The 50,811-nt window shown below is 44.5% G+C and overlaps 1 protein-coding gene across 2 annotated transcripts; it reads right to left on the bottom strand.

Moving 5' to 3' along the window:
- Positions 1-498: 498 nt before the first annotated feature.
- On the bottom strand, positions 499-41,709 carry Kl (klotho). Of its 2 annotated transcripts, NM_013823.2 has the most exons (5): positions 40,775-41,709; positions 13,196-13,706; positions 11,545-11,813; positions 4,822-5,923; positions 499-2,799 (listed from the first exon to the last, which is right to left on the bottom strand). In NM_013823.2, the coding sequence occupies exons 1-5, from the start codon at positions 41,597-41,599 to the stop codon at positions 2,462-2,464; spliced, it is 3,045 nt and encodes a 1,014-aa protein (NP_038851.2). In that variant the 5' UTR covers positions 41,600-41,709; the 3' UTR covers positions 499-2,461. The 2 variants fall into 2 exon arrangements, with proteins under 2 accessions (NP_038851.2, XP_006504980.1); XM_006504917.1 differs by lacking the exons at positions 499-2,799; positions 4,822-5,923 and adding an exon at positions 8,873-9,344 and having other exon boundaries at positions 40,775-41,667.
- Positions 41,710-50,811: the final 9,102 nt, after the last annotated feature.

Below are 50,811 nucleotides of genomic sequence, written 5' to 3'. Positions count from 1 at the left end.
GCCTCTTCTGTCTAGCCAATGGCTGGAGGTCTCTGAAGTTCTACTGAACATGAAGTTCCCATGATGCTCATTGAGCTGGTGGGCTTCCCGGTGTCTGGTTCTTCTCTTCCTAGCATTTTGCCATTCTCGTACTGTTCTCTTTGGCTTTTTGTCTGTGTTGTTCTCTCGTGTCTCTCAGCTCCTGTGGCCATCTGAACGGCCCTATTGCTCTGGTCACCTTAGCAAATGTGAGAATACTTTGCTACTTAAAAAACAGAGTCTATAGCCCTGGCTGGCCTTGACCTCCCAGTTATACCCCTGTCTCAGCCTTCCATGTACTAGATTATAAGTTCAAACTACCATCCCTACTATTAAAAAAAAATCACTACCAATCCACAGACACATAATTATGGTAGAAGGTAAAGATGCACAAAGATTGGTTATAATGCTTTCTCAAGAAACAGAATTACTTTTCTTTACATTCCCGGAGTAAGAAGAGTAAATGATTCAGCAAGAAAGTTATTTCTAAATGATATTTATTATTGAACTAATTAATGGGAAATTGGACCAACAAATAAAACAGTTTTGAGCTGTTCTGGCAATATTCTCCATAACTATTAAAGTTTTGCTCTTGAAGACTAATGACAGAAAAATTACTTCAGTAAAAATGAATAAGAGTTTGAGGCTAGCCTGGTCTGCAAAGTGAGTTCCAGGACAGCCAGGGCTATACAGAGAAACCCTATCTCAAAAAACCAAAACAAAACAAAACAAAACAAAAAACAAAAACAAAAAAACCCAAGAAGATGTATGCCTACGTATCACATGATCTCAGTATACAAAACACAACACATAGGAACTGTCAGCAGCATCTCTGTATTATATTATAATTTTTTCTTTACATATAGTTTTTGTTTCTTAAATTTTTTACAATTAATATATATTACTCTGCGATCAAGAAAAATAGACATAAAATAAACTATTGATTCTATAGCATTTGATTTCAATAATAAGTCCAGATGTATAAAGAATACCACAGCAAAAGCTGATCATTCACCAGGAAAACCATACCACATTGCAAGATGAAGAATAACAGGGTGATGAGCTATGTGCTGTGACCCTGTGGCAGCAAGGGTAGCCATGCCTGCTATGACGGATTTATCTTGCCTGATCTGGTATCAGGGTTATCAATAAGACCACTCAGGTGTAGCACAGAGACTTCTCCCGTGAGAGTCAGTAAGACTTAGGGTATTAGGTGTAGAAGAAGACCTAATTAGCCTTTCTAGAAGTCAGTAGCATGGTGTAAGAGCTCAAAGAGGGGCTACGTCAAAGCCTCTTCACAGAAGCACACGGTAGATCTCGGCGGCCGCAAGGACAGGTTCCCAGTGTGCTCACACTGTGATTGCTGCCGGATCGACTAAGAAAGTTGAACATCATGGCATCCAAGCACTGACAGCATATTCTGAAGAGGCATTCTTTACAGTTTGACTGAGAGCTCCTCCTTCTTCCTGTGGGAAAGGTCATTGCATTCATTCCAAGGTCTGGTCAAAGATAAAAGGATGTTCAATCAAATCACTCAGTTTCCGCTTCCGAAGAGGCCAACAGCTCATGGCTCATCTTTATTTTTTGTGAATATTTATCAAAAGAATCTTCAACATGGGCTGGTTAAGAGCATGACAGCTCCTCCGGAGGTCATGAGTTCAAATCCCAGAAACCACATGGTGGCTCACAACCTTCGGTAATGAGAAACAAATAAAGAATCTTTGGGCTGGAGCAAGCTGGGTGGAGCGAGGTGGGGCAGAGCAAGAGGGAAAGGGGAAGGGGGCTGGGGAAGAATCTCCAACAAGCAGGCTCTGAAAGGAAAGTTGGTAAGAGAAAGCCCTCAAGGATCTGGGGTTTAGGGCACACCTCAAAAACATTCACAAGAATACAAATGTCCATAATGTGCTTTCTAAGTATATTTGTAAATTGACATTAGCAGCATTTGGTAGGAATAGTGCTTCTTAATGGGCTGCTCTGGACTCAGGGCTCTTGGCCACCTTTACTGGATATTTTTCTACTTCACCTTGTAAAACTGGATCAGGTAAAGTCCAGGTGTTAAGATGGTAATTGAGAGAGTGTTACTCCCCAACAGGAGTGAATTTAAAAATGGCCATGGATAAACAAGTCCCTAAAGTTGTTCTTTAAACTTCTGTCTGCTTGGCACTGTTATCCCTACCGTATTCTATGCCTTCCATTCCGGGGCACTGTAGAAACTGTGGTGAGTATAATTCCGTAATTGCCACCAAAGAGAGCAGATTCAGATACCATTCACCCTGCAATATTTTATTCTCACCAATTCCTGTTTAAAACCTCTACCACCCATGACAAAAAGGGTTTTCTAGAATCGAAATGTGTGGAATGCGGCTCACAACACAGAGAGGTGCAAACGGCTGACGGCGTGTACATCTTGATCCCAAAGCGAATGGCCAGGCAGACGTTCACATTACTTATAACTTCTCTGGCCTTTCTTGGAGTAGTGAAAAATGAGAGCAAGAGAAATAATAAAAGTAAAAACAAGAAACGAGATGAAGACCAGCAAAGACTTCCGGGTTTGAAAAAATCCACATTCGGTGCACACAGTGTATTCTTCTGGACAAAACCTTCCCAGTGTTCCAGAACCCAGGAAGCCATTGCTGTCAATAATTTTCCTGTAATGTTTCATAGATGGTTTGGGCTCAAACTGATTCGCAGCATATCGATAAAAGCCAGACTTGGGAGCTGAGCGATCACTAAGTGAATACGCAAAGTAGCCACAAAGGTTGATGTCGTCCAACACGTAGGCTAGAGAAAAGAAAAGGGCAGGAGAGGGTTGACTGTATACTTTATACACAACTCAGCCTTTTTACACAGCCTTGGCAGATAATGAAAAGCCTGGATACCGTTCAACAATACTTGAGACTCATCAGATTTCACCGGGAAAGATTTCACACCAGAACAAATAGGCAAATGCACAACACACACAGTTAAAATGGCTGTGGGGGCAGCTGCACCATTCACAACAAGTATGAGATGTCAATAGATCAAAGGATAACAAAACTGGACATAAAGAAAGGCACATGTACATGCTGGAATTTTGTTGAAGTGAAGAGTGAAAGGATGCCATTTGCAGGAAAATGGATCCAACTGAGACTCAAGACAAGGATTGTACATTTTCTCTTACGGCTCATATTTACACACACACATGTGAATATTACATGTGTGTGTGCTCGAGTGTGTGCTCACAAGGACATGAAATCAGTAATTATAGAATTATGAGTGCTGAGGAAGAGATCTAAATTGAGGAGATTTGAGAACAAGAGAGGATAAGGTTGAGAAAGGGACAAATGAGAAATGTCCTTATACATACATGCACACATACACACATATACACGTACACACTTATATACATACATATACACATACATACACACATACACATATATACACATACATACATATACACACATGCACATATACATACACATATATACGCACACATACATATACACATATATACACATACATATACACACATACACATATACACATATACACACACCACATACACACATATTCACACATACACATATGAGGCAAGAGGTGTTCTGGTACTCTGGATACTCTGTATGGTGTCCTTACAATAAATCTATCTGTGCCTTCCTTTATTATTTTTCCACTGACTTAGGTACAGAAGTTCCATCCTGTGATCATTGTCCCAGACATGATAGGGATGTAAACATGAAGTCTGGCTACTTAAACAGGACCTGCACAGTAACACCATCAGCTGACATGCCAACACCAGTGGGAGAAACCTCACATAGCCACACTTCTAAATGAAGAGCAACAGACAATCAGGAGCAGCTGAGAGAGAATCAGTCTTATCACGGTGTTAAGCTCCCTGATAGGTCATCCAGTTCCAAGTGGTACATACATGTACATACCAGCAACATAAAATGGACTTGATAGGGTGTGTGTGTATGGTATTTATGTGTGTGGTATGTATGTGTGTGTGGTATGTCTGTGTGGATGTGTGTGGTGTATATGTGCGTGTGTGGTATGTGTGGTGTGGTGTGTGTGGTATGTGTTTGTGGATGTGTGTGATGTATGTGTATGAGTGTGGTATGTGTGGTATGAGTGTGGGGGGTGTGTGTATGTGGTGTGTGTGTGTGTAACAATCATAAACAAAGGAGAAGTCAGAATTTGAGGGGGAATTGGGGGCACAGAGGAGTTAGGAAGGGAAGGAAGGGGGAACATAATACAAACACAGTACTCGTGCATGAAATTCTCAAGAAAACTAAATGATTAACAAAGTGTAAATGTGACAAGAAAACCTAGGATAACCTGTGAGGAGGGAGGCCTATCAAGAGATAGAGAGGGGGACAAGGGAGGGCAGAGGCAGAAATGAATGAAAGCAATCTACAATGAGATCTCCACACACCTGAACAAAATCTCATAAGGAAGGAACTAGGTTATTCTGTATGCGCACAAAAACAATTTTTAAAAGTAGGAAGAAAAAAATGATAAAAGCTAAAAAGAAAGGAAGGAAGGAAGGAAGGAAGGAAGGAAGGAAGGAAGAAAGGAAGGGAAGATCTGGGGTCCTTTGAAGCAGAAGAGGCTAGGCTTTGACAGATTCAGGACAGTGCTAAGGACTATGGGCTCCACCCCCTCCCCCTCCTCCTACCCCTCCCCCTTCCCGAGCATGCTTCTTCACCATAGGGAAGATCGCTGACTTTAGTTCTACTTCAGGATGGGCAGTGGCTTCCTCTCCATCAAGAACGATACACGCTCTGATGTATTTCCGGGATTGAGGGGGCGGGGTCTCACCTTTCAGAGCCTCATTCACATAATTCTTAATATAATAGATCCTCAGTGAGTCTTGCTCGGCGTGGGGGTCATCATCGATTCCATTGGCTGTCACATACATCGGGAGGTCTCCGTACTTGAACCTTAGCCAGTTGAGCACTTTGCGCAGCCCCCAAGGCACCACTGCCACCTGACTGGGAGAGTTGAGCCATGTGATGTCAGTCATCTCCTGTACCTCCAAGTAATCGTTGTATTTCATCGGATCCTCCTTTTCCCAGTCTACCAGAATGGTGGTGTAATGACTCACCGCCAGGAAGTCAAAGGAACCCCGGACTAGCTTTTTTTCATCTTCGGTGAAATAGGGCAAAAGAAAATTGTTTTTTTGGTTCAGCCAGTCCCTCATCACACGTGGATAATCTCCGGAACCAAAAATAGGCTCTGCCAGCCAGCCTATATCAAATTCCAAAACTCTCTCGGCCACTTCTTTGTCATTTTGAGAGAAAGGGCAGGCCGGTTCTATCCAGTCAGCCTGCAAGGCGATGGATATTTTGCCTTTCTGAGCCGCCCTAAACTTGTCATCGTACAGATGCCAAGCCAAGGCATGGGCTCTCAGGAGGTGGTGCCCGGCACGATAGGTCATGTTCCGTGTGTTTGGCTCGTTCATGGTGATCCAGAGATTGACCCAGTGACCCAACTCTTTAAAACACAGGTTTGCGTAGTCTGCAAACGCCAGAGCAGTGTGCGGGTTCTCCCAGGCCCCATGTTTTGCAAGGGCATGTGGCAGGCCTTGGTGCGGGGCTGCTGGCTGCCACAGGGCCACCACTGGAGTGATGTTGGCGTGCACCAGCTCGCTGATCATGCAGCGGTAGAAGTGCAGAACCGTGTGGTTCACTTGGGTCTGGTTACCCAGAGGCAAGATCAGGGCCCAGTCCAGGGAGAAGCGAAAGTGGGTGACCCGCATTTCTCGAAGTAAGGTTATCTGAGGCCGGATGGCAGAGAAATCAACACAGTAAGGTTTTCTCTTCTTGGCTACAACCCCGTCTACTTTAATAAGCCTCTTACTGTGATGCACATCCCACAGATAGACATTCGGGTCAGTAAACTGAGAGAGAGTAGTGTCCACCTACAAAGAACAGAGCAACTGTTAGCTATCTGGGCGGACCCAAAAAAGTGCAGACATAACTTCAACAACTCCAGCAAGCAAGAGGTGCACAACTGAATTCTTAAACTGCTGTTCACAAGAAAGAAAACATTCCCCTTACAAAACAAAACAAAACAAAACAAAACAAAACAAAACAAACGTGTGCGGTGGCTGTAGAGGCCAGAAGAGGGCGTTAGATCCTCTGGAACTGGAATTACAGACAGTTCTGAGCCGTCATGTGGGTGCTGGGAATCAAACCAGGATTCTCTGTAAAAGCAGTCAGTGCTTTTTAACCACCGAGTCATGTCTCCAGCCCTAAGACTGCTTTGAAGCAAACAAAAACAATTTTTTTTTAAATAAGAAGTGAAGAAAATTTACTCATGAGTAGTCTGAGGTCAGAAAACAAAGTAACACAAAGTGTTACTTAACTGTGCTTGTTAAAATTATTACTGAGGCCTGTTTTGGTTGTCAAATCTGTGTAACTGTTGCCTTTTGTCGGCTTGAGAGATGATGAAAAATCTTAGATAACACAGCTGGGCTATGGTGGCACACAGCTTTAATCTCAGCACTCTGGAGTCAGAGGCAGAGTTCAAGGCCAGCCCGGTCTACAGAGTGAGTTCTAGGATAGCCAGAGCTACACAGAGTAACCCTGTCCCAAAAAACCAAACAACCAAACCCAAACCACCACCACCAAAAACAACCAAATCCCAAACAACCAAAAAACAAAACTTTGATAATGTAACCTGATGATTTAAATGTATGCAAAAAGACAGTGCCATCATCAACCCTTGGAGGCAGGGGCTGAGGAGAGGACCCTGGGGGGGGGGGGCAAGGGCGGGGTGAGGGCGGGACTTTTAAAGCGTGTTTTAGGGTTTGACTCTTCTCAGCCATGAATATGTAAGCCTCCAAAATGAAAAAAAAAAAAAAAAAAAAAAAAACAGTCTCTAGGAAATGTAGGCCAAGTGTGCAAGCAGCATCAGGAAATTTTATGGCTTGCACAGAAAGGGACAGCCCACCTCACAGTGGCAAGCTAAGCTGGGTTTCACTCTGAAATAGTCATGTGAGAACAGGTACCTTCACCTAACCCGCCCTGTTCTTGATTCTCTGGCCCAGGTTTTGTCAGGTGTAAGCGTGCTGTTCTCCAAGGGGCAGAGTGAGCCTGTGTTCGCAAAGGAGAGCAATAAAAATAATAAATAAAAAAGGGTCTGAGGGAAACTACTTTCTGGAGACCGCTGGCTCACCCACACACGTTTCCGATGCTGAGGGAATTTGTCAGAATCCCCTTCCACTGCCAAGCGCCCACAAGTGCTTCACACTCTCAGCTTTGCAAGAAAAATACTCACCTGTGTAGTCTTTTAAGGTTCAAGTCTTCAGAGCCAGAGGCAACATTTTTGGATTATTTTTATTCAACTCTGAATGTACTAAATTCACAACTTCTCTACCAGAACCATCCCAGAATAACAGTTTCTATTGAGTCTAACTACAAACAAGTATGAAAGACCATGTAAAGTTGCAGATGGTAGGGTCAGTTCTCCAAACTAGGAAAAATGTAGAAATGAGTGTGCAGGCAAAAGTTCCTCTAACTTATTTATAGCAGCTTGCTGCCTTAGGTTTCACTAAAAAGTAAAAATAGGTCTGAGGGAGGTTGAGCACAAAACATATATTCAATTTGTTATTGATAAAAGTCTCTCCTCACAGCAGTGGACAACCATGATGCTCTATGTTGTATGTAACCTGCTTCATTTTGGTCAACTAACAGCACCAGTAGCTATGAGCAAGCAAACTCAGGAGCTGGGACACTGGGTTTGAGCAAAGTGACCCCTCCCCCATGTGGATGTGCCCAGCTACAAACTTCTAACAGGTGGTGTGTAGCTAGGGAGATACACACACACACACATACACACACATGTATACACATACACACATATACATACACCCATACACACACATACATTGTTTTGTTTTGGTTTTTGTTTTTCAAGACAGGGTTTCTCTGTGTAGCCCTGGCTGTCTTGAAACTCACTCTGCAGACCAGGCTGGCCTCAAACTCACAAAGATCCACCTGCCTCTGCCTCCTGAGTGCTGGGACTAAAGGTGTGCACCACCATCACCTGGCTTAGGGGGATATTTTTAATTATTTGGGTGAAATATATGACCCAACTCTTGAGTATGGAGCACTAACCAGGAGGGAAAAGAGAAACTTTAGGTTTTTTTTTTTTTAAATCACTTCTTAAAGTTTCTTGGTGCAGTGAACAGTGGTTTCATAGAAACTCACAACTCAGGGACCATCTAAGGACAGGAAGGTTGTCAGAGCAGAGGTTGGGGAGTACCAGAGATAGAACCTCTGTACTCATGAACTCACAGCATCTGGGGTTGTCTACACAGAAGCAAGCCAGTCAGCATGATAACATAAAAGGAGGAGAGAGAAAGAGGGGGCGAGAGAAGAGAGAGAAAGAGAGGGCGAGAGAAGAGAGAGAAAGAGAGAGAGGAAGGAAGGAAGGAAGGAAGGAAGGAAGGAAGGAAGAAAGAAAGAAAGAAAGAAAGAAAGAAAGAAAGAAAGAAAGAAAGAAAGAAAGAAAGAAAGAAAGAAAGAAGGAGGGAAGGAGGGAAGGAGGAAAGAGAAAGAGGGAGAGAAAGAAAATAGGGTTCTTGAGCACCTGCTCAAGATAATGGCTTTTAGGGCAGGGAGAGTGAATTTTCCTTAAGGATGTAGGTCTTCGTAGGTGGACCAAATTCCAGAGGATGGTCCCCCACCAGGATTGCATGGGCAATACAAATCACAGTAAATGTCCATATGAAGAAGGTGGGGGACAATGTGAAGTTTGGGGTTTGGGAAGATGTGAATGGATCTGGAAGAAGTTAGGGGGATAATAGAAGGAAGTAAATATGACCCAAATTCACTATAGAATCCCCCAAGAACTAATACAAATATTCGTTAAAAAAAATCACTTCTTGAGACACTAACGTAACATAATGTTGTAGACGTGCTGAGCCCTGCTTGTCACAAAGACACCCAGCTCACACTGAGAGAACAAATTAGGCGTTCTGATGCTGTCAGCCAGGGGGTTGTCTTGAGAGGAGCTCTGATGACCTAGAGGAAAGCCAGCAGCACAGGCAGACAGAAGTAAACCCTAACTATAGCCTGTTCCCACCCGGGAGCTTCCAGAGCGTTTACAACCACAGCAGGGTTGAGATATGGGATTTTGGGATTTGGGTTGGGATCACAGAGGATGCAGAGGGCCTTGAACATGTAGCAGGTCAGACACCCTGAGTAGATGATCTCAACAATGTAGACAGAGAGAGGGACTGGGGCCATTGCATCGCTGATGTCGGATGAGATCCTGACACAGCCTTAAGAGTTGGATGGTGTGACTCAGTAACAGTGACTAGCAGGTACAAGGTCCTGCAAAATGAAGAGATAACAAAATCAAAAACAAAACAAGACTTCTCCTCCCCCCACCCTCACATTTCCTATTCACTGCCATGATTTTGATTCTGATTGGGGTTGCCCTTCTCTTTCAAGAACATCGACCAAAACCCTGGCACTTCACGCTGTGAAGACACAAATCATCCTTAGGGAGCAGGGTGGGAGGAAGATGGCCTTCCCACACAGCCCTGTCTCGCTGTACAGATGCGAGTCTGAGTACTGACTGTACACGAAGTCACTTGGCAGACTCCAGCTGCTATGCCAGACAATGTGTGTGAGCCTCCAGTGCAGGGATGTGGCCAGCAGGAAACTCTCAAGAGGTAAAGAAATACAACAAAGACCAGGAGCTATCTAATCTACTCCTGGCCCCAAAAAAGGTAAGGAGGGAGGGGATGTGGGACACATTTATCTTCTTCCTCCTCCTTTGACATCTCCATTTCTGCCACATTAGAGCCTACCTAAACTTCACTGTAGACTCTGACGAATTAGGATAGGACAATCCAGATAGCCTTGTTCTGAGAGAGAAGTGGGGAGATGGAGCAGGAAAATAACCTCACACTGAGCAGGATGGTGCTGATGTTAGCTGATTGGCTAACATCCTGTCAGTTCTAGCAAACCTGAGAAAATCAGAGCCAAGGCTGATTTGGGCTCATGACTTTGGATGCTCCGGCAAACAATCAATGGGCCTCACTGTTTAGGGGACTGTGGTAAGTTGGCACACCAGAGTCGGGGGCACAGAGTATGACAAACTGCTTGTTTCATGATAAAATGAGAGAAAAAGGAAGAGAAAGGGGTTGAGGTCCCACTACTCTCTTTTAGGACATGCCCTTTGTGATCTAAAGACCTCTTCCAGTAGACCCCAGCACCCCACTGTTCAACTAGCTGTCAATAGCACCAAGCTGGAAAACAACACCATGAAGCCCTATGGTGCCATCCCAGGCCTCAATAGAGCTCCACTCAACATTGCTCAGCTGTCTTTTGAAGGTAAGGAGAGGACTTAAGTCCAAAATCACCTCTAGATTGAGCTACATAGTCTAAGAGCCAAAAGGACATCTTACATCAACAGGGGCAGAAATACATCAAGGATAGGCGATGTACTTCAAAACAAAACAAAGCATTTCGATATCTACAGGAACCAAAATTCCATTCCAATAAGAAGCCTCCCCTTGGACCTAAGCATTTTTCCGAATATTTCTTTTGAAGCTACAACTTGTAGCCCCTCCTTCTGGACTACAACAGTAGTTCTCAACCTGTGGGTCACGGCCCTTTGAGGGTCAAACAACCCTTTCACAGGATTGCTTAAGACCATCAGAAAACACAGATATTTACATTACAATACATAGCCGTGGCAAACTTACAATTATGAGGTAGCAACAAAAATAATCATATGGTTTGGTGTCACTACAACATGAGGACCCGTATTAAAGGGCGGTGGCATTAGGAAGGTTGAGAACCACTGAGCCAGACTCCAACATGCTAAACCTTGAGATCTGACTACAGATACTGAACTTTGGTCTTCCTCACAAAGGGAACCCAGCAACCCACATGGGGTTTCATACACAACTGGCAGTCAGCAAGTGCTTACATAAAGTATTTGGTCAAACCACAAGAAACAAGTCACTTTAACACTGGGGAAACTAAAAATAAAATGGTTTTGAGGACTTCCTACACAGTTTTGATGCTCAGTAAATACTAACTGATCATTTTTGGAATGCCTTGGTGCTATCAATAAATCATTGAATCAATGGTTTGCTTTCTTGAGATTTTTTTTCTATGAGCCTGGAGTGGGGCATTTACAGTGAGGAGAAATCTGCTAAATGCTCCAGACATTCTCAGCAACTTCCCTGAGATGCTCCGGACTTCTGTGTTGAATCTTATTTATGAAAAACTTAACTTCCTGAGCAGGGACCCCAGCCGTAACACCAAAGGGAAGTGCCTTATCTTTGTATTGTCTTAACAGAGCTTACATATTCATGGTTTGAATCTGTTTCCCTTTGGACCTAATGGAGAGCACAAGATGTAGATTGAAAGATGTTTGAAGACTGAAGCGTTCAGGACTATGTAGTTCATAAGCTCACTAGGGAACCCTGTTTGGCTCAACGTCCCAACACTGTGCCTTGGCCAGAGCTTAGTGAGGAAGCAAGAGGCCGACACTGGGTTTTGTCAAAGGACTTACTTGAACGTAGTTGTCAACAACTCCCCAAGCAAAGTCACAGGGAAATGTCCCTTCAAGGGGCTGGTTTTCAGGTAAAGGAGGAAAGCCATTGTCCTCTATCAGCTTTTGGTAGAACAAGGCCGAAGACTTTGGCAACAGCTCCTTGTCCTGACTCAGAAAGTCAACGTAGAAGAGTCCTCGCCGGATGCTGTAGCCCCTATGCCACTCGAAACCGTCCATGAGCGACCACGCGGTGTACCCAATGACGTCGACCCCATCCAGTCTGATTGCTGCAGAGGGAAGAGAGGACAAGAGTGGTGTCATCCCCTCACTGGGCTTTGTGTGACTCAAGCAGAGAGGGGTTTTTCCACTTAAAGAAGCAAGGCAAGAGTCTAGAGAGATGGCTCAATGGTTAAAAGCACTTGCCGGTCTTCTAGAGGATCCAGGTTTGGCTCCCAGCACCCACATGGTGGCTCACAACTGTAATTCCAGTGCAAGGGATCCAATGCCCTCTTCTGGCCTCTGTGGGCATTGCATGCTCGTGATGAACATACACATGCAGTCAAAAATTCTCATACATAAAATAAAAATAAATAAAATCTCAAAAAATATTAAAAGACAGAAGTCAGGTGGAATGCTTCTTATTTGGTAAACACTTTTTTTCTAGTTCACAAAAGGCTCTCATCAAATCTAGATGACTCCCCCAGACAATGTCTTCATAGATAGTTTTACCTTCACAGTGGAGTTTCTTATTCCCAGAGGTGCTAGGGTGGCTTGTTGTTCCTAACCTGGCCACTAAACACTGTGACTCGTGTCTTGTTTTTTCTTGTGCTGTCGATGGGACCAAAGGCCTTGGGGTGCCAGTACACTACATCTGACCCACTTTCATAGCCTTTAAAGCTCAGTTTATCCAGGTCATATGAATACTCCTCTTGCTTTAAAAAAACATTTTGTTGTTGAAAGAGGGAGCTAGTGGTAGTTATAAATAATCAACATACATTGTATAAATGAATGGAAATTTCAATGAATAAAAAAATTAAAGAAAAACATGCTATTCAGCTAAAACAAATGGGCTAGAAATATATAGAGAGCTACATAGTCTGAGACTTTTAAATCTGTGTTGTATAATCTAACAATGTAGATGAGCGACTGCGAGTCCAATTGTTTTAAATATTAATCTTGTTTTATTGTCTTATCAGCAAATTATCAAAGTTCCTTTTAAGGTACTTGGAAAATTAAGCTTCTGAAGGGCCCAAATGAGAGCAGTGTTACATAAATACATTCTCCCTACTGCTCAAATTATTTACATATTGACAAAAATTATATATGCACATTTTACAGATAGTCTTAAAAGGTATATGTGTTATGGTATGTGTGTGTGTGTGTGTGTGTGTGTGTGTGATTTGTATGATATGTGTGGTGTATGTTACATGTGATATGTGTGTGGTGTGTGATGTGTGTGTATGGTATGTGTGTGACATGTGCATATATGATATGCATATGTGTATGATGTGTGTGTATGATACAGTGTGTGTGGTGTATGATGTGTGTGTGGTATGTGGTATGTGTTGTATGTATGGGGTGTATTGTGGAGGGTGTATGTGGTGTGTGTTGGGGGGAGTGTGCATGTGTGAATTTTGGCAAAACAATGGGATTTTTCTTGAAAGCCTACCTTTTAAGGTTTCCATTATGAACTTCTTGAGATAATACATATATTTGGCATCATCCCTTTTGGTGGTTCCCGAGACAAACCAGCCATTTTCCACAATAAATATTGGAGGGTGGTTATATTCCAGATCTATCCAAGACAGAAGCTGCCTCAGGTTGGGAGACTCCAATTGGCGGAACTTCATGTTAGGGTCCAATAGCTGAAAGCTCAAGGTTGGTCCGAAGGAGAGAGCAAAAAAGTCAGCAGTTCCTCTGATGAGCCTCTTCTCAGATTCAGTAAAATCAGGCAGAAGAGACGAGAGGTTGTTCTTCATACTCTCTGGGTAGTCGCCATCAATAAATATGGGTTTGGCAAACCAGCCTAGCACAAAGTCAAGAGACTTCTGGCATTCTCTGATATTATAGTCAGTCATTCTTCGAGGATTGATCCAATGGGAGCTTAAGGCGATAGACACCCGGCCTCCCTGTGTGGGGCGGAAAGAGGTGTTGTAGAGATGCCAGACTTTGGCATGAGCCTACAGAGAAAACAAAAAACAAAAAACAAAAAACAAACATGAATTTCTCCCAGAGTATGAGGAAGCATGCAATATTTACTGGATTCCCCACTCCACTGATGCCTGATTACCATCTGACCTAACACAGTGACTAGTCCACAATACAGCAATCAGCTAAAGCCAATAAGTTATTTCAAGGAAGGCCACCCTGCAGAGAGCTGCCACCATGATCTGAGAAGATTTCCAGTGTGTTTTAGCAGCCAGTGGAAAAAATGTAAAATCATTGTATTGAGTGGATAGTTACGATTCACATTGGAAAAATTAATAAACTAAGAATTTGTTATAATACTTACTGTTAAGTTATCTTTGGATTATGTACTTTTTAATTTGTGGGCTTGAGAAAAAAAAAAAAGAAAGAAAGAAAGAAAGAACCAATCTCCCATCTGTGGCTGTACGAGGAATTTCCAAATAGGATTATGTGTTTTGTCCTAAGAGACTAGGAGTTTCCAAATAGAATCCAGTTGTTGGAGTCAAACTGATTATTTCTCATGTGTCTGTCATCCCCAAAATTCTAACACATGCTTTTACAACTTTTGTCTTCCCTGTGAATCAGCCCAAGACATTGAAAGATGAACCTTAGTATCTTGGCCCACCATCCTGGGCGCTGAGACATTGCTGGCTTCTTAAAAGTGCAAGGGACAAGCCAGGAACAAGACATAACTAAATACAGCTGTGAGGACATGGGTTGCTAATACTGGGCCAGGAGTCCCTTGTAAAGCCGCTCTACATAGCCAACTCTGTGCTTCCAGAAACCCCAGCTGACCCCTGCCTGTTCATCTATTTCTCTTTCACTTAACAAACATTGAAGAGAATCTGGGTTTTATTTCCTCATTACCTTTGAACTCCTTGATTAATTCTTCATATTGTCCTACAAATACAAGGGCTATCTGTTAGTTTTTTATTCCCCAAACACACATTTGGAAAACTCTGCTCCCATTTGCTGCTTGATTCCATGTAGTTTCCAGAATGACTGATCCAATTTTCCTCTCACTGTGTGAGCCAGAGGATCTTCCGCTCACTATGCCAAATATCCTTTTTATTTTCCTCAAATATTCTTCTGGTTTGTCTCAGCTCAGGCATCCAAGAATGGTCTCCTCACCCATCCTCCAAGTTCAGCAAACCGTTCAATGAAGTAAATTTGTTTGTCTCTCATGTTGACTTTTTAAAACAATATGCCTCATTTCGGCAAGTGCAGTAATATTTCATAATCTGTAGCAGCTGTCTACAAGCTGAGAAAAAATAAAACTAAACCAGGTCTGCCTGGGCTGTAGAGTGAGGCCTGTCTCCAAACCTTTACAGAGGGAAAGAGGGAGGGGAGAGAGGGAAGAAAGCAACATTGAAGATATAGCTCAGTAGTCAAACGCTCACTAGCTCATGAAAGGACCTAGGTTTAATCTGGGAAACAAACAAACAAAAGGCATTAAAGAAAAAAAAAAAAAAAACTACCCTTTTGTGCAAACAATACAGACTGATCTAAAAGTTATCATCTACAGCAAGGACACAAAGGACCCTCACATAGCTGAGGGGACTTGCTACATCCACTCTAGTAGTGACACACGTGACAGGACTAGAAACCTGGATGAAGTCCTGAGGCGAAAAGTTCACGTAAACTTAGTCTCCTGGAACTGTGGCATCCCATAGCACGTATGCTCCAAACTTGTCCTTGAGAATGGATCTGTGTGCTTCCTTTCAGTATTGTTTTGTTATAGCTGCCTCCAAGCAATGACTTGCCAAATACCTAAGCAAAATCGAACTTTGCTTCCTGGCCTTCATCAATGCCCTAGGTAGTCCTTGAGCTGACCCTGGGCTTGGAATTCAGCAAGAATGTTGCCTATTCAGTGACATTCAGAATTGCCTCTCGTATTGTAAGAGAAATAGTGAAAGAAATTAGGATTTACTATCTACTACATAGAGTTAGAAATCTCAGGGCAAGCTTAGCAACATAAGTTTAGAATTCTTATTATAGTTATGTATGCGAGACTACATTACTTATTAGAAAAGTCCCCCCACACTATCACTTAGAATAAAAGTCAAGTCGCTCCCATATACAGGAATTTACAATGGTTTAGGAAGTAGATCAGGCTGTGGTTTTAGAGTATTGCATTATTCATGAGAAGGTTAGCTAGAGCGGAACTCCCTAATTAGAGCCATGACTTGGGTGTGAAAGCCCTTGCCCTGGGAGTGTAAAGACCTCACACCTGACTTCTAAGAATATAGCTGACTTTAGATAGAGTTGACTTTGTCTCAGTTGTTTTATTGCTCAGTTCCTGCCAGTCTTTGTGTTTGCATTCCTCTGTTTTGTGTAAGAGTCATTAAGCATCCGATAACCTCATTGTACCTTGCCAATGTGTCACCTAACTTTCCTATTTTCTTCTGTATAAAAAGTTTGATGCTCGAGCCAGGCGTGGTGGTGCATGCCTTTAATCCCAGCACTCAGGAGGCAGAGGCAGGCAGCTTTCTGAGTTCGAGGCCAGCCCGGTCTATAAAGTGAGTTCCAGGACAGCCAGGGCTATACAGAGAAACACTGTCTCAAAAAACAAACAAACAAAAACAAAAGTTTGATGCTCGATTTGACATTAAATTTAGATACAGCACACTCTCTTGTGTCGTGTCTGTTTGTCACCCCCTTTTCATCGCCAATTCCATTGCCCACTGAGGGGGGGGGGCCCGACTGAGGCGGGTCCGCAGCAGGGACTCCATTTGTAAGCCTCTACATTAGTATCTAATGACAAGAAGCAGGACGGTGGTGCCTGTGGAGAGGGAGGGCCGGTGAGGAGTTACAGGAAGATTTATATGGCAGTGGGCCGGTCCTCTACCTCTCTAGCGGGACTCATCACACAGATGGGCATTGTCCTAGTTTGCTTCTCTGTTATAGTGGCCAAACACCAACCAAAAGCAACCCCAGGAAGGAAAGGGTTTATCTGGCTCTTACGTTGCAGTCCATTACTGAGGGAAGACAAAGCAGTGGTCGGAGCCTAGCAGCAAGCGCTGAAGCAGAGACCACGGATAAACTTTCTGGCTTACTCGGCTGTCTTCTTGATAGAGCCCAGGCCTCCCTGCCCAGAGATAATGTTGCCCATACATCAATGAAGCAGTGCCACACAGACAAGGCCACAAGTCACTCTGCTGAGGGCAATAATTCCCCAGCTGGGGTTCCGTCTTCCCAGGAGTATTAAGTTGACAAACAAGATCAGGCATCACATGTGGACTTGCCAAAACTCATAGGATTGTGCAATAAAATATAAAGACTTATTGAGAAACAGATTGTGAGTATATTACTAGTCATAAAGATACTTGTATTAAAGATACTTGTTGTTGTATATTGTCTAGGATTGACATGATAAGAAACACCGATTTTCTCTATGTCTTAGGGTTTTATTGTTATGAGGAGATACCATGGCCAAGGCAACTTTTATAAAGGACAACATTTAACTGGGGCTGACTTAGAGGTTCAGTCCATTATCATCATAGTGTGAAGCACAGTAGTGTCCAGACAGACATGGTGCTGGAGAAGGAGCTGAGAGTTCTACATCTTGATCCAAAGGCAGCCAGAAGGCTGTCTTTTCTACACTGGATGGATCTTAAGCCCACCCTGATGGTGACACATTTCCTCCAACAAGGCCTAAAACCTAACAAGGACACCCTTCCTAATAATGTCACTCCTTGTGGATCAAGCATTCAAATACATAAGTCTATGTGGGCAGAACCTTTTCCGACCACTATACTCTGAAACACAAATTTAACTCTGCAAATCAGTTACTTTAAAAAAAATTATAGATGTAGGCTTAGATTATTCAAAACCTACTTTAATAAGGGTTTTCAAGAGTTTCAACACTCCCTCTTGCCCACCATCCAAAGGGAGGGGAGAAAAGATGGAAAATAGGACAAGGGGATGTGGACCTGTTTAGAACCAGTTTTTGTTGTTTTTTTGTTTGTTTGTTTGTTTTTTCTTTTTGGTTTTTCGAGACAGGGTTTCTCTGTATAGCCCTGGCTGTCCTGGAACTCAACTCTGTAGACCAGGCTGGCCTCGAATTCAGAAATCTGCCTGCCTCTGCCTCCCAAGTGCTGGGATTAAAGGCATGCGCCACCATGCCCAGCCAAGTTCTCTGGGGCCATCCCAATCTTCATTGTCAGGACACCAGCAGTCCAGTTCAGTAGTGTCACCAAACATGAATAAGCATCAGCAGCACAGTCCAACAGAAACAGCCAGGCCTCCACTGTCAGCCTGAGTCAGCTGGGAGTGATCAGAAACAGCCAGAAAGTCGGGAGTTCTTTGCCATGCCTCTCTCAATAAAGTGAAGATCCTTAAAGACTGGAGACTGATGGAGCTTTGCTCAGCTGGCTATGCAAGTATGCTATCACTCTCTGTTGGGTCCTACTTATACTCTCTCCAAACATCTGTGAGATCTGTGAGTCCTCTCACAGATCTGCTTCAGCAAAGCGTCACTTGAGTTTGCTGCAGCAAACTATCATGTGTCTGCGTCACATGACACAACCACTTCATATACCAGTCAGCATTCACCCATTCGAGCAACAAATATTACATTCTGCTATTTCGCTGAGAGACACAAAAGATAGTGTCTTCTTCTCGTGGAGCTTTTATCCCAGGGATAAAGGAATGGATGAAGAGAGAAAGGTTAGTGGGTGGCAGGATCCGGCAGGGCTGCAGTTAGATAGGAAGTACCCATCGTCGGCAGAGGCATTGCTTGAGGAGAGACCCGATCCATAAAGAACAGGGAGAGTCAGCAAGGGTCAGGGGATGACATCAGGTCATGCAGACAGAGTTGACCAACTGGATGAGGAAATGGACTGTTTTAACTCTGTACCCTTCCAAGCCTTGTCACCACAGAAAGACTTGGGTATCAACTTTCTCTCTGTTCTCTGTTCTACTTAAAACAGGGACAGCGATGATATTTTACATTCCCATCCTTATGAGGATTAAATGAGTCGATACTGGTTGAATATGCCTTGCCCCACACCCCAAACCCTAACTCCCAAATGCTCTAAAATTCAACGTTCATTGAGTCCCAACACAACCACAAGTGGGGAAGCCCCTGGGCTTTAGTGTCAGGGTTCCTAGCGAAAATCCAGACACCCTGTAAAAACCAGCCGATACTAGTGTCTACCTGAGGAAATACACTGCACACAATATATACAGGAATTTTGTGTTGACTCCCCATGGCATCTCCTTATGTATATAAAAATGTCACAAAGTCCAGGATCTGAAAGACTTCTTGCTCAGCCACTTGGGGTAGCAATCGTGACTGTCAGCTAGTAAGCACCTCGTGTTTATCCTTCGACTGTAATCATAATGTTGTTTGGTTTATGGTTTTTAAAAGATGACTAGATGTGAATGGTATGAATGGTATGAATCAACATCGATCCAAGAGACCAGTTAGGCACCTACTGCAATAATGATGGTACCAGGAGAAAGAAGATGGCAGTTTGGACCATTGGACCAGGTGGAATATGAGGATGGACAAGGAGATGCTGGCAAGTAGCCAGGCACAAGTTATCATGGATGCGATTGGTGTGGCTTGGCTTGCCCATGTGAGTTATGCTTCACAAGGGATGAAAGAGGGGAAAGGAATCACAGACAATCACAAAGCCCCAAATCAAGGAGATCGAATTCTCTTAAGTCATAGAGCCACTGTCTCAAGGAGGATACCTGGTTGGAAGCTGGGGGCTTGAAGCTAAAACACATCAAAACAGTCACAGACAATGCTAGCACTCAGGCATGCACATCCCAGGGGCCAGACTCAAGAGCTCACTTTGTCGTGACTATTCCTTCGATTAAAGAAATAATAAATTAAAATGGAGTAATTCTTAGAAGATTAACTTAATCCCGTGAAAGTTAAATTAAAATCTTAATTAAATTAACTGAGACCAACAGAGAAAGAATTGAAATGCAGCCCATAAATAGAAAATAATTCAGATACCTGTGTGTGTCGCTCCACACCCAAGAGCTGTGATGTAAGGTCTCAGAGGTGAACTTCTTAAAAAGACAAAGGACTGGAACATTTCAAGCCAAATAAAGCCTTTTTGTTTTTCTTTCTCTTTTGGCATCCTTCACCTCAACTTTAAGAACAATGCATGCTTGAGGACTTTCTCAAGGTCACCTCTGTGCTGAGTTGTCACATGAGCCAGCGGACTGGCCTAATGCCATGTTTACAGACCAAATTACCCTCTTATTTGTATCAGCACAATTCGGCAGATTATAAACTGCAGTTCCTTAGCAGCATTTCAATAAGTCTCTCACAAAACACTCCTCTAATGATTTCCCAAAATAATAACCTTCTGTATTTTCCATCCACAAAACAGCCAGCCATCTCCACACAAGTTCCTTAAGAGATGAACAGAGTCTAACCTGATGCTCAGGTAGACACACAGAATAGAATGGTGGTGCCTGGGATGACTTGCCTTTGTTACTGAGGACTGGTGTGTGTGTGTGTGTGTGTGTGTGTGTGTGTGTCTGTCTGTCTGTCTGTCTGTGTGTATGTCTGTGTATCTGTGTGTACCTGTGTCTGTTTACCTGTGTGTCTGTGTATCTATGTGTGTGTGTCTGTGTATCTGTATGTGTGTCTGTGTATCTTATGTGTGTCTGTGTATCTGTATGCCTCTGTGTGTCTCTGTGTGCCTTTGTGTATGTGTGTGTCTGTCTGTGTGTGTATGTGTGTCTATGTGTCTGTGTCTGTGCATCTATGTGTGTCTGTGTATCTGTGTGTCTGTGTGTGTGTGTCTGTGTGTTTCTGTGTCTCTGTCTGTCTATGTGTGTTTCTGTCTGTGTGTGTCTGTGCATCTGTGTGTGTCTGTGCATCTGTGTGTGTCTGTGCATCTGTGTGTGTCTGTGTGTCTGTGTATCTGTGTGCCTGTGTGTCTATGTGTCTGTGTGTCTGTCTTTTAATCTGTCTCCTTCTGGTATCATTCCTTAGGAGCTTTCTATCTTGTTTTTAAGGCAGTGTCTGTTATTGGCCTGGAACCTATCAATTATGTTAGGGTGGCTGGGCCATCGAGCCCCAGGGACCAGCCTGTGTGTGTCTGCCTCTTTGGTGCTGAGATTACAAAAGCATCATAATGTGGCCTTTTGGGTTCTACAGACCAAACTCTAGCAAGCCCCTTACTGACTACATCACCCAGTCCTCTACTCAGGACTTGGTTTAGTCATTTCTTTTTGTTGCTATGATAAAGACACCAGGACTGGAAGCAATCTGGGGAGGAAAGAATTTATTTGGCTTACATAGCCCTTTCATGGTTCATCACTGGGGGAAGCCAAGACAGTATTGCACTTACCCACAGATAAACATGTAGACTGTTAGTTAACTCTTGGGACCATACGCATACTGAAAACAGTTATATATACACGGCAGCTTACTTGATGGGCCTTGTGTTGCTGTGATAAAGACCACGGCCAAAAGCAACTTGTGGAGAAAAGGGTTCATTTTAGCTTATACCTCAGGTCACACACACACCTTCCATCATTGAGGGAAGTCTGGGCAAGAACTCAAGCAGGAGCTGAAGTAGAGACCATGGAGGAAAGCTGCTTACTGGTTTGCTCCCCCTGCCTTGTTCTGTCTACCTCCTTGATACAACCCAGAACCACTTGCCCAGGGGGACACTGCCAGACCATGGGCTAGACCCTCTCACATTAAACCTTAACCAAGAGGATACTCCACAGAATTACCTACCATCCTGTCTTATGGGGGTATGTTATCAACTGGACCTCCTTCTCCTCAGATGATTCTAACATGTCAAGGTGATAAAAACAGCAACAACAACAACAACAACAACAAAACAAACAAACAAACAACCAGAATAGCATTTCAAATCATCTGCTGCAGAATAGATTAAAATGTCAACAGCTAGAAGCTGGAATTTTTTTTTTTTTAAATCTCCAAAATGTAGACACTACTACAGTCCTGACTCAGGTGACAGCTGTTGGAAGGACTTTTGAGAGGCATCTCAAAGCAGGGGATGGAAAGAAGGTTGCTTCTATACCTACCGACAAGTACACTCTGGAGGCAGGCTAGGATCCAGCAAGCATCTCACCTGGCTTCACCTGCCTGATGCAGGATGCTACTGTCTGAGACAAGCGTGGCTCTACTCACTTGTCTCCTTCTGCTGCGCACGTACCCTGGTATTTTCACAGTAATTACGAAGGAACAGTGTGTATGTGTGTAGGTGTGCCTGGGTGTACGTGAGTGCATGCACTATGTAAGCGTCTTTGTGCTTTTGTGATGCTGACCACAGGCAAGTACCATCCTGAAGCATCAGACCCTCGAAGCTCTTGCTCTATTCTCAAGAAGCCCATCTTCGCCTCCAGCTGATCCCAGTCCAGGGTCATCTAATTTGCATACATTTACATATTTACTGATAGGTCTCCGATTCAGTTAAAGGCATGTTCAGCAATTCACCAGGATGAAAGCCAGGATGGGTTTTTAAATCAAGTTGTCGCTTTGGGTTTTTGTCACTTGGAACCATCTTGCCTTGGCTTTGCTAAGTGGGCTACATAACAGGTCTTTTTCACTTGCTTTAAAATTCTTCAAAGGAAGCCAGGTATAGTGGAGCACCTCTTGAATCCTAGCACTTGGGAGGGAGAGGAAGGCAGACCTCTGTGAATTCGAGGCCAGCCTGGTCTACAGAGGGAGGTCCAGGATGAGCAGAGCTATATATAGTGAAACTCTATCTCAAAAATACCAATAATAAAATAATAATTTAAAATTTCTTCAAAGGAGGGAAAAGTAACTTCATAGCTCACATTGTACAGAGCTTAACAACGTTTGTCAAATCATTCTACTTAATAATAGATCACACTGCTACGAACATCCTTCTAGGTCCTAAAGAGATGGCTCTGTGGTTAAGAGCAGTGGCTGCTCTTATAGAAGACTTAGCTTCTGTTTCCAGCACCCACGTGCCGCTCCCGATGGTCTGTAACTCCAGTTCCAGGGGATCTGACAGTCTCTCTGGCCTCCTCAGGCACTGCAGGCATGTGAAGCACAGACAGACATGCAGGCAAGACCCACATACATTACCAAAAAAAAAGAATTACTTCCAAATGACTGATGTAAAATTGTTAATAAAATATGCCAGCTTATGACCAGAATTATCACTGGATGTGATGGTGACCCCACTGACATTATTGGGGACATGGAGGAGCGCCAGCATCTCAGGCTGTACCCCGATGTTTCTATGCCAGTCAACCATGAACCAGAGGGAACTGTACCAGAAAACCATGAGGGACCAGGGAGGGAGGCACACAGCCAGATGCAGGACTGCGACAGGACTGTGAGCACTGAGACAAAAGACATCAGAAGGTCATCGCAGGATCTTTGATGCCAACATCCATCATCACCATCGCCCTGTCACTCTGCAACACCCCCATTGAGCAGTTCCCCTTCATTGTCAGCAGCGCTGAGACAAGCATTTTTTTTTTCTCCTATAACTTTCTAAATGTTCTCCTTTCTCACCAGCTTCTCCAGCTGGGAATCAGCTGATCAGCCCCTTCTCCCTGAGCCTTCCTGGTGATCAGACCATAGGCTCAGTTGCTTTTTAAATAACTCCCTTCCGCTCACAGGAGAGAACACTTTAACTCAAAGGGGGGAAAATGGCATGTGGATGTGTTTCTACAGCAAGAGACAGGGTAAGATTACAGAAAAACACAGCGTGCTTTGTAGATTTGTGGTTAGTGAGAAGCAATCTGTCTGCCCTCTTTCCATTTACCTGTTTGTGGTGGAAAGTTATTTAGGAGACAGGTTGAGGAGTTGCTCCCGGGGTGGCCTTGGTGACTCTGACCACAGAAAGAGGTGGGACTGAGAACATGAGCATGCAGTTTATACAATGACAGCTGCTCTGCCTCTGGGACAGGCTGTGTTCTCTAAGCAAGAGGAGAGGCAGGCACCAACAAATACCAGGAATGTGGATTGCAGAGAGCATTAGTATACAGCAGATGCTGTAAGAAGGAGGATGATCACAAGGACCTGCTGTGCCAAAGGAATGCGAGGTTTCCTGGTGTCACTCACCAGAGACTTATTTTCCTTTCAAACTATGGTGTGGTCTAACCTTTTTATTTATGTCTCTGTAGGGGAGACTCCATGTGTACCCCAACAGCAGTGTTTCCATTGCTCCCCATTTTCTGTAAGGTAATGTCTGCCACCCTCGGCCCCTGTCACAGCCAATCCTTCTGCCCCATATCCAGTCCTAGGAAACCCGGTTCCTTTACAGCCAGCCTGTGTGATTAGAAATAATCTGTAAAGATTATTTGTATCATTAAAAGAAAAAAGTTCTTGATGTTCCTGGGCTTTGTCCAGGTTCATTTACAAACGTTCATTCCATGAATTTAGTAATAGCTCATACGCTCCTTGGCTTCAGTGTTGAACAGTCATTACATACAAAGAACTGGCTCATACCAGGAGGTGTTCACGAGAAACCTTGGATTGTATTTTTGGGAACTCTTCTCATCCCAGAGGGATTTGTTTTCGGTTTTAAATGTGGGTCCCATTGAGTCTTCCAGAAGCTAAGACGGCAAGCTCGTGAAACTTTCTGAAGAGTGTCACCAGCAGCACCTGTAAATTTCGAGTCACGTGGTTTCCCAGAAACCCCAGGAAGTCATCTCCTCCACTTCCTGTGAGGCTGAGCTGCTGGGAGGAACTATTTTAAATGAGAAGAACCAGACCTATCTGATGGAGAAAGCGGCACGTGTGCACAGAACTAGGTTTGTAAAGCTGTATCCTGACAGGAGAAGAGACATTCTAAACAGAAACACACTTGCTCCTTCCTTGGGCGACCGGACCTCCCCGAAATAAGTCCCCTCCTCAGAATCCAACCACAGGAGAAGGAAAGTAAAGCCGTGGTGCCAGCTAGAGCTAAAGGGGGACCGAACTTGCCTTCTGAGGAGGGATTTCACGGCTCTGACAGCTTAATTACTATATGCATATTTCTGAGATTTTTTTAAGTTTTGTTTTTTTTTTTCTTTCATCAAATTGTAATACCCTTACAGAAAAGAGGGAGAAAAGTAGGTATCTTCCTGTCTCTGTTTGGGCCAAATGTAAATAAATCCTCTTTCCATTATCAGCTTGCTCCTTATTTATTTATTTATTTATTTATTTATTTATTTTTGAAGATGCATTGGCTTTATAAAACTAATACCCCTCGGTAGTGAGGTCTCTTGTTCTATGGCTAAAGGGTAAGGCAGAAAGAACTGCTTTAGGAAGAGAGAAGAAAGTAAGACACCCACACAGCCACCGCCGCCAACACATCAGGGCCCATAGAGTAGCTAAAAGGCTGAGTCGGGGACAGGAGGCCAAATTGGTGCAGAACCTCATACATACGTGGTCACTAGAGCAGGGGACCACAGCATGGCAGCTACTCATCTCTATCCTTCCCCAGCACAAAAGGGACATCTCACACACAAAGGGTAAGAAAAAGAATGCAGCATTTGGGCTCAATGACCTTGTGTGCTCCATTTGGATGTGGTCCCTGGTTAGAAACCAAAGACAGCAAGTGTGTATATAGTATGTATGTATGTGCACCATGTACATGCACTGTCTAAGGGAGCATCAGATTCTCCCGGAACTGGAGTTACAGCAGTTGGTGAGCTGCCAGGGGGATGCTGAGGACAGCCAAGGCTCTTGAACCACTGAGCCATCTCTCCAGACGCAGTCTTCTTAATTTTAAAGGGAAGCAATTGGAGATCACACAATAAGAGACCCGTGAACAGGGTGTAATGTTAAAAAGAATTCATTGGTACCAAAGAAAAAAATGTAATTGGAGGCCAATGCAAATGAATAGAATACATCTGGCAAATTAACCTCAAATAATTTGATAGTATTGCATTGTCCCTCTAGAAACACAATAGTTATATCTCTATATGTTGTAACTTTATACCTCATAAACCTCTGTGTGACATGGCTGGGGACAAAAACAAGAAAAGGTGATTTATATACTATAGTACAGTCTCTGTTTAAAGAGTGGTGTCTTGAAAGCTTTCAATGGTTAAACAAAAATTTGATGGTTGATTCTTAATGACAAAGACTGATGGAAATTTGAATGAATCAACCCTAATGGGAGCTCGAAAAGGAGACTCACACTCTCCCATGGGATGTACACACAGCTATATTTTTCTCTCTGTAGTCAGACACGAAAACTCACTAGGTACGCTTCTGAAAACACGGAAATGTTCCAAAACTTGCCTCAAAATGAGCACTGTGGGCTAGAATGGCATAAATGTTATGACTGACCAATTTATTTTTTAAAGCGATGATAAAATACCTATTTCCTTTTTATTTTTATGACAGTAATATATGTTTATGCTTTAAAAGTCATAGATTGGGGCTCAAGAGATGCCACCGCAGTTAAGAGCACTGGCTGATCTTGCAGAGGACACAGGTTCAACTCCCAGCACCCACAGGGCAGCTCACAACTGCCTGTAACTCTAGTTTCAGGGGATCAAATGCCCTCTACTGGCCTCTGTGAGCACTGCATGCACATGGTAGGTATACAGACATACAGGCAAACATACATAGACATAAAATACAAATAAATCTTTTTAAACAGTCAAGTATAATTCTGAAAAACTAGATGAAAATTACAACTCTCTGTCTCATACACTCCACTTCTCCCTAGCTCCCCTCCCTAGAGGAAATAAAAATCATTGTGTAACCATGACTTTGTGGGTTTTTTTGTTTGTTTGTTTTTTAATTTACACCACTCTCACTCTTCTATCCACAGTATCCACTGGCTTCCTGTTATGGAAGCTAACAGTTTAGCCATCTTACACTGACAGATTAGCCTTGCAAGAGGTTTGGTTTCACTAGCATCCGGTGAAGGCTTGCTCCACCATTGTAAATATCATTCACAGATGGTCAGTGTGGTAATGAAGTCTGTCTTTCCTTAATTCTGTTTTCTTTGAAGTTAATATTCACACAGCTTTTCTCTTTGCTTGGTTTTCCTTGTGCCTGTGGTTCACTGATCTTACCATCTGCAGCCTCCGTCCGGCACAGACTCCCATTGGCTCACATCACACGGAGACACACTTCTGGAATCTTCCCCCCTCTGCACTGGCTTCTCTGTGCCTACAGCACAGCCACCTTCAGGTCTCTGCTTCATCCTCACATCCCCAGCTTAGACATGGGCTGTGCACACTGTGTCTTCTTCGTGACTTTACATGGAAGACACTCTCTAGAAGCTTCCTGAGAAGGGGCTCATAGAAGAATTTTTCTTAAGTTATTTTTATTATTTAAATGCATTCTATACATCAAACATAACACTGAGTATTTTGAGAATCAAATAGTACATAAAAATTGTTTAACTTTTATACTCATATTCTTATTCTAAAAATATCATTAATGAATATGTAATACTGAGGATAACTGAGCATCTTATATCTAATGTTGAATACTAAATTGTTTCAAAACATACAAAATATTCTTTGGGCCTGGCAGTGATGGCACATGCCTTTAATTCCAGCACTTGGGAGTTGGGAGGCAGAGGTACGCAGATTTCTTAGTTCGAGGCTAGCCTGGTCTACAGAGTGAGTTCCAGGACAACCAGGGCTACACAGAGAAACCCTGTCTCAAAAATATATATATTCTTTGGGAATTAAGCATAGTAAAAGAGCATAAAATATTAAAAATGAGTCATTAAGAAATATATTCAAAAGCCCTTATGTAATACCACCTGACATAGTGAGAGAGTATTTAAAACACATTATATATCCGTATACGTTGTCTAACAATCAGTTTACTTAAAAAGATTATCAGTGTTTCTAGGAGAGAAATCATTTTATCAGTAAGTATATTTTAAAATTTTCAAAATAGCAAGAACTCTTTGAAGTTAAACATTAAGAAAATGCTAATTTCAAGTACAGTGAGAAAAATATGAATAATATTTCCATGATGTTTGTAGAACATGGTTTTCATATTTTCAACTTAATATTCAACAAGCAGAATAATTGTTTTGAGATATATTTTGTTGTTATCTCTCCCTTTTCATTTCTGATTTTATTAATTTGGATACTGTCCCTGTGCCCTCTGGTTAGTCTGGCTAAAGGTTTTATCTATCTTGTTTATTTTCTTAAAGAACCAGCTCCTGGTGTTGTTGATTCGTTGAAAAGTTCTTCTTGTTTCCACTTGATTGATTTTGCCCCTGAGTTTGATTATTTCCTGCCGTCTACTCCTCTTGAGTGTGTTTGCTTCTTTTTGTTCTAGAGCTTTCAGGTGTGCTGTCAAGCTGCTAGTGTGTGCTCTCTCTAGTTTCTTTTTGGAGGCACTTAGAGCTATGAGTTTTCCTCTTACCACTAATTTCATTGTGTCCCATAAGTTTTGATATGATGTGTCCTCATTTTCATTAAACTCTAAAAGGCCTTTAATTTCTTTCTTTATTTCTCCCTTGACCAAGTTATCATTGAGCAGAGCATTGTTCAGCTTCTGTGTGTACGTGTGCTTTCTGTTGTTTTTGTTGGTATTTAAGACCAGCCTTAGTCTGTGGTGATCTGATAGGGTGCATGGGATTATTTCAATCTTCTTGTATCTGATGAGGCCTGTTTTGTGACCAATTATATGGTCAGTTTTGAAGAAGGTACTGTGAGGTGCTGAGAAGAAGGTATATTCTTTTGCTTTAGGATGAAATGTTCTATAAATACCTGTTAGATCCATTTGGTTCATAACTTCTGTTAGTTTCACTGCGTCTCGATTTAGTTTCTGTTTCCATGATCTGTCCATTGCTGAGAGTGGGGTGTTGAAGTCTCCCGCTATTATTGTGTGGGGTGCAATGTGTGCTTTGAGCTTTAGTAAAGTCTCTTTTATGAACGTGGGTGCCCTTGCATTTGGAGCATAGATGTTCAGAACTGAGAGTTCTTCTTGGTAGATTTTTCTTTTGATGAGTATGAAATATCCTTCCTTATGTTTTTTGATGACTTTCGGTTAAAAGTCGAGCTTATCTGCTATTAGAATGGCTACTCCAGCTTCTTTCTTGGGACCATTTGCTTGGAAAACTGATTTCCAGGCCCGAGGTAGTGTCTGCCTTTGTCACTGAGGTGCATTTCCTGTATGCAGAAAACTACTGGGTTCTATTTACATATCCAGTCTGTGAGTCTGTGTCTTTTTTTGGCGGGGGGGGGGGGGAGGGGGAATTGAGTCCATTGATGTTAAGAGATAGTTTTCCTCCCTGTGTACGTGTTTTCCATCTATCATCCTTTGTGGGGCTGGATTTATGGGAAGACATTGTGTAAATATGATTTTGTCATGGAATATCTTGGTTTCTTCATCTATGGTAACTGAGAGTTTTGCTGGATATAGAAGCCTGGGCTGGCATTTGTGTTCTCTTAGTGTCTTTATGACATCTGCCCAGAATCTTCTGGCTTTCAGTTTCTGGTGAGAAGTCAGGTGTAATCCTGATAGGTCTGCCTTTATATGTTACTTGACTTTTTTCCCTTACTGCTTTTTAATATTCTTTCTTTATTTAGTGCATTTGGTGTTTTGATTATTATGTGATGGAAGGAATTTCTTTCCTGGTCCAATCTATTTGGAGTTCTGTAGGCTTCTTGTATGTCCATGGGCATCTCTTTCTTTAGGTTAGGGAAGTTTTCTTCTATAATTTTGTTGAAGATATTTACTGGCCCTTTAAGTTGGGAATCTTTGCTCTCTTCTATACCTATTATCCTTAGGTTTGGTTTTCTCATTGTGTCCTGGATTTCCTGGATGTTTTGGGTTAGGAGCTTTTTGCTTTTTGCATTTTCTTTCACTGCTGTGTCAATGTTTTCTATGGAATCTTCTGCAACTGAGAGTCTCTCTTCTATCTGCTGGTGATGCTTGCTTCTATGACTCCTGGCTTCTTTCCTAGGTTTTCTAACTCCAGGGTTTTCTCCTTTTGTGATTTCTTTATTGTTTCTATTTCTATTTTTAGATCTTGGATGGTTTTGTTCATTTCCTTCACCTCTTTGATTGTGTTTTCCTATAGTTCTTTAAGAAATTTTTGTGATTCCTCTTTAAGGGCTTCTAGCTGTTTACCTGTGTTCTCCTGTATTTCTTTAAGGGAGTTATTTATATCCTTCTTAAATCCTCTATCACCATCATGAGAAATGATTTTAGATCCAAATCTTGCCTTTCTGGTGTGATTGTATATCCAGGGCTTGTTATGTTGGGAGAATTGGGTTCTGGTGATACCAAGTAACCTTGGTTTCCATTGCTTATGTTCTTATGCTTGCTTCCTGTCATCTGATTATCTCTAGTGCTCCCTGCCCTTGCTATATCTGACTGAGGCCTGTCCTTCCTGTGATCCTGGTTATGTCAGAACTTCTCAGAGTTCAGCTGTCTCTATGATCATGTGATTCTGGGATCCTGGGATCCTGAGATCCTGGGTGTGTCAGAGTTCCTGGGAGTCAAGTTCCCTCTGGGACCCTGAGATTCTGGTGTGACTGGGCTCCTGGGATCCTGGGATGCTGTGGTCCTGGGCATGTTAGAGTGCCTGGGAGTGGAGCTTCCTCTGGGTGTTGTAGGATTGGCTGCAGAGTTTGGACACAAGGTGTGCTCAGGGCATTGGCCCAGATTGGAAGGAACCTGTGCCTCTAGTCGGGCAGAGTTCCTGGGTGCCTGAGTCTCACTGGTTTCAGTTACTTCCAGTGTTGGATTAGATGTTGTGTCCTCCTCACCTCTGATCCTATGATCCTGGGAGTGTTGGAGCACCTAAGAGTGGATCTTCCTTTGGGTGTTGTGGAAGATTTTTTTTTTTTTAAGTTGGTTATCTGGGAATTTCCATATTTTACCCTCGTGAGTGATTGATAGTATAGGTAAATATTAAGTTTTAGGTTGGAAATAATTTTTATTGTGATGGCACTGCCCAGTGGTCTTTGTGGTGCCATGAAAATATGTCACCTGACCCTCCTACTGTAAGGAGCACACTTGAGTGGTGACATCAGCTGCTACCTCTTTGAGTCCCCACTATTTCTGAGCTGTGACCATATGTTTCTCAAAGAACTCACTAAAAATAAAATTAGTAAACCAGGACAACAGAAGCTATACAACACCTCACAAGTACAGAAGTAAGCTTTAAAGAGAGAAAAAACTCCAGGGGAAAAGTTCCTGTGGGTACCAAGTCACAAGCCTTTGCTCCTATCACAATTACACCGTCCCATTAGCCAAAGCGAGTCGCACATCTGAGACCATGGTCACATGAGAAGAAACTCACAAGCCCTTGGACACGGGAAGGCATGTGCCAGTGTGGGCTGCAGGGACAGCCCCAAGACACACCACACTCTCTCTGCCCAACCCTCCCGATGCAGAAAAACAAACTATGTCAACAACTTGTTGAAATTCAATTAGAAAGTGTTCTAGCTTGCTTCTCTTGCTGTGATAAAATACAGCAAAAAGCAACTTGGGGAAAGAGAGGGTTTATTCAGCTTACATGTTACAGTTTATTATGAAAAGAAATCAAGTCAGAAACCTCAGTGCAGGAACTGAAGCAGAGACCAAAGAGGACTATAGCTTAATGGCTTATACACCACCCCACCCCACCCCTTATTGAGATTCGGTCTGTTATCATGTATTGTAATGCTAAGTGCAGGCCCCCAAAACCTGGTTGCCCAGAGACTAGAGAGTCAGTAAGTAGACCCAAGCTAGGCTATGTGACTTTGCCTCCCCCATCCCCCAAACCCTTACCAAGTTATTTCTGATTGGTGATTAAAGATGCTGACAGCCAATACCTGGGCAGAAAAGACATGGGCAGGGTTTAGGGTTCCCAGGCTTGGGGTTGGAGGAGAAGGAGGAGGGGGAGAAAATGTGGAGAGAGGGAAAAGCCTCCATGGGTTAGGTGAGTCATAAAATAATGGCCATGTGGGTTGGCTAATTGGAGTTAATAGCATTCCAGACAAAACATGGCAAATTATATAATGGGGTTATTGGCTGGAAAATAGACATAATAGCATTGAGGATAGATATCTGCCCAGCTCTTGTACTGATTGAGGCTTATTGTAAATATAAAGGTTATGTGTATCATCTTTTATCTGGGAACAAAATGGTCAAAGGTGAGGTAGAAACCCTGGGTTGCAATTAAATATTTCTACAACAGCCCCTAGCTCACTCAGATACCTTTCTTTTTCAGCCCCAGGCCCAGCTGCATAGGGATGGCACCACCCACAGTGGGCTGGGCCCTCCCACATCAATTAGCAATTAAAAAAAAATGTCCACAGACAAACCCACAGGCCAATCTGATGGAGACAACTCTTCAACTCAGAATCTCTCTTTCCAGGTATAGAGGCTTGTTTCAAGTTGACCCAAATCACCCAGCACAGATGGGGAATACAACCTTTGGAGGGACAGATGGGAAGGCCTACTCTGCTCTAGATCTGCATGTCAGGTGGAGTTCCTGGAAAAAGAAAAAACACCCTGGTCAGAGCACTGTGAAGGGTCAGTGCTATTCACACACATCTCTACAGCAGAGATGCAAAAATGTGTGTTGGAGCCAGCTCTTTTCTTCCCATAGTAGACCAGGTACGCCATTCTAATCATATATCAATATTTCAACAGCCAGTTAAGAATATTCCACCAAATTCTTGTAACACTATTCCTTATGCTGATCCCAAAATGTTTCTACATTTTGTTATCTCTAAGTCCCATTCCTAGGAAGCTCCCTCTTTGGTATCATTTAATAAGATTGGAAATTTAAAGATAAACTCCCACAGGAGAGAGCAGATGCCATCTGGCTTAACAGCCATGCACAGGGAGTTGAGAACCTGGAAACTGACTATAGACTAATCCAAGCCTGCCATGGGATGACAGCCACAACTACCAAGGCAGTCTTGTATGACAAGAACATAAAGCCACCTGCTTTGTGCAGTTGGACCACAGCCTTGCTCTGCACAGCAAATGTGGAGAGAAGCCCTGAAGATCCCCAGCCTCATTCCTCCGGTTTCTATGGCTTCCAAGTATTGAATCTTGAAGGTACTGTCACCTTTGGCTTGGCAGGCACAAGCCTTGGTGTCACAAACCTCAGCTGTGTGCTGCCTACTTGGTGTTTCTGGCAAGCCCAGCCCAGCACAGGACTTACCAGCTGTTTCCATGCCAAAAAAAAAAAAAAAAAAAGCATTATGGGAACCCAGCTGTGCTCTCCCCAAGACTGTGGCTTTTTGCACTCCTACTGAGTAGTTCCCACCCAGTAGACACTGCCTGGCCCAGAAAGTCCATAGCAGCCTGCACAGAAGGCCCAGCAACAGTTGATCTTCCTTAGTTTCCCAAAGCACTCTCTACCCTCCCATCCTTCAAAACTGGCTTCCCTCTCCTTCTTGCCTCTACTATAGTCACATATTTCTTCTAAGGCCTTTGAGTATTCTAGTGTGGCTTCCTAATGGTTGTTACATCTCCTCTATTAATCTGTAAGTGAGGGAGGACAGGAATCTTACCTTTGTCACTCTCTGTGGCAACCTACATAAAGCAAACTCTGTCACTTTAAACCTGCCACACTGCACCCAGCTCCTTCCAGAATGAAGGGCAAAGTGGAAGAAAAAGGAGCCCAATGTCTCCTCTGTCGGGTAAAACAGGTTTAGACACATGACCCTATTCAGCAAGACGTGCAAAGTCCCCCATTTACCTGCATCCTCAAGATCCCGTGTTAGATACAACAGAAGACCAGGGAATCTCCCAAGCATATCAAACAGTAAGAAAGCCATGCTGCAAGTGGTATTTGACTTGAGGAAGAGCGTACCCTGAAAACAGACTAAAAGGCTCCTCCCTTATACCCCTGTTTCCTAGTTTATAGAGAAATGCACACCATTGTGGAGAACTTGGGACAGTGAATAGGGAAAAGTTAAAGGAAGAGGGTCTGTGGTCAGGATCCAGAGAGAAGTGGAACCAAGGGTATGAGTAGAGTGTCCCCACAGACTCTTTAAGAGCCTAGCCCACTGAGAGCTTGAGGTGGTAGAGGCTGCACCCTACAGAAGGAGCACCCTACAGAAGGAGCTACAACCAACTACCCTACAGAAGGACCTATAGCCACCCTACAGAAGGAGCTACAACTCTACAGAAGGAGCTACAACCATCCCTACAGAAGGAGCTATAAATGCACAGTGGTGCAGGAATCTGAGTTCTCTCCTAGCCTGTGCTGACCCCATGCCCTGCCTTCTACATCCATCACCTCTGCTCTGGGGTAAAGGTGGAGCCAAATAATGCCAGACATCTTTTCTGACTACTTTCCTGTCTCTTCTCCTCCAACATATGTTCAAGGGTCAGATGATCAAGAGGCCCATTCAATGTTTACATTTGTGGTCTTTTTCCTGCTACACTGTGAACTCTGGAGAAAAGTCCCTAAGTGTCAGGGTCCCAGCAGAATTTTTAGCCCATGGGGGAAACTTGAAGCCTTTCCAAATGTTTAAAAAGCTGTTGCCTCTGTCCAATTTCTGCTGCTTCAACAATATCACGGTCTAGGTAATTTTTAAAGAAAAGTTAATCTCACAGTTCAAAAGGCTAAGAAGTCCAAGATCAAGAGGCTACCCATAGCCTTCCCATTGCATTATGGGAAAGAGGGCACCACATGGCAAGAGACTGTGTTCAGGAAAGACAACTAGCTGTGGCCAAGCAACAGAGCCAATCTTAGGACACTTCATCCATTCTACCAGTAACAGTATTAATGGTTCACAACCTAGCAGCACTCCTCCCCCAAGGCTTCACCTACCACAACAGCACTTAATTCTCAACCTGAACTTTAGAGGGAGACAAGCATTCACCCCACAGCTACAACCATCCTACAGAAGGAGCTACAACCACGCAAGCATGATTTATTCTTTGAGGTTTGGGGAGGTAAAGAGACAACCAGGTGTCAGTTCAAAACAAAAGATGAAACCCAGGGGCAACTTGAGAGGAGCAGAGATGAAGAAGTTAGAGGATGAGGGTTTATCCTAGGAGGAAATTTGATGTGGATTTCCCAGACCCTTCCTGTGATGGTTTGTATATGCTTGGCCCAGGGAGTGGCACTCTTTGGAGGTGTGGCCTTGTTGGAGTAAGTGTGTCATTGTGGAAGTGGGCTTTAATACCCTAGTCCTAGCTGACTGGAAGCCAGTATTCTGCTAGCAGCCTTCAGATGAAGATATAGAACTCTCAGCTCCTCCTGCACCATGCCTGCCTGGATGCTGCCATGTTCCCGCCTTGATTATGAACCTCTGAACCTGTAAGCCAGCCCCAATTACATGTTGTCATTTATAAGAGTTGCCTTGGTCACGGTCTCTGTTCACAGCAGTAAAGCCTTTCCCTCTACCATTCAATTTATCCAATACTGGTTGACATTGAAATACATTTTATAGAATCACTGCATTTATGATCTGTGTCCCTCACTGCTTTCAGCTCAGAAAGTGTGTTAGGCCACAGTCGAGCTGCCTCATGGATGACAGTCTCACATCAGTCTACTCAGACTCTCGCCACATATCTCACTAAACAGAAATGTTTCTGCAGCCCTTACATCACATTGTGCCAGTCATATCCTTAGTGCATCTTCTGAAGATTACACTATGACTAGCAAGACACTCCTGAAAGTGGATTGTTTCAAAGCTCTAAGGAAGGTTGTTCTATTAAAACAGTCTCCAAAAAGACTTCATTTGTCAAACTGTTTTAAGTCCCAAGTTAAGAAGTCAAGGGGAATGCCTCAACAGTTAAGAGAGCTTGCTGTTCTTACAGAGGACCCAGGTTCAATGCCTAGCACCCAAATGGTAGTTCACATGTGCCCATGACTCCAGTTCCAGAGCACAAGGCGTGCATGGGATCACATATATGCATGCAGGCAAAACACTTATATACATACAATAAAATAAATCTAGAAAAAAAATTAGAAATATTACATACAGATTGCTACTTCAAAGAATCACAAGTGTGAGAAGGATCCTGTCTGTCTGTATGTATGTCTGTTCTGACCCACAAATTGTGGCCACCGTGTTGTCTTTAAAAGTAAGTAAGAATATATCCCCAAGACACAGCAACAACTAATTTCATACCAACAGCACAGGAGCACATAAAACAAACCACTGTGTGTGGCCACTTCAGTATGTGTTGTAAGTATAACTCCTGGATCATCTGTGTACTGAAGCCATGGCTGGCTACAACATAGCTGTGCGTGCTCTCTGTGCTCAGGAAAGGGACGCTGATGCTACTTAAGTACTCAGCAGTTCACAGTTCTTCTTTTTCTTTACCTCAAAACCATTGACATTTTAAAGATCTGCTTTTGCTGCTTTTTAATTATGTCTGTGTGGACGTGGGAGGCTTATCGCTGGGGCCTAAGGAGACTGGAGGCATCAGATCCCTCTGGAGCTGGAGCTGGAGCTGTAAGTGGTCGTGAGTCACCCAGTGTAGGTGCAGGGAACCATACTGCGATTGATCCTCTGCAAGGGCAGTGCGTGCTCTCAGCCACAAAGCCCATCTCCCCAGCCCTGCCCTGCAATTGACATTTCAAGACAATTGCTATGATTTAAAAATTAGTCCCCTAATTCTTTTTCTTGGACTTGACTTTACCCTCCAGAGAACATTGTGTTCGATGCACAGAGAAGAAGCCAGTCAAGTGCCTGGAGAGGCAGCTTAACAATTTCTCATTAAATGCACAGCAAAATGCAGTCGTGCTCTATAAAATATATTAACCTCTAACCCAATTAATACATCCAAAGTCGTTTTAATAAGAAGGACACCCCTGACCTGTGGCTTGAAAGTACACACGGTGTATCATTTGAATGCATGCCCATTAATTGCTTGGGGGATCAAAATGCAATCAGGAGACAAAGTTGTCTCCAATATTCACCCCGATTAGCACATGCCTCACCACTCACCTTAGTCTGAAAGCATCGCCATGATGTGGTAGAGTGACTTCTAACAGCCTCTAACTGGAGCTGAGTATGATAGAGCCAGGCAGCAACCACCCTTAACAGTTTACCTTGAGTACACATGGACACAAGGAACAGCTTCCCTAAGAGTGAAGTTATAAAGGCAAAGCCAAGCCACTGAGGAGCTGGAAGGCAACCCCAGCACCCACCAAGAGCGAATTAGCTTTTTTTTCCATGTATGTGTGTGAGCCTACTGAGTTTCTGTGCATCATGGGCATGCAGAAGCCCACAGAGGACATGAGAGGGCTTCAGATCACCTGGAACTAGAGTTACATGCCATTGTGAGCTGTCCTGTGAGTGCTGCGAACTGAACCCTGATCCTTGCAAGAGCAGCAAGCACTCTTGCCCAAACAGCCATTTCTCCAGCCCTAGGATGACATTTAAGAAAGAGTACAGTTTTCTTGCTCAAGAAGTTTTCCAGCGAGTGGGGGGAAGGGGAGAGAGAGACAGAGACAGACAGAGAGACAGAGACAGACAGAGAGAGAGAGGTGGATTAAGTATAAGGACTGTAATAAGAGACCCAGAGTACCATGGAATTCCATGGATGGAAGGAATGATGTTCATGAGTGAGGCCACAGGAGTATCAAACAGGTGCTTAAAGAATAGGTGGGATTCTATCAAGCAGGAATTCGTGTTGTTCACCCAGGACGATGCTCCTTCAGAATACACCCATTGAGGCCACACAGCAAGGGATTAAACCAGGGCATTATGAGGCAAAGAACCAAGGATAGCCTGGGCACCATCATATCATAGATACAGCTCAGTGGTACACAGAGCTTGCCTAACAAGCTCAAGGCCCTGAGTCCAATGCCCAGTGAGACACAAGGAGAAAAGAAAGGAAAGGAGAGGAAAGAAGGGAGGGACAGAAGGAGGGAAGGAGGGAGGCAAGGAGGGAGGGAGGGAGGTAGGGAGGGAGGGAGGGAGGGAGGGAGGGAGGGAGGGAGGGAGGGAAAGGGAGAGACAGGGAGAGAAGGGGAGAAGGGAAGAGTTAGAACTTGACCAACTGGAAAAGCAAAGTACCATTCATTACCCAGAGGGAGAATGGGAGTTTGGTCTTGAGCACGTTACTCGTGACCTCCCTCTCTAGCTAAGTGGACAAGGCTATCAGAATTAGGTGCTCAGAGGAATCCCAGCTGGAGACTAAATTTGGCTGCTCGGGATTGCACAGGTGGAGATGGGGGTGAGGTCTTAAGATTCATATCTCGAGGGCTTCCCAGTGGGAGGCCCTAAGACAGAGCTCTAGTTATTCCACCCTTTCTGGGTACAGTGAAGAAGGCATACAGGAAACTAAAGAAATGTCCAGGGAAGAGTGGGCATGCTGCCTAGTTTTATGTCTACTTGACATAAGCTAGAGTCATATAAGAAGAAGAAGCCCCCATTGAAAAAATACCTCTTAAGATCAGGTTGTAGGCAAGCCTGTGGGGCATTTTCTTAATTAGTGGTTTATATAGGAGGGGTAGTGCTCTCCCAGGGCAGATGGTCCTGGGTGTTATCAGAAAGCAGGCTGAGCAAGGCTGAGCAAGCCATAAGGAGCAAAGCCCATAAGCAGCACCTCTCCATGGCCTCTGCCATGTTCCTATCTCTAGGTTCCTGCCCTGACTTCCCTGGATGATGGATTACAAGATGTAACATGAAATAAAGCCTTTCCTCCCCAAGTTGCTACTGGTTGTGGTGTTCCATCACAGTGACAGAAACCCTGAGGCAGTGGCAGTCTGACAACCGGGCCGAGGAATTGCGTTAAGAGAGTAGGAGCAATGGCTTAGAAATGGGGTGGGGTAGAGCAGTCAAGATGTGAGCTTTGATACCAAGGCCTGCAAGAAACCTGCTCTGAATGAAGAGAGGTGGAGCCGGGTGTGTCTTTGTCTTGATTTTGGACCTCTCGGGAATCTGTGTGCAGAGGAAAATCTCAGAGGCACCCTCAGGTTGGATCCCCCCAGCTACAGACCGTAGCCGTGGGATGGCGCGCTGTCAAAGCTTCATCTCAAGAGTCATGAAAACTGAAACATTGGTCAGCTAGTCAGTGGAAGAAGAAAATCCAGATAACAACCCAAAGGAGCAAACCCGCCAGCTTCATCCATGCTCTGCAAGGAAGGACAAAGTACCTTCCTTCATCCCAACCCCAACCCACTTCACACCACCGTCAAGGTTCAAGTTAGCACCAGGAAGCTGAGAAGCATTTACAGAGACCTCCACTGTGAACAGGACCTCCAAACTTGCAGGACGTTTGCCCACGCTCAGACTCCCCCACGTCATCAGAAAAGGATTGTGGATTCCTATGAGGTGGAGAGTCCGTCCCTGCCCCAGGCTCCAAAGCACACCTGTAGATCAGTCTCAGAGCAGGGGAAAAGGGTTGGTTTCCCAGCATTCCACTCTGGGATGCAAACTAATACTCAAAGGGCTCAGCGGCCCCCAGCTCTTCCCAAAACAACCAGTATCGAAACCAAAAGCGCCGGTTTCCAAAATCTGCACATCTTGACTTTTTCAGATAAAGTAAGAACTCCTCAACCCCGTCACACAAACACCAACGATCAGCACCCAGAGCAAAAGAAAAGGATCGTTCGCAGTGGCATTCGTTTGTGATGCTTTACTTCTAAATAATTTAATGGGCTGGCTAAATTCTAAACCGAGAGGAATTAAAAAAGCAAAATTAATATTTTACAGTAACTCGGGTTTCAAGCGCAGCACCAGCAAAAATAAGCCACGTGCCTGCCAGTTGCTAATGTCTTGTGGCTACAAAGTCCACTGCACTTCTACAAAGGACAGTTAGTGTTTGGCAACATTTTTGTGTAATTCCCCAGAAATACAATGGCAAAGTTAAAGGCATGACTGACAGGGAGCGGCAGAGAGTTCATGCAATCCTTCATGCTATAAGTGATTACGGAGCACCAGACTTACAACCCCCCACTTTCACATACATAGAATTTATCATATGTACTCCAGACACTAGAATTTGCATCATTTAAATTTCAAGGAGTGATCCTTGTCCCTAATCTCTCTCTGGCAGGAACTGATAATTTGTCTTTTCTTCAAAAGATGGTTCAGTTCACCCACCTGCCCCCACCCCCATGGTTTTTCTACATCAGTCCTTCTGGGTTGATTTGGTCCAGGGCTTGTTGGTTTCTTTAAAAGATGGGCATATTGACCACACTTAGGAATCACTATTGTAAAAGTAACAGTATATAAAAATACACACCTACATGAAACCAAAGCCACGAGCAAACCCAGGTTTTGTGAAGCTGACATACAATGTCAGTTAGCCAATATCTCACTACCCAGAGCGCAGAATCGACTCAATAGGCCAGCGCTGTTCTGCCACAATTGTCTATGGTTAATTAGAAGTGTTTAGAACAGGCCTAGCTCTGTAGCTTAGAGTGTTGAAGTGCCCGACTGGTTAGAAAGTGTTTAGAAGGAGCCTCTGTCTTCAGGACGTTCAGAACCACTGACTGTATTTGGTCACTCACTTCATCGGTGAGGAATCCCTTCAACTAGAGAGAGCACTGTGGAAACACAGATGTTGGAAGAGCCATAAGCACACCCCCCTGTAGATGGTCCCGTGTTTATATGTCCATCTTGCACTGTGTGGGGGGGCAGGGAGGGGGGACTGTCTTCAGACCTATGACAATTCATGGTGATAGAGGCAAAGAAGTTCCTATCCAGCCCTGCCTCAGAAGGGACCTCAAAACACAGCTTAAACCCAAACAGTTCAAGGATTTTGACACTGCTACCAAACTAGATAACCTTGAGTCACTAGCAAGACGGGTTTTACTGAATTAACACAGAGGTCTTGCACGGGCAATGCCTGTTTGCAGCTCGTGAACACGGGTGTTGCTTTCATTCACCGTCTTTATTCTGACTCTGCAGCTGATTCTAACAAATCTTGCTGGCCATTACCTCTAGGAACTTCGACTTCCCAACACCTGGGGAGAAACGCTTGCTCAGTGGAGAAATGGCCCCGTGTCCTTTTCTAGGGGCCCTAAAGCACGCGCTGCAGGATTCCGCTCCAGTTTCTAACTCCACTTCTAGAAGAGAACCCCAGAGCTGCTGGGGGGGGGGGGGTGTCTCCGCCTGCAAAGTGTCAGACCTGTGTGACCTCGTAATGGGTTCAAGTAAGGATTTCTGGAAGTGGCTCTGGCACTTCCGAGGCCCTCTGTCCCCCAAGGTGGCCCCCTGCCTGGCCCCTCGAACTCACCAAAAGTAGGTTGTGGGCAACCAGGTACCCGAGCCTGGAGCTGCCCCTCACGCCCGGGGCCAGGCGCCCGGTGGCATACCCGTGCCAGGCCACCACGTAGGGGTTGTCAATGGTGATCCAGTACTTGACCTGACCACCGAAGTGGCGGAAGCAGAGCTCGGCATAATCCCTGAAATGGTCGGCCAGGGCGCGATTGGCCCATCCGCCATAGGTGTCCTGCAGGCGCTGTGGCAGGTCCCAATGGTACAGGGTAACCACCGGCTGCACGCCCAGCTCCCGCAGCCGCTCCAGCAGCCGCCGGTAGTAGCGCAGCCCCTCGCGGTTGGGAGTGCCCGCGGTGCCATTGGGGAGCACCCGCGCCCACGATATGGAGAAGCGGTAGTGGGTGACCCCCAGTTCGCGCAGCCCCTCTGTGTCGCGGTAGACGTTGTTGTAACTATCGCTGGCCACATCTCCAGTGGAGGACAGGGGAGGCGACGGGGCACCCGACGGCGCCACGACGATCGGGGAGTCGGACGGGGCCGCCCCAGAGTGATGGGTGAAAGTGTCCCAGATGGACGCGCCTTTGCCGTGCTGTCGCCAGCCGCCCTCGGTCTGATAGGCGGCGCTGCCTACCGCCCAGAGGAAACCGTCGGGGAAGGTGTCGTGGAGGAGGCCAGCGGCCTCTGGGGCAGGAGCGCGCGCGAAGCGAGCCCAGGTCTGCGCGCCCTGACCCGGCTCAGCGCTCAGGCAGCGGGCGCGCAGGGCGAGCAGCAGCAGATGCAGCAACAGCAAACGGAGCAGCACCAGCCGCGGCGGGCGGCGAGGAGGGGCGCGGGCTAGCATGCTGCGGGAGCCGGGAGGGCACCGCGCCGCGCCCCTATATGCCCGCGCCCCGCCGCCCTCCCTACGCGGTGCCCACCCCCGCTCCCGCCGCCCCACGAGCAATGATTATCCAGAGCAGGCGCCGCCCCCCACTCCGGCCTGGCACGGGGGCGGGACAGGGGCTCAGCCAGCCAGGGTGCCCAGAGAGAGCACAGCAGGGGTCATAGGGACGTCGGAGAACAAGCACCTGCTGCAGCCAGCTCAGGGAGCAGACTATTCCACATCGCACAATCCTGTGGCCTCCATCCTGAGATGTCCCCGCGTCGCCCACTCCCCGCGTCCACTCCCTTTGCCTTCCTGGGACTGGTGTTCCTGGAGGACAGAAACAGCTGCCCAACTTTGCACAACGTTTGGCGCCTCGGGGGTGGGGGAGTGGGGAAAATCACCTGCTTTCCCCTTTCTCCCATTCTGAGCCCTCTATCCAGGGGAATCTTTCAGAGAACATCCCAGGAGAGCTTTGCTGTATCTGAACACAGCAGGAAGGCAGGGTGGGGAATTCAGGTGGAACTTTGCGAGGTTTAAGAGTACTCAGGCAGTTTTCTTCTGATAAGAGAGTCCCCCATCCCATTAGAGAAGGCGAGAGTCCGCCTTGCCTCAGACCCCAGCCTGCAGAGCCTACAAGAACACACAGTGGGTCTAAGAATGATGGGTTGTGTGAGGCTTCTGTTTCTCCTTTCCCTGGGTCGTCCCCTTCTCTTCCCTCCCCCGTTATCCCCCTTTAACCCTTTAAATCAGCAGTGTTCCTTAATGAGATCCCTCTGGATTCTCTGGTGAGGTTGTAGCTGTGAGTTGTTTTCCAAGAGAAAGAAAAACTCCAGACCACTCACATTTCAACTTCCATGGCACCATATCCCGTTCATCACCCTTTGCCATCCTTCTTATGAATATCCACGTTTTGACGTCCAGCCCTGGCTTAGCAAGTGGGGTCTCTGGGCAGGAGTGCTGGGTGGGAGACTTCTGTCCCCCACGCCGTGTATGTATGTATGTATGTATGAATGTACACCTATACCTATACATATACACGGGCTTTGTCCCATTCATTGGGAAACATCTCGAAGCTCAAAGGACAAATGTACACTAAGATGAGTCCCTAAGGGAAGCCCAGAAAAAATGAAGGATGCCACCATCCTACTCAGTAAGGTACAACTCAGCCGCTGCCTCCCGCCCACAGAGGGATGAGTAACATCCTTGCAGAACAGGCACTCTGAGAGTGATGTCCTCCTCAGAATTCCACACAAATAGAAAGTCAATACAGCCACAAGTGTTACATTCGAAGATGCTTGCTACAATGTCAGCACAGTAAACTTACTCCAGTACTTGATGAAATAGTCTCAACTCCAGCAAGCACACATTATCACCATTAGTGATATGAAGTCACCAGGTGGGGACAAAGACACCTCGTTTCTATTCAGTGTGTCATTAAAATATCTCAATAAATGAAAAAATAACAATGAGCAATTTTTTTTAAATCGCTTCATGCAGCCTTGCAGTCACCATCTTACCGGAAGATTCGACAGCACATATGTCTGCATGCAGCATCAAGGGCCCCTTCTAGAGCTGAAGCTTCAAGTGACTTAAGGAAACAGTTGGGAGGGCTGTAGAGATGGCTCGGTGGTTAAGAGCAGTGACTAGTCTACCAGAGGACCCAGGTGCAATTCCCAGCACCCACATGGCAGCTCACAACTGTCTATAACTTCAAGATTCCTTCACAATATACCTTCACAGATACCCATACATGTAAAACAACAACAAACCCAATGCACATTTTTTAAAAAGTAATAATTTTTAAAAAGAAAGAAACAGTTGAGGCTGGGGATGTACTTAGTCTTACTGTTTAGTGTGCTAAATAGATTCTACCTATTGTTCTTTTTTTTTTTAAGTTGACCAACAATACTAAAAAGAAAAGGAATTTCTCGTACAGCAGTGATTAAAGGGTGACTAACTGCTTCCCATTTGATATTTATCTGCAAGAGGGACATGTGGTATATTAGATGGACCCAGAGTCTACCAAACTTGATAGCAGGGCTCCTAGATCACAGTTAATTCAACCCAACAAAAGGGATTCCCCGGTAATTAAACTTGATCTTCAGAACTTTCTTTTAAACATTTCTTTCCAGATTTATTTTTACTTTCTATGCTGTGGTAATTGAACTCTGGACTCCCCAAGTATGAGTAAGGACTCCTGTGTTACTTCTCGAATTTGGGGAGATCAAGGGGGTGAGGCAAAACATGAAGTTAAGCAATTAATCAGAGAAGTACCAGAACCCCAGGGTAAAGTGTCCTTCCTGCCCCTGCCCCCATCTCCCCCTTCCCATCCATCCCCGTGTCCCATCCCCCTTCCTGCTAGAAGACAAGAATGCAGCCTTGGGGACTGGCTCACACTTTATTTCAGCTGAGTTGTGTGTGTGTGTGTGTGTGTGTGTGTTTGGGTTTTTTGTATGTTTTGTTTGTTTCATTTTGCAAACTCGTAGGCTTTAGATGCCTTGGAATTTTAAACACTGTGAGAAACTGTTGCTCTTCTTTGAATATGAAGAAAACGTTATAATCTCAGCAAAAAAAAAAAAAAGCTATAAATTGTGTTTATTGATTTTGCTCACAGTGATGAGACTATGTTCAACAGAGGCCAGAAGGGGTTGGAAGATGACTCCGTGGTTAAATTGCTTGCTTCAGAAGTGCAAGGATATGAGTCTGGATCCCCCAAGCCCTATATAAATGCCTAGTGGACATGCTGGCCTGCCTGTCATTCTAGTCCCTGAAACTGGAGGCGGGATGCCTAGAGCAAGCTGGCTAGCAAGACGATGCATATCTTGGAGCTTTGGGCTTTACTAAGAAGTCCTGCCTCCATGGACATGGTGGAGAACGGAGCAATGGAGAAAGGATGGAGAATGAATGGAGAACGAATGGAGAACGGATGCCCAAGAGTAGCTTCATGCACATATGCACACATGTACAGCACACACATAAAACTAAAAGAAATCAAAATGCTGTCAACAATCGGATCCTTTCCTCCATCATCTGTTAGGCGGGAGGTTTGAGGATAAAAGCAAGATGGCCTGGGCCAAAAGGTCCCCGCCCTTCTCTTCTGACAAGGAGCCCACATTTCCAAAAGCCCGCACAAAACACTGGATAAAGCCAGCTTCTCGTTCCAGGTTCCATTGTGACCACTGGACCTAAGACCAGCCCATAGGGCCCTAAAACACACCAAATAAGGCTATACCCCAGTGTCTCACCATCCCTCCCCCCCCCCCCCTTTAAAAGGCCCTACTTGTGCACTCCTCCTGTGAGACTGGTGAGCCTGCCTGAGAGCTACCTGTTTCAGGATTTTCCCTGTCCAATTACATTAGTGCAGGGGAGGCCTGTGATTGGACAGGAAAAAGGGAGGCGGAGCTAAGAGTTGAAGAGACAGGGCGGTCTCAGGAGGAGAAAGAAGGAGAATGGAGTCCAACGTGGTGTTTTCAAAAGGTTATAATAATTGTGTTAAAGCTTTATCATTATCAGTTGGCTCTAGAATTATTTATTGACATCTTGTAAATGGTGATTTTATTAATACATAAATCTAATTGGTTAACTATAAGCTTAAGAGTCTTAATTTTTACCGGGTTACTGGGTATTGTGTTAGCAAACCTCGAGGATGGAGGATCAATTTGGTTACTGGAATGTGGGACCGCAGATTACAGGGGATTATAGCAGAGAGGGAACTAGTGGCTCCCAGGACAAGCAAGCCAGATGCTGTGACAGGGGTGGGGTGAGGAGTGTGTGTGCTAGCCTCGGAGAATTGGTGGGCCAGCAGTAGCGCTAACGTGTGGTCCAGCACCGTAGAGAGTTGGCGGGTCCAGTTTTTAATAATTCCCGCAATAGTTACCCCTAACAAACCCGTCTTTATACTTTAACTTGGCTCAATTGGGTTTATTTCGTTGGCAGAGGACCCATTCATCACCTACATCTCTTTATCCTCATACCTGCTCTCACGAGTGCACCTATAGAACAGCCAAGTGAGCAGAAGGGTTTTTCTCCATTCTAGTGCACCCAAGCACAATGCCATCCTCACAAGCTCGCAGACCACCCATTACAGAGCTTCACCCTCTGTGGGAATGCACGTCTATCCACAGCAACAAGTCGCAGAGCCACAGTAGTAAGTCATCCAAGGGAAGTGCTCAGGACACCAAGGCATACACATCGCTGCTCTCAAAGGCAACGTGGCACCTGAGAACCAGGCTCAAGTTTAAGATAAACTGTTTAATGTCTTAGGTATCAATAAATGACACTGAGAAATAAGAGAGAAGAGAGCCGGGTGTGGTGGCGCATGCCTTTAATCCCAGCACTCGGGAGGCAGAGGCAGGCGGATTTATGAGTTCGAGGCCAGCCTGGTCTACAAAGTGAGTTCCAGGACAGCCAGGGCTATACAGAGAAACCCTGTCTCAAAAAAAAAAAATAAATAAATAAAGAGAGAGAGAGAGAGAAAGAGAGAGAGAGAGAGAAGAGAAACTGTCCTGACTGAGCTGGTCGCCTAAACTTATTTTAATCTAGAGACAACATTAAGCAGCCAGTGGGTTAATTTGGCAGTAGCATACAGCATTAGCTGAGAAAGAAGATACCAGAATCTAAAGGATCGCTCGGTAAGAAGCTACAGTAATGTGGGTAAGGACCTAAGAGAGCCTTGTGCCTAGTATGGTGAAAACGCAATGAAGAAGGAAGAGACAGAGGGGTGCCATCTGAATATGGGGCTCTGCAGAGGACAGAAAATTAAGAACTGATTAATTGAAGACAAGAAAGATAGATTCATGTAAGAACATAAAATAGGCTCCATTTGGTAAAGTAAGAGATGTCAGTGGTTTTCTCTTTTTTATGTTTTGTTTTAAAGATTTATTTATTTTGTGTATATGAGTACACTGTAGCTGTAGGTGGTTGTGAACCATCATGTGGTTGCTGGGAATTGAATTCAGGCCCTGCTCACTCCGGCCCAAAGATTTTATTATTATATCTAAGTACACTGTAGCTATCTTCAGAAACACCAGAAGAGGGCGTCAGATCTCATTATGAATGGTTGTAAGCCACCATGTGGTTGCTGGGACTTGAACTCAGGACCTTCGGAAGAGCAGTCAGTGCTCTTAACCGCTGAGCCATCCCTCCAGCCCCACAATGTCAGTGTTTTTCAAAGACACCCATTGAGATGTTCAACCAAAGCTCAAGGGACAGACTGACGACCTGGACAAGAAATTTTGACTTCCAAGTTATAGAATAAGATGAGTGCAATAAGAGAGAAACAATTAAAGCAGAGATTTAACTGCTGCTGTTTGTCTCAATTCAGGGAGGTGGAGGGGATAAGAGATAATAAGCTCCGTTCTTTTTCTGTCAACTTGACCCACAGGAAAGTCACCTAGGAAGAGAGACTCTCAATTGAGAAAATGCCTTTCTCTATCACATTGGCCTATAGTCAAACCTGTGATCATTTTCTTGATTAGTGGTTGATGTGAGAGACCCCCAACCCACTGTGGGTGGTATCATCACGGGTCCTGGGTTGTATGAGAAAGCAGACTGAGCAAGCCATGAGAGGCAAGCCAGTAAGGAATGTTCCTCCATGGCCTCTGCGTCAGCTCCTGTCTCCAGAATCCTGCCCTGTGTGAATTCCTGCCTTGACTTCCCTCTGTGATATGACCTGATTGTTGTAAGCTGAAATAAGCAGTTTCCTTCCCAAGTCTCTTTTGGGCATGATGTTTTATCATAGCGATAGAAACCCTGACTTAGACAGATGTGAAACATTAAGTAAATAAATAAAACACAGGGAAGGACAAGGATGGAGGGTTTTCCAGCTTAGGAGACAGCATTGAGAAAAACTGAAACCAAAGCAAACCAATTCAAAGAACAAAACAAAACAAAAAGCAAACTAAGAAAAAACAAACAAACAAAAAAATCATGATCACACTTGTTGAGAAAGTGTGGCTGATTTAGAGGTTAGCTCCTTTGGTGACTTTGGGGACAGATTTAATCAGTTATGATGGAATGAAGCCAGGTCACATTGCAAGACATTAATGAGACTCTACAGGAGGCAAGAAAATATTGTCCACAGAAGACAGTCTTTTGTGGAAGATTGGAAGTGGACGAAAGAGCAAAGACTTCACTCAAGGAGCTAAAGAGCACAGGAAAACATCCAAGATAATAAACTTGCTGAATATTTGTGTGCAGATAAAGGAGAAGATGATCTGAGGGTTTTTGAAAATCATAAAACAAACCGGCATGGCTACATCAGCTGTACCCCCAAAGTAGCCCACTGTGGTTTTTAAAGCCCCTAGGAGATAAAAAAAAAAAAAAAAAAACCAACAGATCCAGATGTGTACAGCTGGAACGCATGATGGAGGGCAATAAACATGTTGGAAAGTGGACCAAACTCTGTGAGAAGACATCAGAGAGGAAACATCAGAGAAGAGCATTGTGGCAGTTCAGACAGCTGCAAATGGCTTCCCAGAAGGGAGGGGCTTTTCGGGAGGGAGGGGCACACTGCAAATGACTTCTCAGGAGGGAGCAAAAGCAGATGCAGGAGTCCTTAAAAATGCCAAGAAAATTAAAAAATAAAAATAAAAACCTAGAAAGATATAAAATCATGGAGGGATCGGTGACTTTTACTAAACCTTTCAACACTACTAGACAATTCAGCTTGTGTTAGGAAGATGTACGTACGCCAATAGGCCTTGGTCCAAAGTGCAGAACAATCCTCCTAAGAGGAAAAGGTAAGGTCTGAAGAAGAAGCCAGCATAGCTAACTTTCTTGACTAAAGCCTTGTGGTTTGTGAAGTTGCCTGGGCATCACTGAGCACCAAAAGCTCAGACCTCATTTTAAAGTCATCTGTTAGGAGCTGGAGAGATAGCTCACAACAATCTGTAACTCCAGCTTCAGGGGGTCCAGTGCCCTCTTCTGGCCTCCGCAGGCACTGCATGCATGAAGTACACATACGTACATGCAGACAAACACTCATACACAAAATAAAAACAAGTCTTGATCATTAAGACCAAAGGCAATAGTTAATAATTTGGGCAGTCTAATGAACATGCATCAGGCCCATTCTCATAATTATCATCCTGTGTACCCAAGCTCATGGGGCATTGGTTGGAACAGAGAGAGAATTAACTTGTTGGCATGTATTTCATTAGCAGACATAGTACAATTTTCTATGGCCTAAGTCTTATGCCTCTAGCTTTGTGGTTTCAGTTTGTTTATCTTCTATCGTTTATTGTCTTTGACCCCTCATCCTGAACCTCTGTTTAGCTCTCTGACATCCTTCTGGGAGTCAGATTCTCCTTGATTTCAACTCAATGAACTACATATTTAAGCTACTGCATCTGCCTCAAATTTTGCCTGGAACATTGCAAGCCCTCATTAAAGCTAACAGGTTTAATTGGCAAAGTACACACAGAAGTTACAGGAGAACATCACATGAGTACAAAGATCTGAAACATCAAGCATCCAAACATCAGTAATGAGATGATAGAAGCTATAAAATAATAACCCAGAAAACTGTGGGAAGAAAACTGTATTCTCATAATGGAAACAGAGAAGAAGAAGAAGAAGAAGAAGAAGAAGAAGAAGAAGAAGAAGAAGAAGAAGAAGAAGAAGAAGAAGAAGAAGAAGAAGAGGAAGAGGAAGAGGAAGAGGAAGAGGAAGAGGAAGAGGAAGAGGAAGAGGAAGAGGAAGAGGAAGAAAGAAGAAGAAGAAGAAGAAGAAGAATAAGAAGAAGAAGAAGAAGAAGAAGAAGAAGAAGAAGAAGAAGAAGCAGAAGAAGAAGAAGAAGAAGAAGAAGAAGAAGAAGAAGAAGAAGAAGAAGAAGAAGAAGAAGAAGAAGAAGAAGAAAATGATGTACAAAACAGCTCTGGGGAGGTAAGTGGTAATTTAGTGTGTTTGGAAATATGAGAAGAGGCGCTTTGTCTGGCCTCAATGGGAGAGGATGCTCCTAGTCTGGTTGTGCCAGGGTGGGATGATACTCAGGGGGACCTCCCCCTTCTCAGAGGAGAAGAGGGAGTAGGGGAAGGGCTGTGTGAAGGGGGAACTTTAGGCATACATTTTTTGCAACCTACTTTTAAATAAACATTCAACTTCTCCTCTAGCCACCACCCAGCTGAGGTAGTGGAAGGGAAAAGTTATTAGACTATGGGGAAAGTGGACCTGTTCAGCAATAGTTCTTTGCGGGTGAGCTCGGTCTCCTTTGTCAGCAGCTCAGTCCCGTAGCAAACACCGAATATGACCCAGCAACATCAGATCAGTCCTCTAGGCAGGCAGACACCACACAGAAGCCAACAGCTACAGACCAGTCCTTTCTGCAGGCAAACATCAGGCACGACTCAGCAGCTATAGTTCAAAACTGAAAGAATTGCCAGGCTTGCCAGTGGCCCTGAGGCAAGGCCGCAGAAGGGGCAAGCTGCCACAGGAAACTCACGAACAGTTCTTTAGCAAGTTTTTCACTAGTGGAGATCAATGACGTTACGTAGTAACCACTACATGTTGTTAGTGAAGAACTGACACAGAGCAAACCAAACCAAGGCTCGGTGCTTGTTTCCCACTGTCTGTGGGTATGGGTTAAAATGGTGTCCCATGTCTGGTCTGCCCCAGGGCTACAGCTGCTTGTGAAGGCGGGACGTGGGAAGATTGACTGAGCACATCCCACGCCACTGTCACCGCCAGGCGAGCATCAAGCTGTGAGAAGCCACAAGACCCTGCTCTGGGAGTGGAGAAACACAGTCTGAAGTCCCCACGGAACTGCCAGAGTCAGGCAGGTTCTCATTCTTGGGCACCTCGATGTCACCACTGTAGGCCAAAGAGAAAAGAGGGGGAGAAGAGAGCTCCAGCTGGGCCCCACACGTGTTTCTGGCTTGTTCAAGCAGGCAGCTTGGCTTGGTGGAAACCGTGGTAGACCTGTTCCATTGCTCCCTACTAAGGGTCCCGATGAGAAGAGACAGCCCATGGTTTTAAGGCGTTTATTGTCATGGCGGGGAGTTGTGATAAGTGAAACCATACACCCTTTCTCAGGGTGGTCCTGAGGTTAAATACCTTTTGCAGGGAGAAGTGTCTGGGAAGGATAGTTTAACAGGCTAAGCCCTTCAGGCCTCTATGTGCCTCATGAAAATGGAGATCTGTCTTGAGGCTATGTGATCTGTAGTCACATCCTCTACCTGTGGAGGGGCTTG

The sequence above is a fragment of the Mus musculus genome, chromosome 5 (genome assembly GCF_000001635.26).
Source record: "Mus musculus strain C57BL/6J chromosome 5, GRCm38.p6 C57BL/6J".
NCBI classification, from domain to species: Eukaryota; Metazoa; Chordata; class Mammalia; order Rodentia; family Muridae; genus Mus; species Mus musculus.
The sequence above is the reverse complement of the archived record's forward strand: the minus strand, read 5'-3'. Positions and strand labels throughout refer to the sequence as shown.

Bases quoted from the DNA above. Each gene is read 5' to 3' on its own strand.
- Kl (NM_013823.2), bottom strand. From the start codon at position 41,599: ATGCTAGCCCGCGCCCCTCCTCGCCGCCCGCCGCGGCTGGTGCTGCTC. The intron at 11,814-13,195 runs GTAGGCTTTCAA...TTCCCTCTGCAG, and splicing joins CATAATGGAAACCTTAAAAG to CAATCAGACTGGATGGGGTC. The intron at 5,924-11,544 runs GTAAGTCCTTTG...TGTTCTTTGTAG, and splicing joins TTGTTGACAACTACGTTCAA to GTGGACACTACTCTCTCTCA.